The 72,089-nt window shown below is 40.7% G+C and overlaps 3 protein-coding genes and 1 pseudogene across 3 annotated transcripts in view; all 4 read left to right on the forward strand.

The window, feature by feature from the left end:
- The first annotated feature begins 8,286 nt into the window (after positions 1 to 8,286).
- LOC129558733 (olfactory receptor 10H3-like) lies at positions 8,287 to 13,505 on the forward strand. Its single transcript, XM_055430117.2, has 2 exons — positions 8,287 to 8,353; positions 12,544 to 13,505. The coding sequence occupies exons 1-2, from the start codon at positions 8,317 to 8,319 to the stop codon at positions 13,503 to 13,505; spliced, it is 999 nt and encodes a 332-aa protein (XP_055286092.2). The 5' UTR covers positions 8,287 to 8,316.
- A 7,541-nt stretch (positions 13,506 to 21,046) lies between these two features.
- LOC129558729 (olfactory receptor 10H3-like) lies at positions 21,047 to 26,950 on the forward strand. The gene is made up of 2 exons (XM_055430105.2): positions 21,047 to 21,098; positions 25,989 to 26,950. The coding sequence occupies exons 1-2, from the start codon at positions 21,062 to 21,064 to the stop codon at positions 26,948 to 26,950; spliced, it is 999 nt and encodes a 332-aa protein (XP_055286080.2). The 5' UTR covers positions 21,047 to 21,061.
- A 6,176-nt stretch (positions 26,951 to 33,126) lies between these two features.
- On the forward strand, positions 33,127 to 34,082 carry LOC129558726 (olfactory receptor 10H4-like; annotated as a pseudogene).
- Positions 34,083 to 70,267: 36,185 nt separating this feature from the next.
- Positions 70,268 to 72,089, forward strand: part of LOC129558761 (olfactory receptor 10H4-like) — a 4,070-nt gene continuing 2,248 nt past the window's right edge. Inside the window, exon 1 of the mRNA XM_055430173.2 lies at positions 70,268 to 70,301. Within this exon, the coding sequence (XP_055286148.2) occupies positions 70,280 to 70,301 (22 nt within the window). The 5' untranslated portion in view covers positions 70,268 to 70,279. The remainder of the gene's footprint in view (positions 70,302 to 72,089) is intronic.

Genomic DNA, 72,089 nt, shown 5'->3' on the forward strand with positions numbered 1-72,089 from the left:
TTTGATTTGCATTTCTCCATTGAGTAAAGATGTTGAGCATCTTATCACATGCTTGTAGGTCACTGCTAACTAGTGTTACTACAGTTTGCCCATTTTAAAAATTGGGTTGTCTTTTTTGTTGTTGAGTTTTAATAATTTTTAAAATATTTTCTAGTGATATGTTTATCAACTATGCAATTTTCAAATATTTTCTCACATTTGATGAGATTTTTTCTTACTCCCTTGTTGATATTCTTTGCAGTACAAAAGATTTCAATTCTGACAACATTCGATTTATGTATTGTTTTGTTTCATTGCTTATGTTTTTAATATCATACCTAAAACGTGTGTGCTCAGTGTGTCCAGCTCTTTGTGACCCCATGATCTGTAGCCCACCAGGCTCTTATTTCCATGATATTTCCCAGGCAAGAATACTGGAGTGGGTTGCCGTTTCCTCCTCTAGAGGATCTTCCTGACCCAGGGATCTGAACCCACATCTCTTGCATCTGTTGCATTGGCAGATGGATTCTTCACTACTTTGCCACCTGGGAAGCCCTCGTATTTAAGAAACTATTGCTTAATCCAATGTCCCCGAGACTCACCATCATTTTACCTTCTAAAAATTTTATAGTTCTAGCTTTTGCATTAAAGTCTTTGATCCAAAAAAAAAAATAATAATAAAGTCTTTGATCCATTTGTAGTTAGTCTTTTTTAAATTGGTTAATCCATAGCCTTTACTATATATTTTCCTTTAGTAGTGGAATTGCTTCCCTATAGATCCTTACTTCTTTTTGTAATCTTTTATTTCACACTCAGAAAAGACCATTTAACACTTCTAGTAGGGCAAGTTTAGTATTGGTGAGCTCTTTTACTCTCACTTGTATGAAAAGTTCTTTATCTTCCTTCAACTCTGAATAATAATCGGATCAGGTAGAGTACCTTAGGGTGAAAGTTTTCCCTTTCAGCACTTTAAATATATCATACTACTAAATTCTGGCTTGGAAATTTTCTTAAGAAAGAAAAAAAGCTGATGGCCTTATAAGAGTTCCTTTTATGCGACTCTTTGTTTTTTCTCTTGCTGCCTTTAGAATTCTCTCTGTATCATTAACATTTGCCATTTTCATTATGACATGTCTTAATGTGGGTCTCTTTGCATTCGTCTTGTTTGGGATTCTCTGTGCTTTCTATATGTGGGATTCCACTTCTTTCTTCGGCTTTGGGAAGTTTTCAGCCATAATTTCATCAGATACTTTTTGGACCCCTTTTTCTCTCTTTTTTCCTTCTGGGAGTGTCTGTAACCTGTAAAAGGAATGCTGGTATGTTTGACACAGTTACAAAATTTCCAGCATCACATACATATACCTCTTCTTGCAGTTATGTTCTCATGCCTGTGCTTCTCTGACAAACTGGAGTACCTTCAGAAAAGGAATGAGACCCAATCCGTCTCTGTGGTCCTTGTATTGATTACAGAGCCTGGTCCTTAATATATATGTTGAAGGCCAGAAACATGTCTCTATGAAGTATACCAAAATTCTTAGCCTCGTATTCAGTGTTCTATGATCATACTCTTAGAGCCCCTTCCACGGCTGCTTCCTGTGTCAGGCCCTGTTTGCACATTAGTTCATTGAATACTCGCAACAGTTATGAGGGATAGTTATGTTTTCACCTCTATGCTCCACCTGAGGAAACTGAGGCTAGGTAAATTAGATAAGGCGCCAAGATCACACAGCCAAATCTGGGTTGAAATGCAGGTGTGTGCGTCTACAACCAGACCACTCAGCTCCTGCAAGAGGCTGTCTTAGGTTACCGCTCCTCTCCAAAGTGTGTATTGGACTTGACAGACCAATCACTACTATCTATTCTGTGGGCACTTGACCTTCTGTCCTCATAAATCAGTCTTTCACCAAAGGGCAAACTGAGGCTCTGAGAAAAACAAGTTACTTGTTCAACTTCACGAGGCTGGTTCCAGAATCTAATCACAGGCTGTTGCAGACAATTAAGGAGGCACTCCCTCATAGAGAGAGAGCCAACCTTGGGCTGGGCATACAGAGGGGTGCCCTGGCAGTAGAAAGGATGACACAGACTTGCTATGGAAACTAAACCTGAATGCTTCCTCTTTCATTCTGTGAATCTAGTGAGGTTAACTTTCCTGAGATGTGATTGGAGGATTCCCTTTGGAATCCTAGGTGTTAAAGAGATAGCATTCCAGTTTTGTGGGGGAAAATATCTATATATATACATGTAACCCTGGAGCCAAGAAAGGAATGTTTCTGCATCAGGATACTTTTGTCTTTTCACAGAAATATGAACTTTGGGGACAAACAGCATCCAAGAATCTAAAGACTGCATCAAGATGCTCCATCACAGTCCCTACCATAGTTTCCTGCAGAATGGTCATTTGGACAGGTGGATCTGTGAGGAGAAACAGTGCCCCTCCCCCGGTCCATGTCTACTCCGTCTCTGAGCCTGAAATCTAGGTCTCTTTCTTTTCTGGCCTTTGTGTACCAGAGGCATCAGTAAAGAGTGAGTTCATGGAACCCAGCAATTTTTTGTTCACAGAATGACTGGCTCTCCCTCAGCTTCTTTCTGGATTTCTGCTGAGCTGACAAAACTTGCTACCAATGTACACAAGTGAACCATGTGGTGTTTCCCCAAATATCTAGATCCAAGGCAGTATGGACATACATAGAACTCATGTGAGAGTGATGGCAGGACTGCCTCAGTCTGCATTGAACTCTGCCTTAACCTACTACCTGTCGAGCCTCTTCTTGGCCTCATTATGGACCTCGAAGAAATTATTCTAAGAGGTCTTTCAAATCAAGTTCATCCCTCTCCATCTATGCTCAGCACGCCTTTCCTCAGATTGCTCCCTTTGCCTTGAATGCCATCACAACATTGCTTGTGAAACTCTTCTTTGTCTTTCAAAGTGCTCCAGGTTAAATTATGCCTCTTCTATGAACTCACTTTGATGATCTTATCTCTATATGTCCTCACAGCATTTGCCCTTATTTAGTCATCCATATCGGAGAAGGCAATGGCAAGCCACTCCAGTACTCTTGCCTAGAAAATCCCATAGATGGAGGAGCCTGGTGGGCTGCAGTCCATGGGGTCGCTAAGGGTCAGACACGACTGAGCGACTTCACTTTCACTTTTCACTTTCACACATTGGAGAAGGAAATGGCAACCCACTCCAGTGTTCTTGCTTGGAGAATCCCAGGGATGGGGGAGCCTGGTGGGCTGCCGTCTATGGGGTCACACAGGGTCGGACACGACTGAAGTGACTTAGCAGCAGCAGCAGTCATCCATATAGTCAACAAGGACTTCCCAGGTGGCACAGTGGTAAAGAATCCACCACCCAATACAAGAGATGCAAGAGAAGCACATTCGATCCCTGGGTTGAGAACCTCCCTGGGGGGCAGGAAATGGCAACCCACTCCAGTATTCTTGCCTAGGAAATTCCATGGACAGAGGAACCAGGTGGGCTACAGTCATCAGGGTTGCAAAAAGAGTCAGACATGACTGAGCACACACACACAAATTCAATGAAAGTTTATCCAGTGCTTGTTTTATATGAAAATGACAGTAACGACCAAGAACAGAGTGGTCTCTGCACTCAGTTTCTTATGGCTCAATGTGGAAGCTGTTATGTAATCAAAGATAACAACACAGAGAGGTCAGAGGTGTTGCAAAGAATCGGATGTGACTGAGTGTGCGTGCACACACACACATACACACAGTAAACCAAGAACAGCCAAGTGGGAGAGATTCCCTGGTGGTTCAGACAGTAAAAGAGTCTGCCTGCAATGCAGGAGACCAGAGTTCGGTCTCTAGGTTGGGAAGATCCCCTGGAGAAGGAAGTGGACAACCCACTCCAGTTTTCTTGCCTGGAAAATCCCATGGATGGAGGAGCCTGGCAGAGTTGCAAAGAGTCCGAAACGACTGAGCAACTTCACTTTCTTTCTTTATGCGAGAAGTGAGGAACTTTCATGCCCTCTCTGGATGCACCACTCTACTAGCACCTCCAGGTGTTCACCAAACTGGAAGCTCTCCCATTCTGTTGTTTAAGAATTTTTTAATGGAGTTTTCATCCCAGAAGTATGACTGGTTAGATCATTGGCCATTGGTGATTAACTCAGTCTCCAGCCCTGGAGGTCTAGGGAGTAGGGCGGAAAGTTCCAATACTTTAATCATGCCTTGGTCTTTTCTGAAAGCAACCCCCTTCCTGAAGCTACTTAGTGGTCCCCTGCTACCGGTCATGTCATCAGCATAATAAAGATACCCTTATCACTCCTGAGACACAAATTGTGTCAGGACTAAGTGTTAAAAATCTTGGACAAGGAGCAAAGATCACATATTTATATTTTATCACTCTGTGTGTGTGTGCACGTGCACGCATGTGTGCTCAGTCGCTCCAGTCGTGTCTGACTGTTTGCAACCCCATGGACTGTAGCCCTCCAGGCTCCTCTATCCATGAGATTTCCCGGACAAGAATACTGGAGTGGGTTGTCATTTCCTTCTTCAAGGGATCTGCCTGACCCAGTGATCGAACTCGTGTCTTCTGCACCTCCTGCATTAGCAGGTGGATTGTTTACCACTACGCCACTTGGAGGCATGTGTGATTGTTAGATTTTCTGGCTTATATCACCAAAGAACAGGGGTAAGGGACAACTTGATGGAGAAGAGAGGGGAGTCTTTCCAGTTTGGCCAGAAGAAATTGAGCACATGCACTACCCAAGAGAAATCACTCTCCATGATTCAGGTCCAAATCATCCTTATTTCAGAATATGTTCCAATTGCCCTTATCCAAGGGCACAGTCCTGGACTTTCACTCTGCGCTCCTCCAGCTCCTGACTTTGCTCTGACCCTACCTTGAAGCCAAGAGCTTGAGAGCATCTATATCCAGCCCTGCATCCCTCAATACTGGGAGTTCCTCGGCCCTCAGGAGGGGATGCATCCTCCCTGGGCAGAGAGAGGCAGCAAGGAGTCTGTTGTGTGTGGATAGTTGAAGGAGGAGAAGGAGACTGCAGATCCCAGAAGGCCTCCTGAGGTCCCTCCCAGCCCCTCGGACCCTGAGGACTGCCCATTCAGATTGGTTTCATGGGCGAGGCTCATGGCTTGGCAGCTTTCAGCAGGGATAAAGCACACTGTATCAGGTGCAGGAACCCTTAGGTCTGACCCCACACCTGCCTGTGGATGCCACTGACAGCAACAAATAGGAGAACTTCTTCTACCCTTCCTTCTAGGTGTTTCTTGGAAGAGGCAACTCCAGCAGAGGAGGACCAGCAGGGAAAGGGTAGGAGGGAAGGATAATTCAATTGTGGGTAGCGCTGTTCAGCCTGAAGATGAGGTCAGTGCTGGGGAGATGGGTAATACAAGAGGATCTTAGTTTTGGGATGTTTCTGGTGGTCTTCTCAGTTTGCCCACTCTGGGTCCCTGATTTTCATTTAGCCTAAGTGCCCTCTGTAGCTTTTAGGTCAGCAGTTCTTAGCGCAGGGCCATTCTCTCCCATGGTGGATATTTGGATATATCTGGAGCAGTTTTGATTGTCACGACTTACAGTGGGGAGGGAATGCTCCTGGTATCTGGTGGGTGAAGCCAGGGATGCTGCTAAACATTGTGCAATGAAAAGGACAGCCAAAGCATGATCTGCTCCCAAATATCACCAGTGCTGAGGTTGAGAAATCTCACTGTAGACATATCTTGTCTCTGTTGTTGTGTCCTGGGCTGGCTCCTGTGAACCTGAGGGAGAGGCTCTGAGGGAGACAGGCGTGAGCTGGGTGCATTCCCTGTGATGTGTGTGATATGTGAGCGATTTTCTGTAAGACCAGAGAGAAGACAGAATTCTGTTCCCCTGTCAGAGGAGTTGGGAGAGCCCAGCCTCAAGAATCATAGCTGTTTCATGAAGCAGGAAGTAGGAAGGTCGACTGTAACCATGATGCGGGGGCTGGAGGAGAAAGCGGAGGTTGAATCAGTCTCTTGGGTGGAATTGCATTGTATGGTTAATGCAGATACTAAGTCCTCCACTGGTGGACTTCCGTAGTGACTTAGGTGGTAAAGTACCTGCCTGCAGTGCAGGAGACCAGGGTTCAATCCCTGGGTTGGGAAGATCCCTTGGAGAAAGAAATGGCAACCTACTCCAATATTCTTACCTGGAGAAGTCCATGGACAGAGGAGCCTGGCAGACTACAGTCCATGGTGTTGCAAAGAGTCAGACACGATTGAGCGACTAACACACACGTTTTCCACTGTGGTCAGAGACCGTGAGTTTAGAATGGGGCCAATGGGTGCTATCTGGTGCAGAATGACAATAAGCCAACTCAGAAGAAGGCACACAGTCTCAAAGTCAGAGATAACTACATCTATTAGGTAACCTGAGCCCTTTATATGAATTATCGCATACCCACTGAAGGCTGTTCTCTGTGTACCCATCATTTTCATTTGGGGTAAGGAGGCTCAGAGATGTCAAGTTCTTTCTCAAAGACACACAGTGGGAGCTGAGATTTGAACCCTGAGTCTGATGACTGCAAACCTTGTGTATGTTTCAGAAAATTCTTTCTGGAAGCCAGAGTAGAGTGAGAGCAGAGGAGGGGATATAGGAGGAGCCTGCTGTGGTCCAGAAGAGAGAAGATGGAACCACAAGGATGGAGAGGAGTGGGAGAAACCCAGAACTGTTCAGTTAGAAAGGAGATTGCTGAGTGAATTAAGGGATAAAGCAGGTGACACCCATGTCTTAGTTTCTGGGTGGGGTGCTTAGATGGTCAGAAGAGTGCTTTTTGGTCATAAATTCATCTTAATCACTCCACAGAGTATCCTTACTCCAGCTTAGTTCCTTAATATCCTAGAGATTCTGTGTCCTCCAAATTTTAGGCTGATCCCTACTGTGGGGAATACTTGCAGACAATATTCTAATAAGACGATTAGCAGCTGCAATAATAACCAAGGAGTTCGGGATCTCTGGATAGCAACATAGCTCAAATTATTCATAAAAATACATATTTAAAATTTTTGGATGGAATTTAGGTGCAGAGCTTTAAGTCAATGATACTTTAGTTTTCAGCATTTGAATAGCATTTGTTTGCATAAGATCTTTCCTGTATTATATATTCCCTTTCACCCCATTTCCTTTTTGCTTTGCCAATCATTAAATATTTCATACATACTCTTCAATTTGTGTATATGTGTGTATTTTTGCTTGAATCAGCATCCTCTGCATTGACAGGCAGATTCTTAACCACTGGACCACCAGGGAAGTCCACTATTTTTCCAAAGGAAATTTTAGGTTAGTTTTTATCAAATTCACAGTCAGTTCACTGGAATGATAATATAATTTGGGTAGAATTGACATCATCACAAAATTAGTTCAACTCATCTGAGAGTATCGACTGTTTTCAAATATTCTTACCATCTTCTACATTTTTATTAGTGGTTAAAACTTTTGGTTTTGGGTGTATTGTATGATTTTCATTAATTTCTAGATATTACATTAGACAGGTTCTCAAAATGAAATAAGGATTCCTGGGGGTTCCAGAGATCCTTTTTTGTCCATCAGGTCCTTACTTTTCCAGTTACATGTGAGAATGCGTTTTCATTAGATACTTCAATTAAAACAGTATATTGCCACATCCTGAATGAAGAAGCAAACATGAGATTGTCTCCTGTCAAGGCAGATATCTGGCATATCTGTAAAAATGTAAAACAAGGCCATTGTTCTCACTAAATGTTTTTTGAAAATATAATTGCTCTCATATAATAAATATGATGTTACTAATATGAACATGAAACGGTTTTATTATTATTATTTTAAATATACTTTGAAAAATTAATTTATTTTAATTGGAGGATAATTACTTTACAGTATTGTGGCAGTTTTTGCCATGCATCGACATGAATCAGCCATGTGTTCCACCATTCTGAACCCCCTCCCATCTCCCTTCCCACACTAGCTCAATTTTTAAAATATTCTCAGTTGTAAATTTTAATATGGTAAAAGTGATAGTTATTATACCCACCCAAACAAAAATCCTTTAGGGGGCCTCAATAATTTTTGAACACAAAGGGATTGAAGACAGGAATGCTCGAGAGCTATTTCTTTATAGTTAAGTGCATTATTGGAAGTGTTTTCTTACTTTTACCTAAATTCTATGCTTTGAATGATTATTACTGGAGTAACAGTGGGAGAAAAAGTGGGATCTTTGGAAATCGATCTTTTTCTTTGCACCGTTGCACTCTCATATTGTTCTTAAATATTTCATCTTGATTCTTTTATCATTTCTGGATAGATGGTCATGTCTCTTCCTTATGTATCTTTTTTCTTTTTCTTTCCTTGTAGCACCGCTCATGACTTTTAGTTCCATGTTAAAGACCAGGAGAGACAGTGAGTAACCTTGGCTTGTTCCTGGTCCTAAAATAATGCATGTAAATGTCCCCAGCTGGTATACTGTTTGCTAGTTTTATGCTTATCTCATTAAGAAAGTTCCCTTTGACTTCATGTTGCAAAAAATGTTTTTTAAAAGTCATAAGCAGGTAAAGGTATATCAAACTGCTATGTCGTACACCTCAAACTAATACAATGTTATATGACAATTGTATCAAAATTTCTACAATTTTAAATGAGTTGAATTTTAGAAATCTATTCCTTCCTTGATCTATAATGATATGAATATTTTCAGTTTATGTATGTAATGAATCACATGATAGTTTATCTGACACTGTACCATCTTGTCATTCATGGGATAAACCAAAACCACTTGATCACAATTCACTATATTTACTACCACATTCTGTTTGACTTATGATGGATTTTTATACTTGCCTGGATAGGTGAAGTGGGTCCATAATTTGCTTTGTCTTATAAACATTCTCACCTGGGTTATTTTTTTATTTTTGCTTTACTTTACAATATTGTATTGGTTTTGCCATACATTGACATGAATCTGCCCAGGGTGTACATGTGTTCCGCATCCTGAACCCCCCTCCCACATCCCTCCCCATATCATCTCTCTGGATCATCCCAGTCGAATGGATAAGAAGGCTGTAGTACATATACACAATGGAGTATTACTCAGCAATTAAAAAGAATATATTTGAACCAGTTCTAATGAGGTGGATGAAACTGGAGCCTATTATACAGAGTGAAGTAAGCCAGTAAGAAAAACATCAATACAGTATACTAACGCATATATGTGGAATTTAGAAAGATGGTAACGATAACCCTGTATGCAAGACAGCAAAAGAGACACAGATGTATAGAACAGTCTCACCTGGTTTTATTAACAGTATCAAGCTTGCATTAACCTGAATGATGAAATGAACATTTTAATTTATTTTTCCCATTTTTTTAAATTTGAAGAACAAGTATAAGGTTTTCATCAGCTGCTCTTTAAAAATTTATAAGCCAAGTGGGGCTGATGATTATAGAAAGGAAAGTTCTTTAACCATTTCCTTTTCCTTCTATCTTTTTTGAATATACAGAGTCTGTTTTTTCTTGCACCAGTTTGGAATCTTATATTCCTGAGAATATGTTAATTTCATGTATTGTTTTAAATTTATTAACTTACAATTTCTATTTTTATTAATTTTTAAATATCCGTAATTTTTTTAGTTATTTCCCAACTTTAATTTTAGTTTTCTTATTGGCATCTTTTCTTTGTTTCTATCTTATTAGTCTTTTTTCACCTGATATTGGCTGTCAGAAGCATAATTTTTTCCAGATAGTTTCTTGGTAATTATATGTAGATCTGTAAATTTCCCTCATTCCCTCATACTATTTTAGCTTAAAATATTTATATTTGATGTTTAAATTATTTAATTATAAATATTTATTTATTTCATGATTTACTACTGAAACAAAATCTTATTTAGTACTGTATTGAGCTTCCTAACTTATGGAATTTCAAAAGCTATTTCTTCTCCATCGATTTCCAAATATAATGCATTGCAATCTATATCGTATTTATACTTTGAAGTGGATGGAGCTTTCTCTTGGCCTTCAAATGAATTTCGTTAAAGTCCTCTATGTTCTTGAAAGAAAATGTTTAATTTCTGGTGAGAGGCATAAGTATATTCAGGAGCCTATGTCTGTATGTATTAACTGCATTATAATTCCCAAATTGCATTTCTGAACTCTTAAAATTTCCAACTTAAATTATTTTATCCAGCTATCCAAAATTGATTTACCTCTTTGTATTTTATATCTATTTCACTGACAACATCTATTTATTACTGCTACTCTAGTGTATGTTGTTATATGTTAAATGATATTCAGGTCTCTAAAATTTTCTTCTACACTTCATAAAATATTCTTCTTTTTCCCTTGATGTGTGCATGTGTTTGTAACTTATTTTATTTCTTGTTGAGGTTTTGTTAATTTACAACATTATATTAGTTTCAGGTGTACAGTTTAGTAATTCAGTATTTTTACAGATTATATTCCATTCAAAATTTCAAAGTTTTACAACATAATGACTATAATTCCCTGTATTATACAATATATCTTTGTATATAGCAACTTGTGTCTATATTGTATAGTTGTTTGTATATGTTAATCCCAGTCCACTGATTTTCTTCCTCTCCCCTTCCCTTTCCCTTTTGGTAACTACTAGCTTGTTTCCTTTATCTGTGAGTCTATTTGTGTTGTTTTTTAGATTCCACATATAAATGATATCTTACAGTGTTTGTCTTTCTCCATCTGATATATTTCACTAAGAATAATATTCTTTAGGTCTGTTCATGGTTTCTGCAAATGACAGGTTTCATAATTTTATTGGCTGAATTATAATCCATTGTATTTATATACCACATCTTCTTTATCTGTTCTTCTGCTGATGGGCAATTAGGTTGTTCCCATATCTTGGCTATTGTAAATAGTGCTGCCGTGATCATTGGGGTGAATGTACTTTTTGAATTAGTGCTTTCATTTTCTCCAGTTACACACCCAGGATTGGAATTGCCAGATCATATGGTAGTTCTATTTTTAGTTTTTTGAGGACCATCCATACTGTTCTGGCATCATTTAACATAAACACATTGCTCAGTAGAAGTTCCATTTCACTGTGGCAGCAGTGTCCTAGGCTTGCCACCCATGCATAGATCATTTCTTTAGGTAACTTGGTTCCTTTTAATGGAATAGGGTAACAGATGTTATGATCAGTCTTTCCTTAAATTCTCATTTTTTCTGCTTTCAGGATTACTGCTTCAGCTTTCCTTTGGTGCTTATTTGGCTGGGATACATTTGTCCATCATTTTATTTTCTTTTTAAAAGTATTTATTTATTTTATTGACTGCACCAGGTCTTAGGTGTGCCATGTTGGATCTTTCTTTAGTTGTAACCTATTCCTTTATTTTCAAACCTTTGTTTATGCTTCTTTAGGAAAGTAATACATAATTCAAAATAAGATAGCTGAAGTGAGTACCAATCAAACAGAATTAAAATAAATATAAAAGGGCTGCTCAATAAAAGGACAAAGACTCTCAAAAAAATTTTAGAACCTCAATATCCAAATATATGTGTTCTACAATAGGCACTATATTGAAGAGAATATGACCTTGATTGTCTGTGTCTGTTTTATCTATGTCTTTCTTTATCATTATCATAAAGATGAATGGCAGAGATTACTATGATTTACTCCATCTTACTGATGAAGATTTTGAGACCCAGACAAGTTTAAAAAACAGTTATATAATATGAAGTGAAAGTGTTAGTGGCTCAGTCCTGTTTGACCCTTTGTGACCCCATGGACTGTAGCCTGCCAGGCTCCCCTGTCCATGGAATTCTGCATTCAAAAATACTGGAGTGGGTTGCCATTCCCTTCTACAGGGGATCTCCCCAACCAGGGATGGAAACTGGGTCTTCCACATTGCAGCTACAGTCTTTACCATCTGAGCCACCAAGGAAGCTCAGGAAGTTATATAGTATCAGTTCAGTTCAGTCGCTCAGTCATGTCTGACTCTGCGACCCCATTAATCACAGCATGCCAGGACTCCCTGTCCATCACCAACTCCCGGAGTTCACTCAAACTTATGTCCATCGAGTCTGTGATGCCATCCAGCCATCTCATCCTCTGTCGTCCCCTTCTCCTCCTGCCCCCAATCCATCCCAGCATCAGGGTCTTTTCCAATGAGTCAACACTTCGCATGAGGTGGCCAAACTATTGGAGTTTCAGCCTTAACATCAGTCCTTCCAATGAACACCAAGGACTGATCTCCTTTAGAATGGACTGGTTGGACCTCCTTGCAGTCCAAGGGACTCTAAAGAGTCTTCTCCAACACCAGAGCTCAAAAGCATCAATTTTTCAGTGATCAGCTTTCTTCAATCTCACATCCATACATGACCACTGGGAAAACCATAGCCTTGACTAGGCGGACCTTTGTTGGCAAAGTAATGTCTCTACTTTTTAATATGCTGTCTAGGTTGGTCACAACTTTCCTTCCATGGAGTAAGTGCCTTTTAATTTCATGGCTGCAGTCACCATCTGCAGTGATTTTGAGCTCTTCAATTGGCCATTAATCTATGGAAGAGCCTCTGTTTTAACCACTGGGCCTTCATCTTGTTTCTGATCTCCCCAGATGCAACCTCCTCGTCTGGTCAGAACTACAGCACAGTGTCTGAATTCATCCTCATCGGCTTCTCCAACTTCCCTCAGCAGCTCCTGCCCACCTTCTTCCTGCTGTACCTGCTGATGTACCTGTTCACACTGCTGGGGAACCTGCTCATCATGGGCACCATCTGGAGGGAGCACAGCCTCCACACCCCCATGTACCTCTTCTTGTGCGCCCTGTCTATATCCGAGATTCTGTTCACTGTTGCGGTCACCCCTCGCATGCTGGCGGACATGCTCTCCACCCACCGCTCCATCACCTTTGTGGCCTGTGCCAGCCAGATGTTCTTCTCCTTTACGTTTGGCTTCACCCACTCCTTCCTGCTCATGATCATGGGCTATGACCGCTACGTGGCCATCTGCCACCCCCTGCGCTACAACGTGCTCATGAGCACCCATGACTGTGCCCGTCTTGTGTCCTGGTGCTGGGCTGGTGGCTCAGTCATGGGGATGATGTTGACATTGATAATTTTTCATCTTACCTTCTGTGGACCTAATGTGATTCAGCATTTTCTCTGCCACGTGTTTGCCCTCTTGAAGTTGGCCTGTGGGAAGGAGACAGCCTCTGTCACCCTGGGTGTGATCCTGGTCTGTGTCACGGCCCTGATGGGGTGTTTATTCCTCATCTTCCTTTCCTATGTCTTTATCGTGGCTGCCATCTTGAGGATCCCCTCCACTGAGGGCCGGCACAAGACCTTCTCCACCTGTGTCTCCCACCTCACCATAGTGGTCGTGCACTATGGTTTTGCCTCCATCATCTACCTCAAGCCCAAGGGCCCCCATTCTATGGACAGTAACACGCTCATGGCCACCACCTACACGGTTTTCACCCCCTTTCTCAGCCCTATCATTTTTAGCCTCAGGAATAAGGAGCTGAAGATCGCCATTCAGAGAAGCTTCCACAGAACTTTCTGTCCCTTAAGTTCCTGATGGCTAGTTAGGTGGTATGGAAGTGTGACAGAAGGTTTGGGCTTAATAATCTCTGTCTCCATAGAACTTTTGCAATGATTCATGTCTGTAGAGTATCCATACTCCAGTGCAGCTTCATGCATAATGTTTGTTTTTCTCCAATATTTCCCTCTCTTCCAAAAGTTCTATCATCATAATCTTTAAATTATTTTCAGTGAGAGGAACTTCATCCCATTATCTATGCCTAAGAATATCTTATCTTTCTATAGGCAGGTGGGGGCCACCAGAAGAACGAGTGAGGACCCTGACATATGTGGTTCTTCTTGAATAGACAGCAAGGAGATTTTATTCCCCCATCCTCAAAGATAAGAATAAACAAAATAACCTAAAGATAGTAATAAATGCCATCAGAATTGAGTCCTTTTATACATAAAGTACTGTGCCTAGTGTTTTATTATTATTGACATATGTTAATTATTATAAATGTACAATGGAAAATAAAGTAATTGTCAGAGAAAATGGCTCACTGTTTACAGTTTCTTACTGGGTTTTGAAGTTTTAGACAGAAAAAGAAGTCTTTCTGTTGAGCTGAACTGATTGAACTATGGAAGAAATTCTAAAGAGAGAGAGAAACTGAGAGTGAGAGTGAAGGAGAGACAAAGCTTGCAAGTAGTATTTGAGCTCATTAGATCTGATCATTCAATTGATTAAAACATATACAGGGCAAGATGAGAGGAACAGAAGGAGGTTGCTAATAGAGTAATCTGCATATGAAGAAAGGGAAGAAAGGAAAGAGGCTGGAGGGAGGAAGGGAGAGACAGAAAGAATGGGAGGGGAGAGGAAAGGAAGAGGGATGGGTGCTTAGGTAAGAACTTGGACATATTAAGGAGTGTTATTATCCAACATCTTATGGAAATCTCTTTCTATTTTTCCCACACATGTGGTTCAGTTGCTAAATCATGTCCAACTCTTATGACCCATGGATTGTAGCCTGCCAGGCTCCTCTAGCCTCTGCCCATGGGATTCTCTGGGCAAGAATACTGGAGTGGGTTACCTTTTTCTTCTTCAGGGGATCTTCCTTTCCCACAAGTAATTTTCAGTAAAACATCAATTTTTACTACTGTATTATACTTGCACCTCTTTGAGAAGTGTGTTAAAAGACAGAATGCTGTCTCAAGATTATACTAAGAGAGGTCAGAGACCAAAGATGGGTACCTTCATTATGCATATGGAAAATGTTGGTGGAAGTCACACAAATGTGAATGGAGGGAATCATGAGGCATTTTATGTCTATCTGAGTCCCACACTGGTGTTTGGGAATATATATCACTGAGGACCAAGAAAGGGAACCTGATGCAGGATGTCAATTGTTAACTCAAAGATGAGGTCAAATATTTGAGTTGAAGCAGAAGATCTTTTATAAAAGATAAACCTTTTATAAAAGGATAAAACCACAGTCACCAGTCATGTCATTGGCATACAAGAGACACGCTAATCAGAGGGTCAGGAACCAAAGACAATACCAAAAGATCAAATCAGTCAGTCAGTCACTTTAGTCCCTCAGTCGTGTCTGATTCTTTGCATCCCCATGAACTGCAGCACACTGAGCTTCCATGTCCATCACAGACTCTCAGAGCTTACTCAAACTCATGTCCATTGAGTCTGTGATGCCATCCAACCATCTCATCCTCTGTCATCCCCTTCTCCTCCTGCCCTCAATCTTGCCCATTATCAGGGTCTTTTCTAGTGAGTCAGTTCTTCGCATCAGGTGGCCAAAGTACTGGAGTTTCAACTTCAGCAACAGTCCTTCCAATGGATATTCAGGACTTATTTCCTTTAGGATAGACTGGTTGGATCTCCTTGCTGTCCAAGAGACACTCGAGAGTCTTCTCCAACACTACAGTTCAAAAACATCAATTCTTCAGTGCTCAGCTTTCTTTATAGTCCAACTCTCACATCCATACATGACTACTGGGAAAATCATAGCTTTGACTAGACGGACCTTTGTTGGTAAAGTAATGTCTCTGCTTTTTAATTTGTGTCTAGGTTGATCATAGCTTTCCTTCCAAGGAGCAAGTGTCTTTTAGTTTCATGGCTGCAGTCACCATTTGCAGTGATTTTAGAGCCCAAGAAAAGAAAGTCTCTCACTGTTTCCATTATTTCCCCATCTATTTGCCATGTCGTGATGGGACTGAATGCCATGATCTTAGTTTTCTGAAAGTTGAGTTTTAAGCCGACTTTTTCACTCTCCTCTTTCACTTTCATCAAGAGATTCTTTAGTTCTTCTTCACTTTCTGCCATATAGTTGTGTTTTATGACATCATTGGGAGATCTATGTTAATATCACATTCTCTGGTTTGAACTACCAGGATCATGGGAATAGGGTCGAATTTCACTGGGAAAAGAGGTAACTTTTGGCCAGTTTGGCCAGAAGACATATGTTACACAAGGAAAATGACTCTCCAAGACCCAGCTCCAAATGACTCTTATTCTGAAAAGCCATCCAGCTTTCCTCTCCTGAAGACACAGTCCTGCAGTCTCACTCTTGGCTCCTCCAGCTTCTGCCTTCCCTCTAACCCTACCTTGACCCCAGTGGACTGAGGACATCTGTCTCTAGCCCTGTCTCCCCCCGAGATTGGGAGCTCCTCAGCCCTCAGCAGGGGCTCATGCCTCTCTGGGCAGAGGAGAGACTCATGACCTTTGTGTATGTGGATAATGAGAGGAAGGAGTAGATGCTACAAGCTCCCAAAGGCCCCTTGAAGTCCCTCTCCAACTCCCAAGACCCTGAGGACAAAGCTTCTAGGTTGGCTTCCTGGGGAGCAGCCTGCTGGAAACCCACAGCAGGGATAAAGCACACAGGATCACTTCCAGGTGCGACTCCACCCCTGCTTGTGGGCGCCACTGAGAGCATCAGGCAGGAGGGCAGCGTCTGCCCTTCCCTGCTGGCTGCTTCATGGAAGAGGCAGGCCAGGCTGAGGGCAATCAGAAGGGAGAGGGTAGGAAAGCAGAATCAGACAGTTGTGGGTAGCTCTGGCCGGCCTGGGGATGGAGTCAGGGCTGGGGAGAAGGTCCAAAAGAGAGGATTTTATTCCCAAGAGGTTGCTGGGGCTCTTCTCTGAATCATTGGTTCTCAACCAGCCTAGGTTTGCTTTGCTGCTCCTAGGTCAACAGTTCTTAACCTGGGGTGGTTCTGTCCTACAGTTGACATTGGACATGTTCAGAGATAGCTTGGTTGTTGTGATCTTGGGATGGAGGGATGCTACAGATACCTGGTGTCTTGATGCCTGGGATGGATGCTGTTACATACTGAGCAAATGTAATAGTCTGGCACGCCTGTTCCAACTGACGAACCATTATGGATCAATTATTATTAACTGAAGTTCATAGTTTACCTCAGAAGTCTCTCTTTGTGTTATAACTTCTATGAATTTTAACAAATTTATTATGATACGGTATGAATTTACTGGTGTACAGAGCATGTTTATTCTTAATTTTCACCATTCTACATTCCAACCAGCAGTGCAGGAGGATTCCCCTCTCCCCATTGCCCAATCACCATGGCATTTTCCAATTTGGGAAAATGAATATGTACACAGTGAAATTCCATTGCTTTCATTCATTTCCCCCAGTCCTTTATTTGAGCATTTTTTCATTTGCCTGAGTAACTCCTGTGATTTCTCTTTTCATATCCTTTGCTCATACCTATATCAAGGTATCTACTTCTTCTTTATTCTTCTTGAGATTGTTACCTGTTTTAGACAATGCAGATGATCTTGTACTAATTTTCCACCTGTTTCTTAACTTTATTCAGGATATCTTTTGTGGAACCAAAATTCAAAACGCTGATGTTTTCCTATCACCTTTAGCTTGCGCTTTAGAAGTTTTGTTTAGGAAGTCCTTCCCTACTCACAGCTTGATCAACAAAGTAATTCTCATACACTTCCTCCCATTAACTTTATGGCTTATATTTCATATATATGTCTTGAATCCATCTGGATTCCACCTTGTATGTGGCCTTGGGTTGAAATTTAGATGAAGTTTGCTTCATAAAAGAACCAGTCTTCCCACCAGAAACTAGTGAACAATGCATCTTTTCCTTTATCTGTATACTAGACTTTTTTTTATAATGATGGGGTATTTTCTGAGATATCCATTCAATTTACCAGTGTCTTTTTCTATTCTTAGTTCACATTGTTAAAAATGACTGTGACTCTATAATTTGTCACAATATCTGGGAAGACATACAATATTTCTCCTGTTTGCTTCTATTTATAAGATGTATAGTTTCACTCTGACTTTATTTTTAGAAGAATGTTACTATAATTATTAAATTTATAATCCATGCATGGAGTAGTTAATGCAATTGTACTGACAGGATAATTTAGGGAAAAAGAGATATTGTTACCATATTAGGTCATCCCACTCAAGAGTATGTACAATTTTACATGTATTTCAGTCATCCTCTACATGTTTACTATAGACTAAAATATTTGTCTCAGGAGGTATTGCATGTCTTTAGTTAAATCCTAGATACTTTGTATAAGAGCTTTTCAAAATGTCATATGAGGACCCATGGGGTTCCAGGGACCATTTCTCAAGGGCCATCAGGTCCTTATTTTCCCAGCTCAAGTCAGGATGTACTGTTGTCATATGCTTCATTGCCACAGATGAAGTTAAGCATCAAACACCAGAATCTAGTTGTCTTGCAGTAGGCCAGAAATCGAACATATTTGAGAAAACCTGAAACCAGATCACTATTCTCACTACTTAGTTTTTGAAAATTCAGTTGCTTTCTTAAAAGTGTTGCTGTATTAAAATGTAATGGGTTTATTATTGTTCTTTTAAATGTGTTAATACTAAATATTTTAAATTATTCTCAGATTCAATTTCTAAAATGGTGAAGATCAGTAGTTATAACTAACCCAAAGAAAAGACCTTTTGCAAACGCAATAATTTTTGTTTCAAGGACCCTGAGAACAAGATGTTTAGGGCTTTTCTTTATAATCTGTGTCACCACTGACAGTCTTATCTTCAGTTCAGTTCAGTCATTCAGTCTTTCTGACTCTTTGCAACCATGGACTGCAGCACACCAGGCTTCCCTGTCCATCACCAAATCCTGGAGCTTGCTCAAACTCATGTCCATCAAGTCAATGATGCCATTCAACCATCTCATCCTCTGTCATCTCCTTTTCCTGCCTTCAATCTTGCCCAGCATCAGGGTCTTTCCAAAGAGTCAGTTCTTTGCATCAGGTGGCCAAAGTATTCGAGTTTCAGCTTCAGCATCAGTCCTTCCAATGAATATTCAGGACTGATTTCCTCTGGATTGACTGGTTTGATCTCCTTGCAGCCCAAGGGACTTGCAAGAGTCTTCTCCTACACCACAGTACAAAAACTTCAATTCTTCTGCACTCAGCTTTCTTTATAGTCCAACTCTCACATTCATACATGACTACTGGAAAAACCATAGCTTTGACTAGATGAATCTTTGTTGACAAAATAATGTCTCTACTTTTTAATATGCTGTCTAGGTTTCTCATAGCTTTTCCTCCAAGGAGGAAGCATCTTTTAATTTCATGGCTAGAGTCACCATCTGCAGTGATTTTGGAGCCCCCAAAAAGGAAGTCTGTCACTGTTTCAATTGTTTCCCCATCTATTTGTCATGAAGTGATGGGACCAGATGCCATGATCTTAGTTTTCTGAATGTTGAGCTTGAAGCCAACTTTTTCACTCTCCTCTTTCACTTTCATCAAGAGGCTTTTTAGTTCTTCTTCACTTTCTGCCATAAGGGTGGTGTCATCTGCATATCTGAGGTTACTGAAATTTCTCCCAGCAATCTTGATTCAAGCTTGTGCTTCACCCAACCTGGCATTTCACATGATGTACTCTGCATATAAGTTAAATAAGCAGGGTGACAATACACAGACTTGACATAATCCTTTCCCAATTTGGAACCACTCTGTTGTTCCATGTCCAGTTCTAATTGTTACTTCTTGACCCGTATACAGGTTTCTCAGAAGGCAGGTAAGATGTTCTGTTATTCCCATCTCTTTAAGAATTTTCCACAGTTTGTTGTCATCTACACAGTCAAAGGTTTTGGTATAATCAATAAAGCAGAAGTAGATATTTTTCTGGTATTCTCTTGCTTTTCGATGATCCAACGGATGTTGGCAATTTGCTTTCTGGCTCCTCTGCCTTTTCTAAATCCAACTTGAACATCTGGAAGTTCACAGTTCACGTACTGTTGAAGCCTGGCTTGGAGAATTTTGAGCATTACTTTGCTAGTGTATTGAGATGAGTGCAGTTGTGCTGTAGTTTTAACATTCTTTGGCATTGCCTTTCTTTGGGATTGGAATGAAAACTGACCTTTTCCAGTCCTGTGGCCACTGCTGAGTTTTCCAAATTTGCTGGCACATTGAGTTCAGCACTTTCACAGCATCATCTTTTAAGATTCAAAATAACTCAATTGGAATTCCATCACCTCCATTAGCTTTGTTCACAGTGATGCTTTCGAAGGTCCACTTGAATTTGTGTTCCAGGATGTCTGGCTTCAGGTGAATTATCCCATCATGGTTATCTGGGTCATGAAGATGTTTTTTGTAGAGTTCTTCTGTGTAATCTTGCCACCTCTTCTTAATATCTTCTGCTTCTGTTAGGTCCATACAATTTCTGTCCTTTATTGAGCCCATTTTTGCAAGAAATGTTCCCTTAGTTTCTTTAATTTTCTTGAAGAGGTCTCTAGTCTTTCCCATTCTATAATTTTCCTCTATTACTTTGCATTGATCACTGAGGTAGACTGTTTTATCTCTCCTTGCTATTCTTTGTAACTCTGCATTCAAATAGATATATCTTTCCTTTTCTCCTTTGCCTTTATCTTCTCTTCTTTTCTCAGCTATTTTATTAGACAAAAATTTTGACTTTTTGCATTTATTTTTCTTGGGGATGGTGTTGATCACTGCCTCCTGTACCATGTCATGAAACTCCATCCAGAGTTCTTTAGGCACTCTATCTATCAGATCTAATCCCTTCAATATATTTGTCATTTCTACTGTATAATTGTAACAGATTTGATTTAGGTTAGATCCAAATGGTCCACTGGTTTTCCTTACTTTCTTCAAGTCTGAATTTGCAACAAGGAATTCATGATCTGAACCACAGTTAGCTCCCAGTCTTGTTTTTGATGACTTATTTTTGCTCCTGGTCTTGTTTTTTCTCCATCTTTGGCTGAAAAGAATATAATTAATCTGATTTCAGTATTGACCATCTGGTGATGTCCATTTGTAGAGTCATCTCTTGTGTTGTTGGAAGAGGGTGTTTGCTATGACCAGTCCATTCTCTTGGCAAAATTCTTTGCCCTGTCTTATCCTACTTAAATTATATGCATTGAATGATAATCACTGGTGCTAATACTATGAGAAATACTATTTCTTTGTTGTCGATCTTGCCTTCTGAAACTTTGGGCTTCTTTTGTTCTAATAAACTTCATTTTCATTCTTTCACCTTCTCTGTGTGCATGATCATGTTTATTCCCTTCCACCCTTGCATGCCGCCTCTCTTTTCCTTTCCTTAGTGCACTGCTCATGGCTTTCAGTTGCATGTTAAAGGGCAGCAGAGATGGTAAGTAACCTTGGATTCTTGCTCCTAAAATAATGCATCTAAAGTTCCCCATTAGTAAACTATTAGCTAGTTTTGTAGCATATATTCTGTTTTAAGGTATTTTCGCATTGAAATGCAGTTGAGTTTCACAATGTTACACGAGTTTCTGGTGTACAACATAGTGACCCAGTAATTTTACAGATTACATTCTGTTAAAAGTTATTATAAGACAATGGCTATAATTTCCTATGCTATACAATATTTCTTTGTTGCTTATATATTTATACACACAAGTTGGTAACTCTTAATCCCCTACACTTAATTTTTCCCTCACCCCTTTGGTACTCACCAGCTTGTTTTCTGTACCTGTGAGTCTGTCTCTGTTTTACATATACATTTGTGTGTATTAGTCTTTAGATTACAGTTATAAGTGATATCACGCAATATTTGCATTTCTCTTTCTTATTTCACAAGCATAATATTATCTGGGTCCACCCAGCTATTGCAAGTGGCAGAATTCCATTCTTTATATGGCTGAATAATATTCCATTATATATATTATTTATATTAATAATATTATTAATCTTCTTAAGCCATTCATCTATCTGCTGTTTGGGCGCTTGGATTGCTCCAAATCATGGCTATTGTAAACTGTCCTGCTATGAACACTGAGGTGCGCGTATATTTTCACATAAGTGTTTTCATTTCTTCCAAATGTATAACCAGGAGTGGAATTGCTGAATGATATGGTAGTTCTATTTTTGGTTTTATTTTAGAAACCTCTATACTGCTTTTCATAGTGGCTGCACCAATTTGCATTGCCAAGAACAACATAAAAGGGTTCCCTTTTCTTCACATCATCTCCAACATTTGTTATTTGTAGACTTTGTTGATAGCCCTTCTGACAGATGTGAGGTGATAGCTCTTTTTATTGTTTACATTTCTGTAATAATTAGCAAAGTTGAACATCTTTTCCTGTTCCTATTAGCCAACTGTATATCTTCTTTGGAAAACTGATGACTCAGATCTTCTACCTATACTTTGATTAGGTTGTTTTTTGATATTGAGATGTATGATTATGTTTTGGATACTAACCCTTTTCAGTCATATTTTCTCCCATTCTGTAGGCTGTTTTCTTGTTTTGTTCATGTTTCCTTTGCTGTGCAAAAGCTTTTAAAGTTAATTAGGTTCCATTTACTTATTTTTTCTTTTGGAGACAAAAATATTGTTATAATTTCTGTCAAAGTGTGTTCTGCCAATGTTTTCTCCCTGGAGTTTCATGGTTTCTAGTCTTACATTTAAGTCTTTAATCCATTTCAGTTTATTTTTTAGTATGTTGTGAGAAAATGTTCTAATTTCATTTTTTTACATCTAGTTCAGTTTTTCCGGCAACACTTAGTGAAGAGACCATCTTTTCTCCATTTATATTCTGGTCTGTTTTGGAGATCAATCCTGGATGTTCATTGGAGGGACTGATGCTAAAGCTGAAACTCCAATACTTTGGCCACCTCATGAGACGAGTTGACTCACTGGAAAAGACTCTGATGCTGGGAAAGGTTGGGGGCGGGAGGAGAAGGGGACGACGGAGAATGAGATGGCTGGATGGCATCACCGACTCTGTGGACATGAGTTTGAGTGAGCTCCGGGAGTTGGTGATGGACAGGGAGGCCTGGCGTGCTGTGATTCATGGGGTCGCGGAGAGTCGGACACGACTGAGCGACTGAACTGAACTGAACTGAAATGAACATAGGTGTGTGGGTTTATTTATGATCTCTCCATTCGGTTCCATTGATTGTATGTGTCTGTTTTGTGCCAGTACCCATAGCGTATATTCTTTACCTAGCTAAGAAAATCCCTTTCTGTAACATGCTGCAGAGGCTTTTTAAAATCATAAATGATTGTGTGTGTATATATATGTGTGTGTGTGTATGTATATACACATATATGTATATATGAATGATATATATGTCATTCATTATGTTGTAGATATAAAACAATTTTTTGTATATATACTAATATATATATAAAATACATGCCATTTTTAAAAATCATAAATATAGGACTGGAATTTTTGGAACTAGATTCCTGCCTTGACAGAAATAATTATATGATTTTTGCTTTAGTTTATTTACCTGATGAGTTGGATGGTAGGTTTTCTGATGTTGCATCATTCTTGTCATTTATGGGAGAAGTCAAAACACTTTATCATCATACTCTATTTTTGAAAAAAGAATGGATTTGACTAGGCTATGTCTTCTGAAGAGTTTTTAAAACTCTGCATGAGTAGGTGAAATGGACCCATAATTATCATTTCTCATTAACAATCAATCTGATTTAGAACCAAGATTAATTTAATGAAACAGGGAGAGCATATTTCATATGATTTTTCTGGCTTTTAAAAATGAGTATAAGATACTCTTCAAATGTTCCTTAAAATTTTAAGAGAGATTACCTGAGAACCCACTGGGGCCAAGGTTATTGAGGAATGACTGCCTTTCATCAAATTTTTCAGTTTCCTCAAAATTGACTTGAGTCCCCAAGGTCTCTATTTTTTCTTATACCAGATTTGGAATTTTATAGTTTTCTAAGCTACATTTCCCTATATATTCTAAACTTATTTCCTTAGTGTATTATTTCAAATTTTCTAACTTGTATTTTTCTATCTTTATTAATTTAAAAATATCCATTGTTTCTCTAGTTAGTTTTCAATTTGCATCTTCTCCTTGTTTTAATCTTTTACAACAACCTGATTTTGATTTTATTAAGCATGACTTTCTTCTTGTAAAAATTTCTCCATAAATATATTGAAAGTTGTGTATATTTTCATAGTACAAATTTAGTTTAAAATTTGACATTAGGTGCTTGAATTATTTAATTATAAAATTTTATAAAGTATTAAAATTTACTTTCCATTTTTTATTGTTACAAAATATTATTTAATACAACCTTTAGGTCCCAAACACAGTGGATCTAAGAAGTTACTGCTCAACAATGTCTACTTTTAATTCACTGTAATCTAGATCATATTTATACTTGAAATTCATGGAAAATGTCTTTATGTCCTATATACAAGTTCAGTTTTTGTAAAAGTTCCCTGAACTCTTTAAAAAATGTTTAATATCTCTTTATTGAAGAGTCTAAATACATCCAATAACTAATTTATGCTCTTCTGTGCTTAGTCACTCAGTCATGTCCAACTCTTTGCAATCCCATGGACTGTAGCCTGCCAGGCACCTCTGTCCATGGGGATTCTCCAGGCAAGAATACTAAAGTGGGTTACCATGCCCTCTCTAGGGGATCTTCTCAACCCAGGGATAGAACTCAAGTCTCACACATTGTAGGCAGATTCTTTACTGTCTAAGCCACCATTTACAAATATTATTAATTGCATTCTAATTAATAATTCATAAGTTACCTTCTATACTTTGAGCAAATCTAGCTACATATTGCTTCTATCTCATATTGATTTAACTTTTCCTGTTTATATCTATTCACACTGAAATTATGTGGATTATTTATTACTTCCTATTCCAAAGTATACAGTTACATAGATTAGTGATATTTATGCCAATCGTTATGATGTTCTTCTATACTTAATAAAATAATTTTCTTTTTCTCTTGGAGTGTGGATGTGTGTGTGTGTGTGTAATTTTTAATTTCAGTCTGCATTTAAACTAAGAATGCTTTCTGTCATGCACAAAATCACAAGATCACATTTAAAATTAATATTGGGTTTGCCAAAGAGTTCATTTAGGTTTTTCCATAAGATATTACAGAAAAACCTGAATAAACTTTTTGGCCTGCTCAATAATTAAGTTAATAATGGTCTCACATTATTTATACCTAATTATTCATTCATAACATAATGCAAATTTCCTCTGTTGCCTTAAAATTAATTTACACTGGCTCATCTAAACTAGTATCCAAGATAGGACTGTATATTGCAATTGCTTGTTATGTCCCTTGAATTTTCCATATTCTTTAGTGAGAGTGATATCTACATTACAAAATCAATTGTTCTGTAGCATGTTCCATCTTTGGATTTGTCTGATTGCATCTTCGTGGTGTCATTTAGCTTGCTCCTCCATTCTTTGTACAATGATCCTTCATTCTGGCAATCAGCTTAGTGGGCACATTTGCAATCTGGTTCTGGCATGCATTTAACATTAAGCCATTACTCACTGAAAGTTTCCTTTCACACTGGTACAAGATGTCCTAAGCTCGGTTTCTTTCTCAGAAAATTTCTCCAGGGAAACTTGATGCTTTGAGTTGCAGTTGTAAATGGAAAATAATTATTGTTTCTTTAAATTTCATTTTGCCTGTTTTCAAAATTACTGCCTCAGCTGTCACTTGGTACATTTTCTTTTTTGGCATATATTCTTCCATCCATTTATTTTCAAAATTTCTGTTCAGCTCATTTAGAATAGTAAATATCAATATGAAACAACACAGAAAAAAGAGTACCATTAATATAGTATTAAAATAAATATTAATGTATTAAATTATCAATTAAAAGACAAAGATTCTCAGAGGAAAAACATTTTACAGCCTTGAGAACCAAATAAGTATTTTGTACAATAGGCACATTATTCAAGAGAATATAATCCTGATCATCTATGTTTGTCTTCAATGCCTCCAAAAAATGAAAAATTTTCATTTTGTAGTCACTGTTGAAAACCCAGGAGCTAAACTATGTCTTCAGCATTTAATATACTGATCTCATTTTATTTTTATCACATTATGGAATGATAACAGATATTATGATTTACTCCATCTTACTGACGAAAATTTTGAGACCCAGAAAAGTTAAGAAGGTAGTTATATAGTACAGAAGTTTTCAATTATCATTTAACCTATGTTAGAACCTCTGTCTTAACCACTGGGCCTTCATTCTCTTTCTGATCTTCCCAGATGCAGCATCCTCGTCTGGTCAGAACTACAGCACAGTGTCTGAATTCATCCTCATCGGCTTCTCCAACTTCCCTCAGCAGCTCCTGCCCACCTTCTTCCTGCTGTACCTGCTGATGTACCTGTTCACGCTGCTGGGGAACCTGCTCATCATGGGCACCATCTGGAGGGAGCACAGCCTCCACACCCCCATGTACCTCTTCTTGTGCGCCCTCTCCATCTCAGAGATCCTGTTCACTGTTGCCATCACTCCTTACATGCTGGTTCACATGCTCTCCACCCACCGCTCCATCACCTTTGTGGCCTGTGCCAGCCAGATGTTCTTCTCCTTTACGTTTGGCTTCACACACTCCTTCCTGCTTATGATCATGGGCTACGACCGCTACGTGGCCATCTGCCACCCCCTGCACTACAACGTGCTCATGAGCACCCATGACTGTGCCCGTCTTGTGTCCTCGTGCTGGGCTGGTGGCTCAGTCATGGGGATGATGGTGACACTGATAGTTTTTCATCTCACTTTCTGTAAGTCTAATAAGATTTATCATTTTGCCTGTCATGTGCTTTCCCTCTTGAAGTTGGCCTGTGGGAAGGAGACAGCCTCTGTCACCCTGGGTGTGATCCTGGTCTGTGTCACGGCCCTGATGGGGTGCCTCTTCCTCATCGTCCTCTCCTATGTCTTCATCGTGGCTGCCATCTTGAGGATCCCCTCCACTGAGGGCCGGCACAAGACCTTCTCCACCTGTGTCTCCCACCTCACCATAGTGGTCGTGCACTATGGTTTTGCCTCCCTCATCTACCTCAAACCCAAGGGCCCCCACTCTATGGACAGTAACACGATCATGGCCACCACCTACACAGTCTTCACCCCCTTTCTCAGCCCCATCATTTTCAGTCTCAGGAATAAGGAGCTGAAGATCGCCATACAGAGAAGCTTCCGCAGAAAATTCTCTTCTCTAAGCTCCTGATGATCAGTTGGGTGGTGAAGAAAAGGGCTAGGATCATAATATTTGTCTCCATAGAACTACGGTAAGGATTCAGATGTGTTAAAATATCTACACTCCATACTAGCTTTTTATTTTTCCTCCATTTGCAATCCTTTTGGCACCAATCTTTCATGACACTGTGTGATAAACTCCATCCCATCATCTATGGCTTAGAACATGTATCTATGGTCAAGTACGGAGCATCCCATGAATGTGTGTTGGCCCTGATGCTCATGGTTCTTTCTAAATGGACAAGCAAGAAAAGACTTAATTTTTCTCTTTACCCACCAATATAAAATAAAAAACAATAACAGAAAATAATTATAAAAACCAACAAACATTGAAAATTTTCTCTGTATCAAGCACCATGTCCAGTGTTTTATAACTATCTTTTTAGCTATGACAAATGTAAAAAAAAAAAAAAAAAGAATTATTTGTCTCCATGGAAACTGTTTATTAACTACAGGGCTATGAGAGAGAAGAAGTAGAAGGGAAAATGAAGGAGGGAGAGAAAGTAAGAAAGAAAGTGATTTAAAGGAGAAAGAAGGGTGATACAGGGAAGGAGAAAGGGAAGAGGCATCAATGCTTAGGTAAGCATGTACACATGTTAAAAGTGTGTTGTTATCACATGTCTTACAGAAATCTTTTCCCCACACTTAACTTTCAGTAACACATACATTTCTCATTATTGTGTTAAAGTTGTATCTTTTTGGGTAGTGTGTTTAAAGGGCAGAGGGCTATCTCAAGATGGCACAAAGAGAGATCAGAGGCTACCTACAGGTATCTTCATTATGCAGAAAGGAAATGTTGGTGGAGGTCACATAACATGTGAATAAATAGAGTCCTATGGACCTTTATATCTGTTTGACTCCCATGCTGATTTTTGGGAATATATGATTGAGGAACCAGGAACTCACATTCCTCTGTGGAATGTAAATTGTTAACTTAAAAGATGAGGTCAAATATTTGAGTTGCAAACAAAAGATGCTTTATAAAGATAAACCCACAGCCACCAGTCATCTCATTAGCACAAAAAAGACACTCTTATCACAGGTTCAGAGACCAAGGACAACACCAAAACCCCAAATATTTGTTTTATAACATAACAAGGAGGCATATGTGAATGTCAGATTGTGTGACTAGGTCACCAAGACCATGGGAATAGGGTGTAATTGAGAAGAGAAGTAAGAGAATCCAATTTGACCAGAGATGCTGAACACTTAAAATGCCCAAGAAAAACCAGTATCCAAGATTCAGCTCACAATTACCCTTGTCTGGGAATCCCTCCAGCTGCCCTCACCCCAGGGCAGAGTCACTGATTCCCACCTGGGATTTCTCCAGCTCCCACCTTCCCTCTGACCCTTCCTTAATCCCAAGGTGATGATGTTATCTGTGTCCAACCTAGTCTCCTCAATGACTGGGAGCAGACATGAACATGGGCTGAGATTTCTCTGAGTACAGAAAGCAGGGAGTCTTTTTGTGTGTGGATATTTGGAGGAAATTTAGAGGCAACAGTCCCTGAAGATCCCTTGTAGCCCCTCCGAGCCTCTCCAGACCCTGAGGACAGATCTTCTAGGCTGGCATCCTGAAGAGACCCTAGGGAGCAGCCAGCAGGAAAGGCTACAGCAGAGATAAGCAGACAGTATCTGTTCTAGGAGGTCTGATCCCACCCCGGCCTATGGGTACCACTGATAGCATCAAGCAGCAGAGATTCTTCTGTCCTTCCCTCCTGGCCACTTCATGGAAAAGTCAGGCCAGGCTGAGGGGGACCTGGAGTGAATGGTAGGAAGGAAGAACCCTACAGTTGTGGGAAACATTGCCAAGCCTGGGGAGGGAGGTCAGTCCTGGGGAGAAGGTCATTAGGGAAGAGCTCCATCTTGGGAGACACCTGAGGTCTTCTCACTTTGTCCATCTGAGTCTTTAGCTCTCACCCAATGTAGGTGTCCTTTGCAGTTCATGGGTCAGTGGTTCTCAGACCCAAGTCTTTGGAGTATTTACATTTCTGGTTAACTCCAGCTATTTTGTAACAAAGGTTACTCTGAGTGCAATGTGAAGACTTTTGGGGGTCCCTGACAATTTTTCTGTGGGTCCACAAGATCCTTATTCTACCAATGAGAATGTTTTTCATTCTCTACGTCAACGTAAACAACATGTTTTAGACTGAATGAAGAAGCATACACTGCCATCAAATTGTCTTCTACAAGGCAGATATTAGGTGTATTTGAAAAAATGTGCAACAAAGCTACTCTTCTCACTCTAAGTTTTTTTTTAAAATGTTACTTGACTAGTAAATGTTACCTAAATTAGCATGTGCTAGGTTTATTAGTGTTCTTTTAAATGTACTAATAATTAAATATTTTTTAATTCTTGGTTTTACTTTTTAATATAGTAGAAATTGATAGCTACAACCCACTCAAACAAAAACCCTTTAGGGCCCTCAGTAATTTTTTAGTGTAAAGATATCCTGAGACCAAAATGCTTGAGAGTGGTTTCTGTATAGCTTGTGTTGCTATTGGGAGTTTTATCTTAATTTTAACTTAAACTGTATATTTTGAATGGTCATTAGATATAATATTATGAGAAAGCTCATGAATCTTTGGAAGTTGATCTTTCTTTATGTAGCCTTGTGATCTCTTATTGTTCTGACATGTTACATCTTTATTCTTTTATCTTTTCTAGATAGATGCTCAGGTCTTCCCTTCCAATCCTTATGAATCTTCTTTTTTTCCTTGTAGCACCACTCATGACTTTCAGTTCCATGTTAAAGAACAGCAGAGACAGTAAGTATGCTTGGCTTGTTCTTGATCCTAAAATAATGCATCTAGTTTCCTCATTAGTATACTACTTGCTGGCTTTATGGTGTATTTTCTTAAACTTATTTTTATTGGAATTCAGTTACTTTACTATGTTATTATAGCTCCTGCTGTACAGCAAAGTGAATCAGCTATATGTATACATATGAAAAAGTGAAAGTGTTAGTTGCTTGGTCATGTGCAACTCTTTGTGACCCCATGGACCATAGCCCTCCAGACTCCTCTGTCCATGGAATTCTCCAAGCAAGAATACTGGAGTGGTTGACCATTCTCTTCTCCAAGGGATCTTCTTGACCCAGGTATTGAAACTGGGTCTCTTGCATTGCAGGTGGATTCTTTACCATCTAAGCCATCAAGAAGATCCCTGTATACACATATCCTCTCTTTTTTGGACTTTATAGTATATGTTCCTAATCTAGCTATGAAAGTCACCTTCCCACACTGTCAAAAGAGTTTTTTAAAAAATTGTGAATAAAAGTTGAATATTAGAACATTGAATCGATGCTTTTGAACTGTGGTGTTGGAGAAGACTCTTGAGAGTCCCTTTTACTGCAAGGAGATCCAACCAGTCCATTCTAAGGGAGATCAATCCTGGATGTTCATTGGAGGGACTGATGCTAAAGCTGAAACTGCAATACTTTGGCCACCTCATGGGACGAGTTGACTCACTGGAAAAGACTCTGATGCTGGGAAAGGTTGGGGGTGGGAGGAGAAGGGGACGACAGAGAATGAGATGGCTGGATGGCATCACCAACTCTGTGGACATGAGTTTGAGTGTACTCCGGGAGTTGGTGATGGACAGGGAGGCCTGGCGTGCTGTGATTCATGGGGTCGCGGAGAGTCGGACACGACTGAGAGACTGAACTGAACTGAACTGATTCCTGCCTTATTTGGAATAGTAATAAATAAATAATTTTTCTTTTATAGCTTATTCATGTAGTGAATCCCATGATAGATTTTCTGATGTTGAACCATCCTTGTCATTAATAGGATAAATCAATGCTACATGATCATAATATATTTTTTTTACTACCATGAGATTTTACAGGGTTATATCCTACTATGAATTTTTAAATCTGCATGAGTAAATAAAATGAACTCATAATTATCTTCTCTTACAAATATTCTTACCTGGTTTTATAATCAAGATTGCATTAACCTGATGCAATGAGCTGGGCAATTTCATGTATTTTTCAGTTTGCTGAAAAACATGCATATGATACTCACCCACTGTTCCTTAAAAGTTTAGAGAGCTTACTTGCAAACCCAATTGGGGAAATTATTTTAGGGAGGAAAGCTTTTTAACTAACTAAAACTTTTTAAAAATATCTATGTATCTGGGACCCTAATTTTTCTTGTGCCAGTTTTGGAATTCTACATTCTTTAAAGAGTTCATTCATTTCATCTAGAGTTTCATATTTGTTGACATACTGTTTTACTATTTTTATTAATTTCCAATACTCATATTTATATTTACTTCCCAAATTTAATTTCATGTTTTGTTATTGGTATCTTCTCTTTCTATCTTAATCTTTTCCAATAACCTAATTTGACTTTATTTAAGCACAATTTTTATATCTAAATTTGTATATTTAACTCCAATATTATTTTAGCCTAAAGTTTTGAAATTTGATGTTTAAACTATTCAGTTAGAAACAAGGCTTTGAAACACTGCAAAAGAACAAGCAAGACAAATTCATTATATGTCATTTCTTTCAGTTTGGCAGGCAGATGATAAGAGTCCTGTTTTCGTGAATTATAGAACATCCATCCTGCTTTTGATTTTGGGAGACTTAAACTGTCAAAGCTTCATCTCCATGAAACTTCATCCTTATTTTTAAATAGTTATTTTCATTACCTGTTTACTTTCAGTAATTCTTTCAGTATAATAGCATCAAATGACCTCAGCAGCTATTTTATACATATGCTACATCAGTACTCGTTACATTGTTAGATTGGTACCTAGTATACATATTAGTAAATGGGGCATTCTCTCCAAGTACTTTAGGGGTATCTATTTGTGATATTGTGACTTATAATAACAAATATATATTTGGTATTTTGGTATAAAATCTTTGGAATTTCCTAAGTGATTAAAAACAACAAAGGTGCCTTTTACTTGTTAATGAGGTGGATTTTGGACTGACCTAAGGTAACCTAAGAGACATTACTTTGCCAACCAAGGTCCGTCTAGTCAAGGCTATGGTTTTTCCCGTGGTCATGTATGGATGTGAGAGTTGGACTGTGAAGAAAGCTGAGCACCAAAGAATTGATGCTTTTGAACTGTAGTGTTGGAGAAGACTCTTGAGAGTCCCTTGGACTACAAGGAGATCCAACCAGCCCATTCTAGAGGAGATCAGTCCTGGGTGTTCATTGGAAGGACTGATGCTAAAGCTGAAACAGCGATACTTTGGCCACCTCATGCGATGAGTTGACTCACTGGAAAAGACTCTGATGCTGGGAGGGATTGGGGGTGGGAGGAGACGGGGATGACAGACAATGAGATGGCTGGATGGCATCACCGACTCGATGGACGTGAGTTTGAGTGAACTCTGGGGGTTGGTGATGGACAGGGAGGCCTGGCGTGCTGTGATTCATGGGGTTGCAAAGAGTTGGACACGACTGAGCGACTGAACTGAACTGAACTGAAGGTAACCTAAGTGTGGCAGCTGGTTGCCAAGAGAATCAACTTTGTATTTAGAAGCGTGGAACGTTCAGTCCCATGCCCTGACCTCCAGGGAGGAGAGAGGGCTTGGAGGTGGAGGTCACCAGTGGCCAAAGATGTAATCAGTCATATCTATCTGACAAAGCCTCTGTACAAACACAGAAGGATGAAGTAGCAAAAGCTTCCTGGTCAGGGAACATGTGAAGATTGTGGGAGAGCTTGTGTCTGGAGAGGGTCTGGAAGCCCCAAGCCCTTTGCCCAGACCTCACCCTGTGCACATCTTCTGTTGGTTGTCCCTGGGTTGTATCCTTTTAAAACAAACTGGTAATCTAATGTCAACAAAGAAATAAATGCACAACCTAAAAGTTGAAAAGAAAAGAAATATTTATGAATTTATTTTGTGATTTACTTTTGAAAAAAAAGATTATAATGAGAACCCTGTGGCTAAACTATGTCTTAAGCACTTGATACACATAAGCATTTGATCTCAGTTTATCTTTATCACAAGACTGAATAGTAAGAAGTATTATGATTTCACCCGTTTTACTAATGAAGATGGTAAGACCCAGACAAATTAAGGACATTTTAAAATAGTATACAGCTCTTAAATTTCCATTTGATCTACATCAGAGCCTATGCTTTAATCATTGTTGACTCTGTTTCTGATCTCCCCAGGTACAGCATCCTCGTCTGGTCAGAACTACAGCACAGTGTCTGAATTCATCCTCATCAGCTTCTCCAACTTCCCTCAGCAGCTCCTGCCCACCTTCTTCCTGCTGTACCTGCTGATGTACCTGTTCACACTGCTGGGGAACCTGCTCATCATGGGCACCATCTGGAGGGAGCACAGCCTCCACACCCCCATGTACCTCTTCCTGTGCGCTCTCTCTACCTCCAAGATCCTGTTCACTGTTGCAGCCACCCCTCGCATGCTGGCGGACATGCTCTCCACCCACCGCTCCATCACCTTTGTGGCCTGTGCCAGCCAGATGTTCTTCTCCTTTATGTTTGGCTTCACCCCTCCTTCCTGCTCATGATCATGGGCTATGACCGCTACGTGGCCATCTGCCACCCCCTGCGCTACAACGTGCTCATGAGCACCCGTGACTGTGCCCGTCTTGTGTCCTGGTGCTGAGCTGGTGGCTCAGTCATGGGGATGATACTGACATTGATAGTTTTTCACCTCACCTTTTGCGGGTCTAATGAGATTCACCATTTTGGCTGTCACGTGTTTGCCCTCTTGAAGTTGGCCTGTGGGAAGGAGACAGCCTCTGTCACCCTGGGTGTGATCCTGGTCTGTGTCACGGCCCTGATGGGGTGCCTCTTCCTCATCGTCCTCTCCTATGTCTTCATCGTGGCTGCCATCTTGAGGATCCCCTCCACTGAGGGCCGGCACAAGACCTTCTCCACCTGTGTCTCCCACCTCACCATAGTGGTCGTGCACTACGGTTTCTCCTCCATCATCTACCTCAAGCCCAAGGGCCCCCATTCTATGGACAGTAACACGCTCATGGCCACCACCTACACGGTCTTCACCCCCTTTCTCAGCCCCATCATTTTTAGCCTCAGGAATAAGGAGCTGAAGATTGCCATTCAGAGAAGCTTCCGCAGAAAATTCTCTTCTCTAAGCTCCTGATGACCGGTTGGGTGATGGAGAAATATGAAAAAAGGGCTGATATAATAATGTCTGTCTCTTTAGAACTGTTGCAAGGATTTAGGTTTGTGAATATACCCACACTTCATAGAGTTTAATACATACTGGCTATTTGTTTCTTCTCAATTTTTTTGTCTCCCTCTTGCATAGACTTGAGCCATCAGATCTCTTTTTTATACCTCTTGTGATAAAATCTGTTTCATCATCTGTGCCTTAGAATTTTAAACTATCTATAAGCAGATGGAGAGCATCAGATGGGTGGTGTGGGCACTGATGCAGGTAGATTGTCTTGAATGGGAAAGCAAGAGAAGATTTTCATATAAAATAAAAATGGAAGATTAATGTGAAGCTGATAATATTGGGTCAGCCAAAATGGTTGTAAGATGTTACAGAAAACCCAAAGGAGCATTTTGGCCAACCCAGTAAGTACCACCCAAACACTGAGCAGCTTTATGTATGAAGCATTGTATCCAATGTCTTTTTAAAATTTTTTTCTTTTGGAGGTGCACCGTTTTAAAAGTCTTTATTCAGTTTGTTACAATATTACTTCTATTTTGTGTTTTGGTTTTATGGCTGCAAGACGTGTGGGATCTTAGCCCCCTGACCAAGGTTGAAACCCACAGCCCCTGCACTGGAAAGGCAAAGTCTTAACCAGTGGGCCACCAGAGAAAGTGTGTTAGTTACTCAGTCATGTCTGAATCTTTATGACTCCGTGGACTTTAGCCTTCAGGCTCCTCTGTCCATGGGATTCTCTAGGCAAGAACACTGGAGTGGGTTTCCATTTCCTTCTTCAGGAGATCTTCCTGACCCAGGGATGGAACCCTGGTCTCCTGAATGGCAGGCAGATTCTTTCCCATCTGAGCCACCAGAGAAGTCCCCTCTAATGTCATTTAACTGTCATTATCTTAGTTACAACACATGTAAAACAAGAAAACTATTTGTTTCCAAGATAATGATTTGCTATTTACATTTCCATACTATCTCTGGAATGGACAGATCCAACAGAGGTTTTCTGTCTTGAGTGAGCTGAGTGAAGTAGGTCAGAATGCAGGTGGAAAGAAAAAGAGAATAACTAGGGAATGGGAATCTTTTAAATTCATCTGTAAAATAAATTGGATAAATAGGAAATGGGAGACTTCCCTGGTGGTCCAGTGGTTAAGAATCCACCTGCCAACACAAGACACATGGGTTTTGTCCCCAGTCTGGAAAGACTGCACATGCCATGAGGCAACTAAGCCCTTGCGCCACAGTTACTGAGCCTGTGATCTAGCGATGTGGGCCAAAACTACCGAAGCCCACACACCTAGAGCCTGTGCTCCATGACAAGAGAAGTCATCTCAATGAGAAGCTCAGGCCCCACAGTAAAGAGTAGCCCCGACTCACCGCAACTAGACAAAGTCTGCAAGCAGCCGTGAAGACCCAGTCCAGGCCATAAATAATTTTTTTTTTTTGAAAATAAGAAATGGGGTCAAATCTGGAAAAGAGAGACAGAATGAAACTGTTGGTAACAGGTCTAATTGCATATGAGGAAGAAGAAAGAGAGGAAATGTAAGGGAGTTAGGAAGGGAACTAGAGAGGAAGAGGAAGTGAAATAGGAGAGCAATAGAGTGAATGAGAGGAGGGAGAGAGAGAGGAGGGGGACAGAAAAAAGAACAGAAGGGTCAGTTCTTAAGTAAGAACCTAAACTGTGTTAAAAGGATGTTTCTAGCTGACATATTATGAAAATTCTTTTTCCCCTTTCCTGCACATACATTAAGTAAAATATTAATTTCTCATGACTGTGTGTAAGTTGTTTCTCTTTGGGGTGTATGTTCAAGGGTAAATTGCTATCTCAAAAAGGCACAGAGGTCAGAGGCTACTTTTGGATACTCCCATTTTGCAGATGAGAAATGTGGGTGGAGGTCACACAACTGGTGAATAAAAGACTTTTGGGGGGACCTCACTGGTACTCCAGTGGTAAATAGTCCTCCTTCCAATGCAGGGACATTGGTTCAATCCCTGGTCAGGGAACTAAGATCCCACATGCCTTGGGGCAACTAAGCCCATGCACCACAGTTAGGGAGCCTGCATGCTGCAATGAAGACCAAACACAGCCAAAATAAAGGCAGGGGGTAGGGGGGGGAGACTCATGGGGAAGTTTAGATCTTTCTGATTCCCATGTTGATGTTTGAGAATGATATGACTGAGGATCCGGGAAGGGTGCCTTCCATGGGATGTAAAGTTTTAACTTGGGGTGAGACCAGACCTCAAGTTGGAGGCAGAAGAGATTTTAAAACAAGGATCTTAAGAATATCTATCATATACGGGTGCTTGCAGTTTGTCATACATTGTGGTAGAATTTCATATGTGTTAGCTTCTCAAACTCACAAAATAAATCCATGTATATCTGTATTTATGGGTTTCCCAGATGGCTCAGGAGGTAAAGAATCTGCCTGCAATGCAGGAGATGCAGGTTCGATCCCTGGGTCAGGAAGATCCCCTGGAGGAGGAAATGCAACCCACTCTAATACTCTTACCTGAAAAATAAATTCCACAGATAGAGGAGCCTGACAAGCTACTCTGTGAGGTTGCAAAGAATTGAACACGATTGAGCGACTGACGCACGCATGCATATGTTACACCCATGTCTATTATTACCCATATTTTTGAGTGGAGGAAAATGAGAATCTGATAGATTGAGCTATTTGTTCAAGCCACGGGCTTCCCAGGTGGCTCAGTAAAAAATCCTTCTGCAATATAGGAGACCTGGGTTGTTCGATCCCTGGGTCAGGAATATCCCCTGGAGAAGGAAATGGCAACCCATTCCTGTACTCTTACATGGGAAATCCCATGGGCAGAGGAGCCTGGTGGGCTACAGTCCATGGGGTTACAAAGAGCTGGACACCAGTTTTAGCAACTAAACAACAACAGCATAGAGTTGAGCCTGCAAAAAGTGAGTGACCTCTATCCAGCCAACTTATAAGCAAGAGGAAGCTCCTACTTGGCTCTCTATCAGCTGCTTGCACCTTCAGTGGAAAAAATAGAATTCATTAAGTTGGAGCTGGGGCTCAGAGGCATTCATTTCTTAGGGTTATGAGGAGGGGAGGCCCGTCTGTTCCAGGAAGGGATGAAAACCTAGATTGGAAAGAAGAGACCAACTTTAGCAGACATCAATAAAATGAGGCCAAAGCTTAAAATATGCTGCTCTCAGATGATTAGGAAGAAACACCCGATATAAGGGGCCTGGGGAGAGATGTCTTAAGTTTAATGAAACAGGCTATATGCTTTTTGTGCTTGGTTTTGTTAGCAGGTGTATTAATAAAAAAAAAAAAGAGTGTCATGTTTAAATGCTAAGTTGCTTGAGCTAAAAATAATTTTGACTCCTTTTATAAAGTCAGGCTCCTGGGTTGTATTGAAAAATTCGTGTTAGTTCACTAACAACATTTGGAAACATCCTTTGTATCTCTACTATAAATTGTGAAGAAGTCCCAGATGGTAAGGATTGCCTCTTTGAAAGTGTTATGTGATGATTAAGTGGCTAGCACAATTCTGGGGTATAGCCAGTGCTCCATGACTGATCGCAAATCTGGAGACATCTTAGAATACACTGATCATCCTGGGAAATGGGTAAGAATCAGACTATATAAATATGAGAGAATTGACAGCATAGGTGACTTCTGAATTATATCCAAGAAGAGCCAGTGTGCTTCTCTGGGATCATTAAAGAAAAACATCAACTCATTCTAGTTTGATTAATGTCATTGCATTATGAAATTTAATAAACTGTACTTCTACTCCTTTACCATATTTTGTATTAGTTGCTTTACAAGTTTATTAATTTTTACATGGTATTGAAAGTGAAGGAGAAGAGTGAAAAGGTTGGCTTGAAGCTCAACATTCAGAAAACTAAGATCATGGCATCTGGTCCCATCACTTCATGGGAAATAGACGGGAAAACAGTGGAAACAGTGTCAGACTTTATTTTTTTGGGCTCCAAAGTCACTGTGGATGCTGACTGCAGCCATGAAATTAAAAGACGCTTACTCCTTGGAAGGAAAGTTATGACCAACCTAGATAGCATATTAAAAAGCAGAGACATTACTTTGCCAACAAAAGTCCGTCTAGTCAAGGCTATAGTTTTTCCAGTGGTCATGTATGGATGTGAGAGCTGGACTGTGAAGAAAGCTGATCGCCGAAGAATTGATGCTTTTGAACTGTGGTGCTGGAGAAGACTCTTGAGAGTCCCTTGGACTGCAAGGAGATCCAACCAGTCCATTCTAAAGGAGATCAATCCTGGGTGTTCATTGGAAGGACTGATTCTGAAGCTGAAACTGCAATACTTTGGCCACCTCATGCGACGAGTTGACTCACTGGAAAAGACTCTGATGCTGGGAAGGATTGAGGGTGGGAGGAGATGGGGACGACAGAGAATGAGATGGTTGGATGGCATCACCGACTCGATGGACATGAGTTTGAGTGAACTTCGGGAGTTGGTGCTGGACAGGGAGGCCTGGCGTGCTGTGATTCATGGGGCTTCAAAGAGTCGGACACGACTGAGCAACTGAACTGAATTTAATTTAATTTACAAATTAAAAACAACCAAAGAAGTTAAACTTAGTGAATGTACATAGAATTAAGAGTCATACTCTAGACTGCAAGAGCTGGATCACAGCAAGAAGACTAAGGCAGGTTGATGAAAGTGGAGAGTTGTAGCCCATCTTTATTTAAAATGCTGATACTCTGTTCATTGTGATTTTTTTGCACTAATTTTGATTTTTAAAAATATTGCAGAAATGTGATTTTTCTTGGCCACTGAATTGTATGGTGGCCCCTTAAATTTAGTTGTCAAGGGGATTTGCTTGCACCTAGTCCTAACCCTGCTAGACTTCCCCTTGTGTGTGTGCTAAGTCACTTCAGTCACGTCCAACTCTTTGAGACCCCGTGGACTGTAGCCTGCCAGGCTCCTCTGTCAATGGGATTTCCCAGACAAGAATATGGGAGTGGGCCATTTCCTCCTCCAGGGAATCTTTCCCACCCTGGAATTGAACCACGTCTCCAGCATTGGCAGGTGGATTCTTTACCACTGAGCCACCTGGGAAGTGCTTGTTAAGTAAATAGAGCAGGGTTTATCATCCTTGGCACAGGTGACATCTGAAGCTGACTCATCTTTGCAGTGAGGTCTATTCTATACAAGAGATGGACGATTTCCTGCCGTATCAGTAAACAAGGATGTCACAATCATTGACAATTGCAGCCCTCCAATGTGAGCTGGTGAGCCCTAAAGGCACTCTAGAAGGAGAAAAATACCTTCTAGCAGCCATCAGACTATACCCATTCCCTACGGTGAGCCCTGTAGGAACTCGTATGTACAGATGTGAGAGCTGGGCTGTAAAGAAGGTTGAGTGCTGAAGAACTAATGCTTTCTAGTTGTGGTGCTGGAGAAGACTCTTGAGAGTTCCTTGGACAGAAAGAGGATCAAACCAGTCAATCCTAAAGGAAATCAACCCTGAATACTCATTTGAAGGACTGATGCTAAAGCTGAAGCTCTAGTACTTTGGCCACCTGACACAAAAAGCCGACTCATTGGAAAATACCCTAATGCTGGGAAAGATTGAGAGCAGGAGAGGAATGGGGAGACAAAAGATGAGATGTTTGGATTGCATCACCAACCCAATGGACATGAGTTTGAGCAGATTCTGTGAGATAGTGAAAGACAGGAAAGCCTGGTGTGCTGCAGTCCATGGGGTCACAAAGAGTTAGACACGACTTAGTCACTGAAAAAAAAACAACAGTGAGCCCCAAGGGAGTTCTGGAATGTGAAAAACACAGGAAACTGGCCCGAGATAGGTGAGGTGCATATGAAAGGAAATATTTCAGTGAGCCCAGATTCTTGCATCTTCCCACACACAGAAAAGCCCTGAATTCCTTAACTTGAGATATTTGATTTTCTTTAATTAATAATAATCTTCTGATTTCAGACTACCTGCCCTTGTTACAAAACTTTTATATAACCTATATAACCTGGTTCCTCCCCTCAACTCCACTGAGTCATTCGCTCAAGGCTACTTGAGATGCTGCCTCCTGGGCTTCAATCAATTCAATTCAGTCACTCAGTTGTGTCCAAATCTTTGCGACTCCATGGACTGCAGCACGCCAGGCTTCCCTGTCCATGACCAACTCCCAGAGCTTTCTCAAACTCATGTCCATCCAGTCAGTGATGCCATCCAACCATCTCATCCTCTATCATGCCCTTCTCCTCCCACCTTCAATCTTTCCCAGCATCAGGGTCTTTTCCAATGAGTCAGTTCTTTGCATTAGGTGGCCAAAATATTGGAGTTTCATCTTCAACATCAGTCCTTCCAATGAATATTCAGGACTGATTTCCTTTAGGATGGACTGGTTGGATCTTCTTACAGACCAAGGGAATCTCAAGAGTCTGCTCCAACACCACAGTTCAAAAGCATGGTCCAACTCTCATATCCATACACGACTACTGGGGAAAACCATAGCTTTGACTAGATGGACCTTTGTCAGTAAAGTAATATCTCTGCTTTTTAATATGCTATCTAGATTTATAGCTTTTCTTCCAAGGAATAAGTGTATTCCACCAAATAAAAAATAAGTCTCAACTTTTAGGTTGTGACTATTTTTTAAGTCAATGTGCATTCTAGGAAGTTGAACAGCATCCCTGGCCTTGACCCACTAGACATTATAGCACATCTCCCCCTCCTCCAGTTGTAACAACCAAAAATGTCTCCAGAAGCTCCCAAGTGTCCTTTGAAGGGGTCCCTTGTGAGAGCTGTTGGAGTACAGGAATGAAGGACAACCTGGCTGATGTTCCCAAGCTGCAGAGTCACACTCCTTTTGATGGCCCTTAGCACCTGGTCTGGGCTTCCCTGATGACTCATAGAGTAAAGAATCTGCCTGCAATGCAGGAGACCAGGGTTCGGTCAGGAAGATCCCCTGGAGGAAGAAATGGTTGGGAAGATCCCCTGGAAAAGGGAAGGGCAACCCACTCCAGTATCCTTGTCTGGAGAATTCCATGGACAGAGGAGTCTGGCCAGCTACAGTCCATGGGGTTGCAGAGTCAAACAGGACTGAGTGACTAACACACTAACTAACACTAGAACCTAGTCCATGTCTTGGTGAGAGTTCTGACATTTCTGTGTGTCTTGCCACTAAGCACCATGGAAACTCTTCAAAGAGAGAGACTAGAGGGGTGGGGCCCAGTTCAGCCCCCTCCCTCCTCTGTCCCGCCCAGGCCTCGACTCCAGACTTGAAGCCGGTGGAGCCACGCCCTCCGGCGCTGAACGTGGGGGCCAGCGTGGGCCTGGTCTCTGCATTATAATCGCCCCCACTAGGGGACTTTAAAAAAAGAGAGAGAGACTAGCAACAGATCCATCTCTGTACTCTCAAAACTAGCATAAGTGTTGAGACACAGAAGACCATAGGCAGGTAGGTGATGTCACTCAGTTGGGTCCGACTCTTTGCGACCCCGTGGACTGTAGCCTACCAGACTTCTCTGTCCATGGGTTTCTCCAGGCAAGAATACTGGAGTGGGTTACCGTTTCCTTCTCCAGGGGATCTTCCCGACCCAGGGATCGAACCCGGGTCTCCCACATTTGAGGCAGACGCTTTAACCTCTGAGCCACCAGGGAAGCCCACAGAAGGCCATAGGTAACTATTAAATAGATCTTTGAAAGCTGGCATTTACTGGGTACTTACTGTGTGCCAATCATGGTCAGTTGCCCTACATAGAGGATCTTATTTAACTCTGAGCCGTCCCAAGAGGTTCATGCGTGTGTGTTAAGTAGCTTCAGTCATGTCTCATTCTGCAACCCTATGGACCCTAGCCCACCATGCTCCTCTGTCCATGGAGTTTTCTAGGCAAGAATACTGGAGTGGGTTGCCATTTCCTTCTCCAGAGGATCTTCTCAACCCAGGGGTCAAACCCATGTCTCTTTCATCTCTGTTGGCAGGCAGATTCTTTACCATTAATGCCACCTGGGAAGCCCATTCTAAGAGGTGAATATATCATATTGCAGGAAAGTTGTGTGTGAAGGGTTGGATGGAAAGACAAACATTGGAAGCCTAAGTTGAGTGACCTTGAATGAATCATACAACCATTCTGAGCCTCAGTCTCCCTTTTATCAGCTGGAGTGGGTGTGAGTTTATCTGCCCTGATCCCTCTTTGTGAGGCTTATTCACATGTAATGAGATAACATATGTGAAGAATAACAGGAAACCTGCCGTATATTCTGCAAAGGAGGCTGCTTGGGGTTCCCCAGTTTTGACTGGATTTATTTCCATATCCTCACACTTCATGTTAACATGAGAGGTTTTTATTGCTCAACTTATAAAGAACTGAATTCAACTTTAGGACAAATGAGGTATAGTTTACTATTCAACTTAAACGTGTGTCTGTGTGTGCTTAGTCACTCAGTCATGTTCGACTTTGTGCAACCCTAGGAGTTGCAGGCTTCCAGACTCCTCTCTCTAAGGGATTCTCCAGGGAAGAATACTGGAGTGGGTTGTCATGCCCTCCTCCAGAGGATCTACCCAACCCAGGTATCGAACCCAGGTCTCCCGCATTGCAGGCAGATTCTTTACTGTCTGAGCCACCAGGGAAGACCAAGAATACTGAAGTGGGTAGCCTACTCCTTCTCCAGGGTATCTTCCCAACCCAGGAGTCAAACCAGGGTCTCCTGCATTGCAGGCGGATTTTTACCAGCTGAGCTACCAGGGAAGCCCATCAACTTAAACATAAATGCACATATTTTATTTTCCTTTAACTTTGGCTGCTTTGTCTAATTAACTGCTTGTGTTTTATAATTACACTTGTTGCTGTGTACAACAGAATCACCGTAACTAGTGTTCAGTAACTATTATAAAGAGTTATTTTTAAATAAATGCATACATCGAACTCCCATTGGCTATCTGTTTTACATATGGTAATGTTCATGTTAGGGCTTCCCTGGTGGCTCAGAGGTTAATGCGTCTGCCTCCAAGGTGGGAGACCTGGGTTTGATCCCTGGGTCGGGAAGATCCCCTGGAGAAGGAAATGGTAACCCACTCCAGTATTCTTGCCTGGAGAATCCCATGGATGGAGAAGCCTGGTAGGCTACAGTCCACGGGGTCACAAAGAGTCAGACACGACTGAGCTACTGAACAGAACAGAACAGAATGTTCATGTTTCAATGCCATTCTCTCAAATCATCCCATCCTCTCCTCCCACTTGTCCACGAGTCTGTTCTTTATTCCTGTGTCTCCTTTGCTGTCGTGAACGTGGGATTGTTAGTACCATCTTTCTAAATTCCATATATATGCATTCAGTTCAGTTCAGTTCAGTCACTCAGTCGTGTCCGACATGATATTTGTTTTTCTCTTTCTAACTTACTTCACTCTGTATCAAAGGCTCTAGGTTCATCCACATCATTAGGGCTGGCTCAAATGCATTCTTTTTATAGCAAAATAATATTCCATTGTGTATATGCACCACAACTTCCCTATTCATTGGATGGGGAGGGAGGTGGGAGTCCTTGGGTTTCAGGAAAGAAGGGACACATGTATACCTATGGCCGATTCATGTTGATGTATGGCAAACCCATCACAATAATGCAAAGTAATTTTCATCCACTAAAATAAATTAATTAAAACAAAAAAGGCATAAATTCGTATTTGGAAACAATTTAAATACATAAAGGAAGCTTTTTAAAAATTGAGATGTGTTATGTAACAATCACTAGACATTCAGGTATGACCTAAATCAAATCCCTTATGACTACACAGTGGAAGTGAGAAATAGATTTAAGGGACCAGATCTGATAGACAGATTGCCTGATGAACTATGGATGGAGTTCATGACATTGTACAGGAGACAGGAATCAAGACCATCCCCAAGAAAAAGAAATGCCAAAAAGCAAAATGGTTGTCTGAGGAGGGCTTACAAATAGCTGTGAAAGAAGAGAAGCAAAAAGCAAAGGAGAAAAGGAAAGATATACCCATTTGAATGCAGCGTTCCAAAGAATAGCAAGGAGAGATAAGAAAGCCTTCCTCAGCGATCAATGCAAAGAAATAGAGGAAAACAATAGAATGGGAAAGACTAGAGATCTCTTCAAGAAAATTAGAGATACCAAGGGAACATTTCAAGCAAAGATGGGCTCAATAAAGGACAGAAATGGTAGGTACATAACAGAAGCAGAAGATATTAAGAAGAGTTGGCAAGAATACACAGAAGAACTGTACAAAAAAGACCTTCACTCTCAGGGGACGTTTGACTTTAAGGAATCCAATATGTTGCAGCTTGGATCCCCGTGTCTTTCTTTCTTTCTCTCTTTCACTTTCTTATTGTCGACTCCGGACCACCAGGTTCTGGTCCATTAAAGGACCCCAACAAGTGGCACCCAGAACAGGGACCTGGTATACGTGGCATTTCGGTTGGAGTGACTGAGGGCCTATTGAGGTCAGTAAGTACTAAGACATGGGTCAAATGACTGGAAAGCCCCCTCGTTTCTCTACTTTACTTCAAACGGCTGAAAAGCCCCATCATTTCTCTACTTTACTTCACCATTTGTTTAAAGCTCGGAGACTTTTGGTTTCGCGCCAATGAATAGAGGCTTGCCTTTAAACAGTGGTTGAATGTAATCCTTGGTTCCCTAATAAAGACAGTTTTGATTTAGAAATTTGGTACCTGGTCAAAGAAAACGTTGAACGAGCCTCCAGATGAAGAAAGAATATTCCAATTCATTTTTGGCCCCTACTAGCTCTCATTAAAGCTGTAATTCTGCCATTTTCAAGGTAATTTTAGCCCTCACGATATTCGACAACAGAAAGAATACTTGTTACATGAATATGAATTAGATGATAAAATTTTACAAAAGGCCCAATTAGAACAACGTGAAATATTTCAAAATTTTCCCACTAATCCTACCGCAGCTGCTCCAAATGCTCCTCCTCTGCCAGCAGGCACAAACCCAAAAGTCTCTCCTTCGCTAGACTTACTCACTCTCCTTGAAATTCTCCTACTTTTTCTATAAAAGAGAAATCTAACAAATGACGTCTCTTAGCAGACCTTTAAAAAGTTAATGAAAGGAGATCCTGACTTAAATAGCCCTCATTCACTTTCTCAAGAGACACAAGAGAACTCTATTTAGTGCAAAATAAATTACAAAAACAGTTTCTTACTTGCATCAGACTAGATTTACCTCTAAAATTATTTGTACCTCTCCTCACGGGACTTCCTGACCCAACAGCTCCAACCTTGATATAACAAAAACATGCCTAAGCAAAATCCTATAATTAACTCTTATCACGTTATTGAGTCAATTCCTAGGCAGGTTGATAAGAAGTTTAGGGGTCCCCAGGGAGAGAGGGGTCTGGAATTCTCAAGGAGGAAGAAAGGACAAATTTTTTTTCTCTCTACATTCCTTAGGATTATATAACAATAATGTATCCTGCTTGAAGGCAGCCTCTGGAAAAAACCTGGCTAATCCTGTTATCTTAAGGTGTAAATTATGGAAGTAGGTCTAGTGAAGTCTTTACAATTTCCAGACATTCTTTTGATTCACTGTGATAACTAATTAAAGAGTATATAACTCCATGGCTAACAGTAGCAAGGGGGTACTCTTTCTGCCCCCTTCTGATGCTTATGTCAGAAGCTTTCTCTATCTCCTTTATACTTTAATAAAACTTTATTATGCAAAAGCTCTGAGCGATCAAGCCTTGTCTCTGGCCCTGGATTGAATTCTTCTCCTCCGGAGGCCAAGAATCCCGGTGTCTTTGCATCGTTTAGCAGCAACTTTTCATTATTGAAATAGATAACCCACTTTGTCTGAGATGTCAGCCTTAGACAGATTAGTACAACTTCAAGCCAGAAAAAAAAGGTGGGGGGGGGGGGACAAAAAGACCTTTTAAATCTTAAAGCAGAAAACTATGAGATCTATGTCTGTCTGGATGTATATATATGTCTCAGTGTATGTCTTTGTCTCTAGATAATATTGTTGAGGTTAATTTATGAATGAGCTAAACAACAATTCATGGTTTCTGAAAGAAAGTAAGATGCATGTTTTCTGTAAAAAGGGTATAAGAAATGGAATTACATTTTATTAAGAGAAAAAGGAAGTAAAGCTTATAGGTGGCTATTCTATGAATAGACAAATAAAGTGATGAATACAGAAAGTGTAAAAACGGTTTGTGAAAAGTGAGACCCAACAAAAAGTTCTATGTGTGGTACATTTTATTAAGAGAATAAAAAAGAAAATATGGCTTATAGATGGCTAGTCTATGAGTGGACAAATAAAGTGATGAATACAGACAGTGTGAAAAAGGTTTATGGAAAGTGAAACCCAAGAAGAAAGTTCATATGTGGTACATTTTATTAAGAGAAAAAGAAGTATGTCTTACAGATGAATACAGAAAGTGTAAAAAAAGTTTTGTGACAAGTAGAAGACAGCTTTATGCATGATACAAGTTTCTTAAGACTTATGACTTTACTAATAACTGCTGGCTATATTATTTTCTATATCACTTGTTTCAGAAGATTATTTCTTATGTTAACAAATGTGTGACTGAGTCTGTGATATAATGCTGATATGCGGTTCCATATGAGATCAGTGATTGCAATAATGTAACTCTGGATATGGGAAAAAGCAACAAGAGGAAATATTTTCCTAGACCAAGAGGCTAGTAAGACAGTGGTCCAGAGACTTTTGCTACTTGCAAGGCCTGGTACAATAACAGCACACTGAGTGGCCTATCAATGGAATCTTCCCTGGACCTGGGAATGAGCCTTCCCAGCACCATGAGACACAATGGCCATGAAATGCCCCCCAGACATGGTCAGATATGTGGTTATGAAGGGACCCTGACAACTGGAAGTTGGTACTTGCCAGCTGCCTCTACAAAGATTACATCATGACCACTGCAAGATGCTGACCTTCAACACCCTCTGAAAGGAGTTCAGGGTGGAAATCAAAAATAAAGCACTCTGTGCTCTGGGAAAAACCCAGAACTGGCCTTTGGACAGTCAGATGTTTTCAAGTAAAGATTTTATGAGCCCATATTCTTGCATTTTCTCATACCTAGAGAAACACTAATGTTATGAACAAATGTCTGGTCCTAAATCTCCTGGTAGCCCCTGAACAGCTTTTCTACTTCTATTAATCTTTGGGCCATGTACCTTTAACTTTCTTGTTAAGTTTTTTCTTCCAGAATACAACAAATCTCCAAATGGTAATATGACAAGAATATGTCCTGACCAACACCTAGACAATGCTGAAACAAGTCACCTTATCATTCTATGGGCTCTCATCTCCCTCTGTTAATGCACCCTGACAGAGAGCAGGCAAAGGGAACCCAAAACCCCATGACACCCCTGTACAGCCTGAAAAAGCCAGAGCGGTCATTGCTCCTTTTCCATTGAGACTGGGTTCCCAAATGCCTGAGAAGTGATATAAGTAGACAGTTAGACATGAGCAGGGTATCAAAAGGGACCAAAATCCATGATCATGATTTCCAAATCAGAAAAATTAATGTTTATGGCTAATCATACAGTTGTCAATTGGGGACCCCATGGTATATGGTTATCTAACTGCCCAGATGATATTAATAGTACTGTATATAATTATGTTCCTCAAGTGGCATAGAAGATTACCAACAGTTCAATGAAACACATCCATGAAAAGGACTCCTTGGCTGGTTTGACGGCAAAATGGCACCTTCTTGCCCTCAAATCATCCTCAATAAACAAATTGGGCCTAAACAATGAAACATCTGAAAACTTGCTACAAATACTGAAAAACTTGAAACTTGGACTGGATATTTCACAGAGACCAATCGTAATCATAGTAACTATTTCTTTCATTATAATCAATCATATTTCATACAAGCTTGTGTTCCCCTTCCTTTTATTACAATTATAGTGTTGTTTACCATTGCCTTTATGCAAAAATTGTTAAAACTAAACAAACTCAAATGGTCAGAACACTTTTTACAAATATTATAAATAAAAAAGGGGGAATTGTCAGGGGACATTTGACTTTAAGGAATCCAATATGCTGCCATTTCTCAAGGATTCTCTGTTCCTTATCAGTTCCTATTCTGGGAACGAGTGAAACAGCACGCTGTTCCCAGGACTGAGATCATAGGATGAGACATGTATGAACCCCCTTTAGTGACTCTTTGCAGAGTCAGCGACCTTGTATGTATTAGACTATCCATACTGTGGCTATTGATAAATTTTCATCCTGTATAATAGCTGAGTAATCATCTTACTAAAGATATGTGAACCTGCATTTCTGCTAATAAAGCGCCCTTGCTCCATTAGACCTTGGGTCCCTGTGTCTTTCTTTCTTTCTTTCCTTCTTTCTTTCTCTCTCTCTCTCTCCCCTTCCCTCTGGCTCTCTCTTTCACTTTCTTATCGTTGACTCTGGGCCACCAGTTTCCAGTCCATTAAAGGACCCCAACACATCACAACCTAGATAATCATGATGGTGTGATCACTCTCCTAGAGCCAGACATCCTGGAATGTGAAATCAAGTGGGCCTTAGGAAGCATCCACTATGAAAAAGCTAGTGGAGATGATGGAATTCCAGTTGAGCTATTTCAAATCCTGAAAGACAATGCTCTGAAAGTGCTGCACTGGGGAGACAGGAAGATGGCAGAGGAATAGGACGGGGAGCCTACTTTCTCCCCCACAAATTCATCAAAAGAACATTTGAACACTGAGTAAATCCCACAAAACAACTTCTGATGCTGGCAGAGGATATCAGGCACCCAGAAAAGCAGCCCATTGTCTTCGAAAGGAGGTAGGAAATAATATAAAAGATAAAAAGAGAGTCAAAAGAGGGAAGGACAGAGATCCGTCCCAGGAAGGGAGGCTTAAAAAAAGAGAAGTTTCCAAACACCAGGAAACACTCAATGGCAAGTCTTTGGCAAACCCTGGAACTTCAGAGGGCAACATAACTGGGAGGAAAAATAAATAATTAAAACCCACAGACTACGTGCCCAGCGGTAACACCCAGCGGAGAAGCAGTGCAGCCGCCAGCACCCCCCACTAGCAAGTGGGGGCTGGGCAGGGAGGCATGGGCTGCATCGCTTATACTAACGACTGGGCCTGAATGCCCCAAGGGCAAACTGAGGGAGCTAACTTGAGATAGCAAAGCAGACTGTGGGATAGCTACCCCAAAAAAAGGCAAAAAGTCCCAACCTAAGACACCGCCAGATCTGCTCACAGAACAAAGGACTGAACAGAGATAGCTGGCTGCGGACGGCTCATCCTCGGCAGGGGAGGGCAGCCAGAGATGGAAGCGGGCAATCATGGCCCCAGAGAGGCATCCGATACCAAACTTCAAGAAGGCTTCGTTGCTAACCAAGTTTTCTTGGGGTTCTGGCCTGTCCATATCCTCCTGAGAAGGTGCGCCAGTTGTACACCCAGAAAACCGAATAGCAGGGACCAGGGAGGCGATAAGTCGCAGTGACCGTGCTCGCCAAACACCTGGTCACCTGAGCTGCTTGGACCGAGGAAGGGCACAAAACGCAGGCCCAACCAAGTCTGCACCTTTGTGGAGTACCCGAGAATCTGAACCTGAGCGGCTTTGATCTCAGATGTGCATACAACCCAGCACCGGCCTCAGACAGTTCCTGACAGAGCAACCTAGACCTTGCACAGCATAAACAGGGAAAGCACACATGCCATGAGCGGGGGCAATCCCAGTGTGCCAAGACACTGTGAGCACTCCCCACAGACGCCAGTGATATTTGTTAGCAGCGTTCCTCCCTCCCCACAGCACCACTGAATAGGTGAGCCTAAAAAAGTGTCCACCACCGCCCCCTTATGTCAGGACAGGAATTAGATACTGAAGAGACCAGCAAACAGAAGAAGCTTAAACAGAAGGAATTGCCTTGGAAGTGACAGATGGAGAAGTCTTGAGCCTACTGCAAGAATAAGACTGAAAACCAGAGGCAGGGGCAGAGGCAGAGGCTTAAGTCCAAATCCTGAAAACACCAGAGAACTCCTGTTCCCGGGAACATTAATCAATAAGAGCTCATCAAATGCCTCCCTACTTACGCTGAAATGAGGCACCACCCAAGGGTCAACAAGTTTCAGAGAAAGACACACCACGCAAATTCTCCAGCAACACAGGAGAATAGCTCTGAGCTTCAATATACAGGCTGCCCAAAGTCACTCCAAACCCACTGACATCTCATAACCCATTACTGGACACTTCATTGCACTCCAGAGAGAAGAAATACAGCTCCACCCACCAGAACACCGACACAAGCTTCCCTAACCAGGGAACCTTAGCAAGCCACCCATCCAAAACCACACACAGTGAAGAAACTCCACAATAGAGAGAACTTCACAAACTGCCAGAAGACAGAAAGGCCACCCCAAACACAGCAATATAAGCAAGATGAAGAAGCAAAGAAACACCCAGCAAGTAAAGGAACAGGATAAATACCCACCAACCCAAACAAAAGAGGAGGATATAAGAAATCTACTTGATAAAGAATCTCGAACATTGATAGTGAAAATTATCCAAAATTTTAAAAACAAATTGGAGTTACAGATAAATAACCTGGAGACAAAGATCAAGAAGATGCAAGAAAGGTTTAACAAGGATCTAGAGGAAATTAAAAAAGAGTCAATATACAATGAATAATGCAATAGATAAGATCAGAAACACTCTCGAGGGAACAAACAGTAGAATAAAGGAGGCAGAAGACAGGATAAGTGAGCTAGAAGATAGAATCGCAGAAATAAATGAAACAGGGAGGAAAAAAGAAAAACGAATTAAAAGAAACGAGGACAACCTCAGAGACCTCTGGGACGATGTTAAATGCCCCAACATTCGAATCATAGGAGTCCCAGAAAAGAAGACAAAAAGAAAGACCATGAGAGAATACTTGAGGAGATAATAGTTGAAAACTTCCCTAAAATGGGGAAGGAAATAATCACCCAAGTCCAAGAAACCCAGAAGAGTCCATAACAGCATAAACCCAAGGCGAAATACCCCAAGACACATATTAATCAAATTAACAAAGATCAAACACAAAGAACAAATATTAAAAGCAGCAAGGGAAAAACAACAAATAACACACAAGGGGATTCCCATAAGGATAATAGCTGATCTTTCAATACAAACTCTTCAGGCCAGCAAGAAATGGCAAGACATACTTAAAGTGATGAAAGAAAATAACCTACAGCCCAAATTACTATGCCCAGAAAGAATCTCATTCAAATATGAAGGAGAAATCAAAAGCTTTACAGACAAGCAAAAGCTGAGAGAATTCAGCATCACCAAACCAGCTCTCCAACAAATGCTGAAGGATCTTCTCCAGACAGGAAACACAGAAAGGGTGTATAAGCTCGAACCCAAAACAATAAAGAAAATGGCAATGGGATCATACTTATCAATAATTACCTTAAATGTAAATGGGTTGAATGCCCCAACCAAAAGACAAAGACTGGCTGAATGGATACAAAAACAAGACCCTTATATATGTTGTCTACAAGAGACCCACCTCAAAACGAGGTACACATACAGACTGAAAGTGAAGGGCTGGAAAAAGATATTCCACGCAAATAGAGACCAAAAGAAAGCAGGAGTAGCAATACTCATATCAGATAAAATAGACTTTAAGACAAAGGCTGTGAAAAGAAAAAGAAGGCCACTACATAATGATCAAAGGATAAATCTAAGAAGAAGATATAACAATTATAAATATATATGCACCCAACATAGAAGCACCACAATATGTAAGACAATTACTAACAAGTATGAAAGGGGAAATTAACAACAACACAATAATAGTGGGAGACTTTAATAGCCCCCTCACACCTATGGAGAGATCAACTAAACAGAAAATTAACAAGGAAACACAAACGTTAAATGATACAATAGACCAGTTAGACCTAATAGATCTCTATATGACATTTCACCACAAAACAATGATTTTTACCTTCTTCTCAAGACCACACGGAACCTTCTCCAGGATAGATCACATCCTGGGCCATAAATCTAGCCTTAGTAAATTCAAAAAATTGAAATCATTCCAAGCATCTTTTATGACCACAATGCAGTAAGATTAGATCTCAATTACAGGAGAAAAACTATTTAAAATTCCAACATATGGATGCTGAAAAACATGCTGCTGAATAATGAACAAATTATAGAAGAAATCGAAAAAGAAATAAAAATCTGCACAGAAATGAACGAAAATGAAAACACAACAACCCCAAACCTGTGGGACACTGTAAAAGCAATGCTAAGGGGAAGGTTCATAGCAATACAGGCATACCTCAAGAAACAAGAAAAAAGCCACCTAAATAACCTAACTCTACACCTAAAGAAACTAGAAAAAGAAGAAATGAAGAACTCCAGGGTTAGTAGAGGAAAGAAATCTTAACAATTAGGGCAGAAATAAATGCAAAAGAAATAAAAGAGGCCATAGCAAAAATCAACAAAGCCAAAAGCTGGTTCTTTGAGAGGGTAAATAAAACTGACAAACCCCTAGCCAGACTCATCAAGAAACAAAGGGAGAAAAACCAAATCAATCAAATTAGAAATGAAGAGAGATCACAATTGACAACACAGAAATACAAAGGATCATAAGAGACTACTATCATCAGTTATATGCTAATAAAATGGACAACTTGGAAGAAATGGACAAATTCTTAGACAAGTACAACTTTCCAAAACTGAACCAGGAAGAAACAGAAAATTTTAACGGCCCATCACAAGCACGGAAATAGAAACTGTAATCAGAAATCTTCCAGCAAACAAAAGCCCAGGTCCAGATGGCTTCACAGCTGAATTCTACCAAAAATTTAGAGAAGAGCTAACACCTATCCTACTCAAATTCTTACAGAAAATTGCAGAGGAAGGTAAACTGCCAAACTCATTCTATGAGGCCACAATCACCCTAATCCCAAAATCAGACAAAGATGCCACCAAAACAGAGAACTACAGGCCAATATCACTCATGAACATAGATGCAAAAATCCTTAACAAAATTCTAGCAATCAGAATCCAACAACACATTAAGAAGATCATACATCATGACCAAGTGGGCTTTATCCCAGGAATGTAAGGATTCTTCAACATCCACAAATCAATCAATGTAATACACCACATTAACAAAATGAAAAATAAAATCATATGATTATCTCAATAGATGCAGAGAAAACCTTTGACAAAATACAACATCCATTTATGACAAAAACCCTCCAGAAGGTGGGAATAGAAGGAACATTTCTCAACATAATAAAAGCTATATATGACAGACCCACAGCAAACATTATCCTCAATGGTGAGAAACTGAAAGTGTTTCCCCTAAAGTCAGGAACAAGACAAGGGCGCCCACTTTCACCACTACTATTCAACATAGTTTTGGAAGTTTTGGCCACAGCAATCAGAGCAGAAAAAGACATAAAAGGAATCCAAATTGGAAAAGAAGAACTAAAACTCTCACTGTTTGCTGATGACATGATCCTCTACACAGAAAACCATAAAGACTCTACCAGAAAATTAATAGAGCTAATCAATGAATATAGTAAAGTTGCAGGATATAAAATCAACACACAGAAATCCCTTGCCTTCCTATACACTAATAATGAGAAAATAGAAAGAAAAATTGAGGAAACAATTCCATTCACCATTGCAAAGAAAAGAATAAAGTACTTAGGAATATATCTACCTAGAGAAACAAAAGACCTATATATAGAAAACTATAAAACACTGGTGAAAGAAATCAAAGAGGACACTAACAGATGGAGAAATATACCACGTTCGTGGATTGTAAGAATAAATATTTTGAAAATGGATGTATTACCCAAAGTAATTTATAAGTTCAATGCAACCCCTATCAAACTACCAACGGTATTTTTCCCAGAGCTAGAACAAATAATTTCACAATTTGTATGGAAACACAAAAAACCTCGAATAGCCAAAGCAATATTGAGGAAGAAGAATGGAACTGGGAGAATCAACCTGCCAGATTTCAGGCTCTACTACAAAGCCACAGTCATCAAGACAGTATGGTACTGGCATAAAGACAGAAATATAGATCAATGGAACAAAATAGAAAGCCCAGAGATAAATCCATGCACCTATGGACACCTTATCTTTGACAAAGGATGCAAGAATATTCAATGGAGAAAAGACAATCTCTTTAACAAGTGGTGCTGGGAAAACTGGTCAGCCACTTGTAAAAGAATAAAACTAGGACAATCCCTAACACCATACACAAAAATAAACTCAAAATGGATTAAAGATCTAAATGTAAGACCAGAAACTATAAAACTCTTTGAGGAGAACATAGGCAAAACACTCTCCGACATAAATCACAGCAGGATCCTCCATGACCCACCTCCAAGAATATTGGACATAAAAGCAAACATAAACAAATGGGACCTAATTAAAATCAAAAGCTTCTGCACAGCAAACGAAACTATAAGCAAGGTGAAAAGACAGCCTTCAGAATGGGAGAAAATAATAGCAAATGAAACAGCTGACAAAGAATTAATCTGAAAAATATACAAGCAGCTCCTGCAGCTCAATTCCATAAAAATAAACAACCCAAGCAAAAAATGGGCCAAAGAACTAAACAGACATCTCTCCAAAGAAGACATACAGATGGCTAACAAACACATGAAAAGATGCTCAACATCACTCATAATCAGAGAAAGGCAAATCAAAACCACAATGAGGTACCATTTCACGCCAGTCAGAATGGCTGCTATCCAAGCATCTACAAGCAATAAATGCTGGAGAGAGTGTGGAGAAAAGGGAACCCTCTTACACTGTTGGTGGGAATGCAAACTAGTACAGCCACTATGGAGAACAGTGTGGAGATTCCTTAAAAAACTGGAAATAGAACTGCCATATGATCCAGCAATCGCACTCCTCAGCATACACACTGAGGAAACCAGAATTGAAAGAGACACATGTACTCCAATGTTCATCGCAGCACTGTTTAGAATAGCCAGGACATGGAAGCAACCTAGATGTCCATCTGCAGACGAATGGATAAGAAAGCTGCGGTACATATACACAATGGAGTATTACTCAGCAATTAAAAAGAATACATTTGAATCAGTTATAATGAGGTGGATGAAACTGGAGCCTATTATACAGAGTGAAGTAAGCCAGAAAGAAAAACACCATTACAGTATACTAACGCATATATATGGAATTTAGAAAGATGGTAATGATAACCCTGTATATGAGACAGCAAAAGAGACACAGATGTATAGAACACTCTTTTGAACTCTGTGGGAGAGGGCGAGGGTGGGATGATTTGGAAGAATGAGATTGAAACATGTATATTATCATATGTGAAACGAATCTCCAATCCAGGTTTGATGCATGATACAGGATGCTCGGGGCTTGTGTCCTGGGATGAACCAGAGGGGTGGGATGGGGAGGGAGGTGGGAGGAGGGTTCAAGATGGGGAACACATGTACACCTGGGGCAGATTCAAGTCAATGTATGGCAAAACCAATACAATAATGTAAAGTAATTAGCCTCCAATTTAAAAAATAAATAGGCAAAAAAAAAAATCTATGACAAACCTAGACAGCATATTAAAAAGCAGAGACATCACTTTGCCAACAAAGGTCCAAAGCTACAGTTTTTCCAGTAGTCATGTACAGATGTGAGAATAAAGAAGGCTGAGCACTGAAGAATTGATGCTTTCAAATTGTGGTGTTGGAGAAGACTCTTGAGAGTCCCTTGGACAGCAAGATCAAACCAGTCAATCCTAAAGGAATCAGCCCTGAATATTGGATGGATTGATGCTGAGGCTGAAGCTCTAATACTTTGACCACCTGATGCAAAGAGCCAACTCATTGGAAAATACCCTGATGCTAGGAAAGATTGAGGGCAAAAGGAGAAAGGAGCTGCTGAAATTACTGGACAGAATCACCAACTCAATGGAGATGAATCTGAGCAAACTCTGGGAGATAGTGGAAGACAGAGGAGGCTAGTGTGCTGCAGTCCATGGGGTTGCTAAAAATTCAGACACGACTTTACAACTGAACAACAATAACCATATGGATATCTTGTATGGTGGGCTCCATGTTGAATTAGAAACAGTCATGTGTGAGATTTATGGAGGCAAGGTGATGTTGTCAGTGATTCCAAAGGTTGAGTAGAGTCTTTCGGAATAATGCTGTGGTAATAGGGCAGCTCAGACTCCAGAGTTGAGCTGCTACTAAAGCTGAAGACAGGCTCAGAACCTAGAATGAGTTTGCAGAGATGCAGCCCAGTCTTCCAATAAGGCTTCATGAAGCTGATGAGGTGAAATCTAAAGCCAGGAACTCTCTCAAACATTCACAAAGGCTAAATCTGGTTTATCTCTCAGCTCTGAACGTGAGGAAAGGGAAGTGGAAGCTTCCCATCTCCCTCGGGCCCCTCTTCTTATTCCTTTACCCCATACTCTGCACTCTCATACCTTTTTACTTTTATTCAGAGTTCTTGGTAGTTTGATTTTTTTCTTCATCCTCTTGGAGAACCCCTACTGATTCCTTATGCTGCCAATAAAATACCCCTCCTTCATTATTTTTCAACATCTCCTAGCACACCACCCTTAGTGTGGTTTTATTCTCATGGGTCTGGTCCTCTGACGAAGTGGGAGTGTGTGAAAAGAAAAAATGGTACCTAATTCATCTCTGTAGTCCTGTGACTATTCCAGAGCCTAGTCCTCAAGATATGTTGAAGGCTAGATATATTCTGCTGGGAAGGAAGACTGAATACAATGCCCTGTTATCATACTCCTAGAATCCCTTCTGTGAATACTTCCTATGTGTCAGGCATTGCTCACACATTAACTCCTTGAATCCTCACAACAAACTATGAGGTGCAGTTCTATTTTTACCACTGTGTTCCACCGAAGGAAACTGAGGTTAGGTAAATTTGATCATATGCAAGGTCACACAGCTGGAGCTAATCTAAAATACATGTGTTTGTGTCTACAGCCAGGGCACTCAACTCTTCCTGCAGGTTGTCATAAGTTATCACACCTCCCCAAAGAGTCTTGGTGCCCTGGACTTGAGAGACCAAGGACCTAATATATACTATGCATTGTACATGCACAGGACTTTCTGTCCTTACAAATTGGTCTTTCGCCAAAGGGGAAATTGAAGTTCAGCAAAAACAGGTCACTTGTCCAACTTCACAAAGCTGGTTCCAGGATTTAGTTTCAGGCTATTGTGAACAATTAAGGTGATTGCCACCTCATGTGACAAGTTGACTCACTGGAAAAGAGTCCTATGCTAGGAGGAACTGGGGGTGGGAGAAGATGGGGATGACAGAGAATGAGATGGCTGGATGGCATCACCGACTCGATGGACATGAGTTTGAGAGAACTCCGGGAGCTGGTGATGGACAGGGAGGCCTGCCGTGCTGTGGTTCATGGGGTTGCAAAGAGTCGGACACGACTGAGCGACTGAACTGAACTGAACTGAAGGTGATTGCACCACACACACCAGAAGAAAGACAACCGTGAGCTGGGCATTCAGAGGAGGCCCCATGACAGACTGCATGGATGACATAGCAGGATCTTCACCTGGTCACTTCCTCTTTCTGAGTCTCAGTTTCTTCTGAAAAGCTAGTGAGGTTGACAAATTGACTGCTCCAAGATGTGCTATGACTTGAGGATTCCTGTTTGAATCTTAATTATCAAAGAGACCAGAATTTTGCTTTGATGGGACAAAATCATATCTGTAATCCTGGAGTCAAGAAGGGAATATTTTTTTCCTGCCTACAGTTATCTGTGTCTTTTCAGAGATGTGTTAACACTGGGAACAAACAACACCTAAGAATCTGAAGATTGCATCAAGATGCTCCATGATAGTCACTAGGGTTACTTCCTGTAGAACGGTCATCTGGACAAGGGGATCTATGAGAAGCAGCAGAGCCCCTCCCCATGAACTATCTCCTCTCCATCCCCGAGACTATATGATAGGTCCCCTTCTTCTCTGACTTCTGGGAATGAGAGACATCAGTGAAGAATGAGTTCATGAAGCCCAGCAATTTTTTTGTTGACAGAATGTATGGCCCTCTCCCAGCTCCTTTCTGATTTTTGTTGAGCTGAGGAAACCTGATATCAATGTACATGTGTGAGCCATGTCATGTTCTCCAAAACTTCTTAGATCCAGGACAACGTGTATTACCTGGAGCTTAGGTGAAACGGATGGCCATGTTGCAGGAAGTGGGATCCCTTTCAGGGTCCAAAAGTGGAATCTTATCTAACACTCAAAAATGAATTGTCTGAGGAGACAAAGGCCATTAACCTTGCAAACATCTTCTACAAGGGCAAGCCTCAGGCAAGGGGTTTGTTAATATCTTCCTTTCTGCCATCTACAGGTGGACAGGATCCTGAACAAAGGCACTTTAACAGCCAGGCATGGGGCAGGATTCACTGAGGCAGGTCATTGCATTTGTTTATAATAGTAAAAGCAAAGAAAAGCAAGTCAAAGAAACAGTTCCAACATGAAGTCAGAATTTGCTTTTCTTAACAACACTTAACAGCACTTGCCCTTATTTATATACTCACAAAAGCATATTAAATAATTATTTAATGTGGAAACATTTTAAGCATTAGTATCCAGCAATAACCAAGGACAGAGTTGACCTGATGACTCAGATGGTAAAGAATCCACCTGCAATGCCAGAGACCAGGGTTCGATCCCTGGATTGGGAAGATCCCAGTCTGGAGGAGGAAATGCAACCCACGCCAATATTCTTGCCTGGGAAATCCCATGGACAGAGGAGTCTGGAGGGCTACGGTCCATGGAGTCACAGAGTCAGACACGACTGAGTCACTAGCACTTTCACTTTCAACACTCATCTTTTTATGGCCCAGTGGGTAAGCTGTCATGCAACCAAAGGTGACAACACAGAGTGGCCCAAAGTGTGATGAGGAAAGTCTAAGAGCCTGTGAGAGCTAATAGTAGGTCAGAGACTGGTCTGTGGCTTAACAAAGGTTTCTGGATGGAAGTGATGTCTAAAGTGAGACCCGAAGGGTAAGCAGGTGTGATCCAGGTGAGGTACACAGATGGGAGAGTTTCTAGGAAGAAGAGACAGCAAGCACAAAGGTTAAGAGAGACGTAGGCATGGTGCATTTGGGCATGGTATGTCTGGTGAACCCTGAAGGGTTAGATGTAACTGGGGGTTTCTGGAATATGAAACAGGCGGTGTGCTGCAGTCCATGGGGTCGCAGAGTCAGATACAATTGAGCAACTGAACAACAGCAACAACATGCAAGATGCTGAGTTCCCCTTGAAGAGCTTGTTTCCACGGCAATAGGGGTCCATAAATTTCTATTTCATTTATTTATTTGGCTTGAACTTTCTCTTGTAAATTATTTATTTTAGTTGGAGGCTAATTACTTTACAATATTGTATTGATTTTTGCCATACATTGACATGAATCCGCCATGGGTGTACATGTGTTCCCCATCCTGAACCCCCCTCCCACGTCCCTCCCCATCCCATCCCTCAGGGTCATCCCAGGGCACCAGCCCTGAGCACCCTGTCTCATGCATCGAACCTGGACTGGAGATCTGTTTCACATATCATAATATACATGTTTCAATGCTATCTCTCAAATCATCCCACCCTTGCCTTCTCCCACAGAGTACAAAAGACTATTTTTACATCTGTGTCTCTTTTGCTGTCTCACATATAGGATCATCATTACCATTTTTCTAAATTCCATATATATGTGTTAATATACTGTATTGGTGGTTTGTTTTCTTTCTGATTTACTTCACTCTGTATGATAGGCTTCAGTTTCATCCATCTCATTAGAACTGATACAAATGCCTTCTTTTTAATAGCTGAGTAATATTCCATTGTGTATATGTACCACAGCTTTCTTTTTTTTTTTTGGTCCTAAAACATTTAATGTTACATTGATAAAATCAGCATTTAATCCCAAATTCTATTATTACACAAGCTAAAGAATAGTTTGGTGTCTAGGATACAATATTTTTGTTCAGTTCAGTTCAGTCGCTCAGTCGTGTCCAACTCTCTGTGACCCCATGAATCACAGCACGCCAGGCCTCCCTGTCCATCACCAACTCCCGGAGTTCACTCAAACTAATGTCCATCGAGTTGGTGATGCCATCCAGCCATCTCATTCTCTGTTGTCCCCTTCTCCTCCTGCCCCCAATCCCTCCCAGCATCAGAGTCTTCTTCAGTGAGTTAACTCTTCACATGAGGTGGCCAAAGTATTGGAGTTTCAGCTTTAGCATCAGTCCTTCCAATGAACACCCAGGACTGATCTCCTTTAGAATGGACTGGTTGGATCTCCTTGCAGTCCAAGGGACTATTATCAATATTCTGTAAGATGTGCTAAACAACGATTAACTGTGGTTTTTTGTGTTTAAAAGATCTTAAAATCAAGGATTATACATTTTGTGTGTACTTTTTGTTATCTGAAACAGCAAGAGGGCTGCTTAAACCTTTCCAGAACTTTCCATTAATCTCATTGGCCCTACAATTTGAGGGCAACAGTAACAGCTAGTTCAATGTAGCAGTGTTTATTTTCTTAATTTATTTATTTTAATTGGAGGCTAATTACTTTACAATATTGTAGTGGTTTTGCCATACATTGACACGAATCAGCCATGGGTGTAATGTGTTCCCCTTCCTGAACCCCCCCTCACCTCCCTCCCCATCCCATCCCTCTGGGTCATCCCAGGGCACCAGCCCTGAGCACCCTGTCTCATGCATCGAACCTTGGCTGGCAATCTGTGAACTTTAAGTGTTTACATGAATAGTGGTCTTTTCTCATCTCAGCTGCTCTGAGGAATGAGAATCAAATCAGGTACACGTGAGAAGTAAGCTAGATACTCTGCTTTCTAATAAACAGAGTAGTTTCACTATATCGTTTAACACTAGAAATTTAAGTAATTGGTAATTCAGAGACTGCGTACTGTGTGTGCTGTGCTCAGTCACTCAGTCATGTCCCACTCCTTGTGACCCCATGGACCAGGGGGTCTCCACCAGGCTCCTCTATCAGAATTTTCCAGGCAAGAATACTGGAGTGGGTTGCAATTTCTTTCTCCAGAGGATCTTTCCTATCCAGGGATCGAACCCATGTCTCTTTCATCTTCTGCACTGGCAAATGTATTCTTTACCATTGTGCCATCTGGGAAGCCCAGTGGATGACAAAGCATGTGGAGAGACTAAAAGAAAATATGAAGAGATGACATATGGTAACTGAAGTGGTAGGGACATAACAGAAGCAGAAGATATTAAGAAGAGGTGGCAAGAATACACAGAAGAACTGTACAAAAAGATCTTCACTACCCAGATAATCATGATGGTGTGATCACTCACCTAAAGCCAGACATCAAATATGAATATGAAGTCAAGTGGGTCTTAGGAAGCATCACTACGAACAAAGCTAGTGGAGGTGATGGTATTCCAGTTGAGCGATTTCAAATCCTGAAAGACGACGCTGTGAAAGTGTTGCACTCAATATTCCAGCAATCTGGGAAAACTCAGCAGTGGCCACAAGCCTGGTAAAGGTCAGTTTTCATGCCAATCCCTAAGAAAGGCAACGGCAAAGAATGCTCAAACTACCGCACAATTGCGCTCATCTCACATGTTAGCTTCAACAATACGTGAACTGTGAGCTTCCAGTTGTTCAAGCTGGTTTTAGAAAAGGCAGAGGAACCAGAGATTAAATTGCCAACATCTGCTGGATCATCAAAAAAGCAAGAGAGGTCCCGAAAAAACATCTATTTCTGCTTTATTAACTATGCCAAAGCCTTTGACTGTGTGGATCACAGTAAACTGTGGAAAATTCTTAAAGAGATTGGAATACCAGACCACCTGACCTGCCTCTTGAGAAACCTGTATGCAGGTCAGGAATCAACAGTTAGAACTGAGCAGGGAACAACATACTGGTGGTTCCAAGTAGGAAAAAGAGTACGTGAAGGCTGTATATTGTCACCCTGCTTATTGAACTTATACGCAGTGTACATCATGAGGAATGCTGGGCTGGAGGAAGCACAAGCTGGAATCAAGATTGCCGGGAGAAATATCAATAACCTCAGATATGCAGATGACACCACCCTTATGACAAAAAGTGAAGAAGAACTAAAGAGCCTCTTGATGAAAGTGAAAGAGGACAGTGAAAAAGTTGACTTAAAACTCAACATTCAGAAAACTAAGATCATGGTATCCGGTCCCATCACTTCATGGGAAATAGATGGGGAAACAGTGGAAACAGTGTCAGACTTCATTTTTCTGGGCTCCAAAAATCACTGCAGATGGCGATTGCAGCCATGAAATTAAAAGACACTTACTCCTTGGAAGGAAAGTTATGACCAACCTAGATAGCATATTAAAAAGCAGAGACGTTACTTTGTCAACAAAAGTCTGTCTAGTCAAGGCTATGGTTTTTCCAGTGGTCATGTATGGATGTGAAAGTTGGACTATAAAGAAAGCTGATCGCTGAAGAATTAATTGATGCTTCTGAACTATGGTGTTGGAGAAGACTCTTGAGAATCCCTTGGACTGCAAGGAGATCCAACCAGTTCACAAGACTGCTCCCACTTCAGCCACCAGTCCAGGCTGTAAATTTGGATGTTTCCACAACCCACCCCCTGCTTTCAGGTTCTACACTTTGCTAAAATGATTTATAGAATTCAGAAATTTTCTTTCATTGCTATAATGTGTGCTCAGTCTCTCAGTCATGTCTGACTCTTTGTGACCCTATAAACTTTAGCCTGTCAGGCTCCTCTGTCCATGGGATTCTCCAGGCAAAAATAATGGGAGTGGGTTGCAACTTCCTTCTCCATGGGATCTTCTAGACCCAGGGATCAAATCTGTGTCTCCTGCATTGTTAGGCGGACTCTTTACCACTAGGCCACCTAGATTTGTTATTGAAGATGAACTTCAGTTCAGTTCAGTTCAGTCGCTCAGTCATGTCCGACTCTCCGCGACCCCATGAATCACAGCACGCCAGGCCTCCCTGTCCATCACCAACTCCCGGAGTTCACTCAAACTCATGTCCACAGAGTCGGTGATGCCATCCAGCCATCTCATTCTCTGTCGTCCCCTTCTCCTCCTGCCCCCAATCCTTCCCAGCATCAGAGTCTTTTCCAGTGAGTCAACTCGTCACATGAGGTGGCCAAAGTATTGGAGTTTCAGCTTTAGCATCAGTCCTTCCAATGAACACCCAGGATTGATCTCCTTTAGAATGGACTGGTTGGATCTCCTTGCAGTACAAGGGACTCTCAAGAGTCTTCCCCAACACCACAGTTCAAAAGCATCAATTCTTCAGTGATCAGCTTTCTTCACAGTCCAACTCTCCATCCATACATGACCACGGCAACTTAGGCACAGACAAATGGAAGGGAAGCATAGGACAAACTCCAAGGTAAAGAGTGAAGAGTTTCTGTCCTTCTCCGGATACACTGCACATTCCTAGCACCTTCCTGGGTTCACCACCTAGAAACTGTCTCCTAGAAACTCTCTAAATCCTGTTGTTTAGGGAATTATTATAAAGATTTTATCACAGAATTATGATTGATTAAATCCTTGACTTTTGGTGCCTGTCTCAATCTGCAGCTCCTCTCCTCGTTCTGGAGGTATAAGGTAGTGGGACTAAAAGTTTCAACCTTTTACTCTTGCCTTGATCTTTCTGGAGACCATTCTCAGAAAACTACCTTGGGGCCTCCAGTCACTAGTCATCTCATCAGTATAAAAAGAGACACTTTGATCACTCTGGAAATACTAACAGTTTCTGGAACTGAGAGTCAGGAACCAGGGATAAAGACCAAAAGATCAAATGTTTATATTTTATCATAAAGAGTCTTATGTTAATGTCAGACTGCTGCAGGGAGGAAGAAAATTCTGACTCCACAGTGGAACTGTTTCTTTGACTTGCCTTTCATTGCTTTTGTTATTATAATCATACAGAATGGTTTACCTCGAAGAATCCTGCCCCTCTGTCTGACTATTAAACTAAAGTGCATTTTTTCAGAATCCTGTCTACCTGTGGATGGCAAGAAGGAAGAAATTAACACACCTGAGGCTTGTCATTCTAGAAGGAGTTTGCAACATTAATGGCCTTTTTACTTTGCTTCCTCTCATTCCTTCATCTCTAATCTATAAAAGAACCTGGCATCCAGACCCCAATAAGATGGTTAGAGGTGCTAGGCTGCCATCTTCTGGGTCTGCTGGCTCCCCAATTAAAGTCTCTTCCTTGCCTCAACACCTCTCAGATTCATTGGCCTATGTGCAGCAATAGTCCAGAGCGCACTTGGACTCAGTAACAAGACTTTCTGACCTGAATCACCAGGACAACAGGGGTAGAGCAGAGCTAGATGGAGATGAGAGGTGTGGCTAGAAGACATTGAGCACTTTCCTTATGCAAGAGAAACCACTCCCTAAGAGCCAACTCCAAAGTACCCTTATTCTGGACGACTTTCCAACTGGCCTTACCCAAGGGCACAGCCATGGATTCTTACTCTGGGTTCCTCCAGTTCCTGACTTCTCTCTGACCCTTTCTTTACCCACAAGGGGTTGAGGGCATCTGTATCCAGCCCTGTATCCCCCATGACTGAGAGCTCAGCCCTCAGTGCCATCACACTGGGCAGAGGAAGGCAGCAGGGAATCTCTGTTGTGTGTGAATAGCTGAGACTGAAGATCCCAGAAGCTCCCCCTGAGGTCCCGCTCAGCCTTTCAGGACCCTGAGGACTGCCCTTGCAGTTGGCTCCATGAGAATGCTCTTGGGAACAGCCTGCTGGAGGCTGTAGCAGGGATAAAACACTCTGTATATCACGTTTGGGAGCTTCTAGGTCTCACTCCACACCTGCCTGTGGATGCTGCTGACAGCAACAAGCAGGAGAGCTTCTGCTCACCCCTACCGACCATTTCTTGAAAGAGGCAGCCCAGGCAGAGGGAAACCAGGACAGAAAGCTACGGAGGCAGAATCTACCACTGTGAGCAGCGCTTCTCAGCCTGGGAATGAGATCGGGGCTGGGGAAAAGAGTAGTAAGAGAGGAGTTTGGTCTTGGAAAGCTACTCAGGGTCTTCTCATTTTGCCCACTCTAGGTCCCTTCTTCTTGCTTAGGTTAAGTGTCCTTTGCAGCTTCTGGGTCAACAGTTGTCAACCCAGGATGATTCTGCCCCATGGTGGACATTTGGACAAATCTGAAGCTTTTTGGTTGTCAGAATTTATGGTGGGGAGAGGATGCTATGGGCCTCTGGTGAATTGAAGCCAGTGAAAGTAAAAGCAAAAGTGTTAGTTGCTCAGTTGTGTCCAACTCTGTGACCTCATGGATTGTAGCCCACCAGGCTTCTCTCTCCATGGTATTCTCCAGGCAAGAATACTGGAATGTGTAGCCATTTCCTTCTCCAGGGGATCTTCCCAACCCAGGGACTGAACCTGGGTCTCCCGCACTGTGGGCTGATTCTTTACCATCTAAACCACCAAGGAAACCCTTGGGGGAGAATGCATACATGTGTGTGCATGGCTGAATTCATTCACTGTTCCCCTGAAACTACCACAACATTGTTAATTGGCTATACCCCAATACAAAATAAAAAGTTTTAAGTTTGCAAAGCAGAAACAAACATCACTAGTACTAAAGCTGAGAAATCCTGTTCTAGGTTATCTTGTCTTTGTTGCTCTGTCCTGCTCTGGCCCAGAGTTGTCCCTGCTAATCTAGAGGAGAGGCTCTGGAGGAGACAGAAGTGTGAGCAGGCTTCACTCCTGTGATGTGTCTGATGGTTGCTCAGCACCGGTGCACGAGCACTCCTCCATGAGACCAAAGGAGACAGAATTCTGTCCACCTATTAGAGAAAACTGGAGAGGCCAGCCTGAATAACCATAGTGTTCCACCATGCAGGAGGTGGAAAGGTAGACTGCAGGGGTGAGGTAGGGGCTGGAGAAGAGAGTGGAGGTTGAATCAGCCTCCTGGAGGGAACTGTGTTGTGTGGTTACCAGAGGGACTAAGTCCTCCACTGGGGTCAGAGACCACGAATGGGGTCAGCTGGTGATATAACAAGTACAGAAGGATGACAACAAACCAGATCAGAAGAAGTAACACAGTCTCTCAGTCGGTGATAACTACATTTCTTAGGTAAACTTTAAGCCCTATGTGGACTTCCCCAATGGTTTAGTGGGTAAAGAAGCTGCCTGCGATGCAGGAGACGTGATTTCGATCCCTAGGTAGAGAAGATCCCCTGGAGAAGGAAATGGCAACCCACTCCGGTATTCTTGCCTGAACAATCCCATGGACAGAGGAGCCTGGTGGGCGACAGTCCAAGGATTTCAAAGAGTCGGATACAACTGAGCACACGCACCTAAGCCCTTAGGTGAATTTCATGGACCCACTGAAGGCAGTTCTCTGTGTACTCTCAATTGGGGAGGGGTGGAGCAACACTACGAAGTTCTTTGATTTTGAACCCTGTGCCTGATGACTGCAGACCCTGTGCATATTTCAGAAATTTCACTCTAGAAGTCAGAGTAGAGTGGGACCAGAGAAGGGGACATGGTAGGAACCTGGGGCAGTGGTCTAGGAAAAAGGAGATGGAGCCATAAGGATGCAGGGGAGCTGGAAAAACCCCAAACTACTTGGTAGGGTAAGAGAATGCTGAATGAAGGGAGGGATGAAGCATGGAAGGCAGTTGATGCCAGTTTCTTGCTTCTGGGTGGGGAGCTTAATTAGGTGGTCAGAGGAAGTGTTTTTCAGGTCCCAAATGCAGTCTTCCTCATAAAGAGCACCCCCAACTCCTGCCAAGTTCCTCACTGTCCAGATGATTCTCTGTCCTCCAAGTTCCAGATGACTGCTACTGTAGGGGATTCTTAGAGACGATATCCTAATGAAATGGCTAGCGGTCCAGTTATGTCAGGGATGGAAGGGCTGTCTCAGAGCCAGGAGGTCAGGAGCTCTGGATAGCAATGTGGCTCAAATTATTCATAACATTTTTTCTAATTTTATGACAGAGTTCAGGTTCTGAGGTTTGAGCAATGATACATCCAGTTTATGGCTTTTGATCATCATTGGTTTGTGCGAGGTCCTCCTCATGTTTCATGAATTAATTCCCTTTCTTTCATCCCATTGCCTTTTTATTTTGACAAACACTTAAAAATTCTTCATGTGTACCCTTTGATTTACATACGTTTTGACTAGTTTGTGTATATCCTTTAAATTAATTTTTTAATTTCTTAAATTAATGGGCTTCATTTTATTATAGGAGTTTTAGATTTATAGAAATACTGATCAGATAGTATAGCAGGTTCCCACTTAAGATCCTCCACACAGCATGTTCTAATTTGGGGAACTGAATAGTTATCTGATGAAATTACATCAGCCCTCCCTCTCTTCCTACCTTCTTCCTTCCCATGTTCCTTTTTACCTGGCATCTTTCCATTTGCCTGTGTAACTCTTTCCATGATATCTCTGATTATACCTGTACTGAGATTCTTACTCTTTGTTCGTTTTTCTAGATAGCATTCCATTGACAGTTTCCCACAGTGAAAATCATTTTTCACAAAGTTTCATCTGCCTGATAACTTTACCCATAATTTCCTTTGTGGAACAAAAGTCCTTAATGTTGATGTTTTCATTTTTTTTAATCACCTTAAATTTTGTGCTTTTTAAAATCAAAAAAGTAATTCTCTTGAGTGCATGCATGCTAAGTCGCTTTAGTCCTGTCTGACTATTTGCAATCCCAAGGATGGCAGCCACCAGGCTCCTCTGTCCATAGGATTCTCCAAGCAAGAATACAGCAAGAATACTGGAGTGGGTTGCCATGCCCTCCTCAATTCTTTTGTACTCTCTCCTACTAAATGTATAGTTGGTATTTCATAGTTGTGTCTTGAATCTTTCTGGATTCCACTTTTGCATGTGTTCTTAGGCAGATATTCAGATTTACTTTGCTTCCTAAGATGTAAATTTTTCCCCACCAGAAAGGAGCAAGCAATCTTACATTTTCCCATTGATTTGTGCTCCCACTTTTATATACATTAAGTTTTGAACCAAATAGGGGTATTTCCTGAAATATAGAATCAATTTAATCAGTGCCTATTTAATCCAGGATCACACTTTAAAAAATGACTGACTCTATAATGTATCTCATTATCCAGGAGGATATACCTCTCCAATTTACTCGATTTTTTAAAGTTTCTTATAGTTTTATATTGATTTAATTCTCAGAAGAAATTTTAGGCAAGTTTCATCCCATTCACAATCAATTCCTGGAATTTCTAATGCAACATAATTTAGGAAAACTTGACATTATGATAATATTAGCTCAACTCATTCAGGGTAGTAGACTGTTTTCAAGTATTCAGATCACCTTCTACATTGTTATTAATGCTTTAAAGTCTTTGGATGTATTGCATATTTTATGTTAATTTCTAGATATTGTAATTACAGTGTTTTTCAAAGCAAGGTGAGAATCCCCAGGGGTCCCAGAGACATTTCCTGGGGTCTTTAGGTCATTCGGTTCAGTTCACTTCAGTTCAGTCTCTCAGTCTCTTTGCAACCCCATGAATCACAGCACGCCAGGCCTCCCTGTCCATCACCAACTCCCGGAGTTCACTCAAACTCATGTCCATGGAGTTGGTGATGCCACCCAGCCATCTCATTCTCTATCGTCCCCTTCTCCTTCTGCCCCCAATCCTTCCCAGCATCAGAGTCTTTTCCAGTGAGTCAACCATTGGCATGAGGTGGCCAAAGTATTGGAGTTTCGGCTTTAGCATCAGTCCCTCCAATGAACACCCAGAATTGATCTCCTTTAGAATGGACTGGTTGGATCTCCTTGCAGTCCAAGGGACTCTCAAGAGTCTTCTCCAGCACCACAGTTCAAAAGCATCAATTCTTCGGCGATTAGTTTTAGGTCATCAGGTCCTTATTTTACCAATTACATGTGTGGATGTGTTTTAATCATATACTTCAACTACAACACTGCAAGGCTCCTCTTTCCATGGAATTCTCCAGGCAAGACTACTGGAGTGAGTAGCCATCCCCTTCTCCAGGTGATCTTCCCAACCCAGGGATCAAACCCAGGTCTCCTGCACTGAAGGCAGATTTTTTTTCCCATCTGAGCCACCAGGGAAGTCCAAAACAATATGTAACCACAGACTAAATGAAGAAATAGATATGAGCATTAGGTTGTTTTCTATCAAGGCAGACATTAGCTATATTTTCAAACACATAATAAAAGACCACTCTTCTCACTAAATGTTTTTGAACGTTGTAATCAACCTTGTATAAATATCTTACTAATGTTAACATGTAAAAGATTTATTATTGATTTTGAAGTATACTAATTACTGAAGGCAGACAAAGGTCCGTCTAGTCAAAGTTATGATTTTTCCAGTAGTCATGTATGGATGTGAGAGCTGGACTGTAAAGAAAGCTGAGCGCCAAAGAACTGATGCTTTTGAATTGTGGTATTGGAGGAGACTCCTGAGAGTCCCTTGGACTGCAAGGAGATCCAACCAGTCCATCCTAAAGGAAATCAGTCCTGACTATTTATTGGAAGGACAGATGCTGAAGCTGAAACTGCAATACTTTGGCCACCTGATGTGAAGAACTGACTCATTGGAAAAGACCCTGATGCTGGGAAAGATTGAAGGTGGGAGGAGAAGGGGACGACAGAGAATGAGAAGGTTGGATGACATCACTGACTCGAAGGACACGAGAGTGAGCAAACTCTGGGAGTTGGTGATGGACAGGGAAGCCTGCAGTCTATGGGGTCGCAAAGAGTCAGACACAACTGAGCGACTGAACTGAATTACTGAATATTTTTAAAGATTCTAGTTCTAATATTTAATATGCTAAAAACTGATATTTACATTCCATCTAAACAAATGCCTTTTAGGAGCCTCAATAATTTTTTAGCATAATGGCATCCTGAGGCCAAAATGCTTGAGAACTGTTTCTATATCACCTGTGTCACTTGAGACTGTTGTCTTACATTTTACTTAAAAATCTAAATTTTGATGATAGCTACTATATCATAGTACTGATGATAGCACAAGAAATACTGTGGTTCGGGGAAGCTAATCTTGCCTTCTGCATCACTGCACTCTCCTATGGTTCTAACGTATTACATCCTGATTCTCTAATGTTTCCAGACAGGTGATCAGTTCTCATAACTTCAATCTTTCTGTATCTTCTTCCTCTCTTTCCTTGTAGCCCTGCTCATGACTTTCAGTTCCATGTTAAAGACCAGCAGAGACAGTGAGTATCCTTGACTTCTTCCTGATTATAAAATAATGTATGTAAAGGTCCCCACATAGTATACTATTTTCTAGTTTTGTAGGATGTATTCTTTATCTAGCTAAGAAAGTTCCCTTCAATTTTCATGTTTTAAAAATCATAAATAGACAAACATATATGAAATCATTATGTTGTACACCTAAAGTAAGGTAAGGAAGTGTTAGTTGCTCAATCCTTTCTGACTCTTAGCGACCCCATGGACTGTAACCAGCAGGCACCTCTGTCCATAGCATTCTCCAGGCAAGAATACTGGAGTGGGTTGCCATTCCCTTCTCCAGGAGATCTTCCTGACCAGGGATAGAACTCGGGTCTCCCCTGTTACAGGCAATTATTACATGAACATTTAAAATATCAGAAATAGAAGTTGAATTTAAGAAAGTACATTTTTTCCTTGGTCAAAATACTTACATTATTTTTTTCAATTTATTTATGTGAACCACATGATGCTAAACCATTTTGTCATTCATGGGATAAACCAACACTACTTGATCATAATTTACTAATTTTAATACATCAGTTCATTGATTAGGTGATGTCATAAATATATTTCAAAATAAAAAATTGATAGGTAAATTGAGCCAGTAACTGTCATTTCTTATAACATTTTTACCTGGTTTTAGACTCAAGATTGCATTAACCTGAAGAAATGAGCTCAGCAGATTTCAATTTTTTCCAATTTTTCTTTTATTTGAAAAACATGTATAAGATATTAATCAGTTTTTCTTAAAAGGTATATGAGTGCACATTCATAAACCCACTGGGGCTGATAATTATAGGAAGGGAAAGACTTTTAAAATTTCAATTTCTTTAGAACATTTTTGAATACCCAGGGTCTTTATTTTTCTTTTTGCACAAGTTTTGAAATTTTATGTTTCTGAGAATTTATTAACCTTTTATTTCAATTTCTTAACTTACATTTTTTTTACTATTTTTATTCATTTTAAATATCCATATTTCTGTAGTTGTCTCCCAATCTTAATTTTATGCTTTCTCATTGGCATTTTCTCCTGTTTCTATCTTATTAATTTTCATCACTTGATTTTAGTTGTAGTAAGAATGCTTTTCTAGGTAAAGTTTCTTTATATATATATATATATTTCTTAATATATAAAATTGCATATTCCCCTCAAGGTATGTTTTAGTGTTTTTTTAATTGACATTTGATGCTTAAATTATTTTTATAAATATTTCTTCATTTATTTTGTGACTTACTACTGAAGAAAGAGGTTAATACTACATCCTTCTAACATGGATTTGGAAAGCTATTCCTTCTCCAATAATTTCCAACTTTAGTGTATTATAATCTATATATTATTTATACTTTGAAGTAGATGAAAATACTGAAAATAAGGTAACATTTTGTTATAAAGTCCTGTATGTACTTGAAAAAACATGTTTAATATTGTTTTGTGGAGAGATTAAATATATATATAGGAGCTAATGTCTGAATATTATAGTGCATTATAATTAATAACACCCAAATTGCATTTCTGAACACTGTTAAAATTTCCAGCTTCCATTTCTTATCTATCTAGTATTGATTAGCAATTTCTATTTTATAGTTATTTCACTGAAGTTGTGTTGAATACTAATTTCTAACATTCAAGTATATATTTTTATATAGGTTAATTATATACATGTAGGTTGGTACAATGTTCTTTTAACCTTCATGAAATATTCCTTTGTCCCTTGGTGTGTGCATGTGTGTGAATTTTTTTAATTTCATTATGCCTTTATTTTTTTAATTTT

The sequence above is a fragment of the Moschus berezovskii genome, chromosome 8 (genome assembly GCF_049115385.1).
Source record: "Moschus berezovskii isolate FMDL1 chromosome 8, NW_MosBer_1.0, whole genome shotgun sequence".
Taxonomy (NCBI): Eukaryota; Metazoa; Chordata; class Mammalia; order Artiodactyla; family Moschidae; genus Moschus; species Moschus berezovskii.

Bases quoted from the DNA above. Each gene is read 5' to 3' on its own strand.
- LOC129558733 (XM_055430117.2), top strand. From the start codon at position 8,317: ATGACTTTTAGTTCCATGTTAAAGACCAGGAGAGACA. The intron at 8,354-12,543 runs GTGAGTAACCTT...TGATCTCCCCAG, and splicing joins GTTAAAGACCAGGAGAGACA to ATGCAACCTCCTCGTCTGGT.
- LOC129558729 (XM_055430105.2), top strand. From the start codon at position 21,062: ATGGCTTTCAGTTGCATGTTAAAGGGCAGCAGAGATG. The intron at 21,099-25,988 runs GTAAGTAACCTT...TGATCTTCCCAG, and splicing joins GTTAAAGGGCAGCAGAGATG to ATGCAGCATCCTCGTCTGGT.